Consider the following 72,089-nt stretch of genomic DNA (forward strand, 5'->3'; position numbering starts at 1 on the left):
TCTTCAACTTCTGGAGTTCTATCATCAAAGAGCTGGTGCACCCACTTTGGTTGTGGCTTCCGTGGGGATGCACTAAGTTGGCTTGTTGTTTCTTTTTTAACAGAAACATCTTCTACATCACTTACTAGCTGTTCAGCAGGCACTTGGTGAGTTACTTTATCGGTGGGTGACAAAATGGCAGGATCATTATCCTCCATTGAGAGTGGTCGCTCATTAAACACCACATCTCGGCTTATGACTAACTTCTTGGCCTCTACATCATAGAGTCTATATGCTTTAGACTCTTCACTATAACCCAAGAAGATACATTTCTTGCTCTTGTCATCTAATTTCTTTCTTTTTTCTTTGGGAATGTGTACAAAACACTCACACCCAAATTTTCTTAAATGAGACACAGAAGGTTTCATACCTGAGTAAGCCTCATTTGGAGTCTTGTCATTCAATGCTTTTGTGGAGCATCGATTTAGGACATATACTGCTGTATTTACTGCTTCTCCCTAGAACATATCTGGTAGCCCAACACCTTTTATCATGCACCAAGCCATTTCCACCACCGTTCGATTTTGACGTTCAACTACACCATTTTTTTCTGGTGTATGTGGAGCAGTAAGTTGGCGTTTGATGCCAATTGAATTACAGTAGCTAGAGAATTCAGCAGAACAGAATTCCCCCCCACGATCTGTACGAAACTTCTTCACAGTTGCTGCGTTCTCATTTGTCACTTGCTTATGCCACACCTTGAATTTTGCAAGAGCATCAGCCTTGTCCCGAAGGAAGTACACCCACATTTTTCTACTGTAATCGTCGACTAACAGCATAAAGTAGAAAGATCCTCCTAACGCCATCGTAGTCATTTTCCCATAGAGATCAGCATGTACCAACTCTAGAGGAGCCTTTGATTTGTTTTGACTCTCTTTGGGAAATGGTTTTCTTTGTTGCTTGCCCAGCATACAAGCTTCACAAGGTTCTTCAGTTACATCAATTGAAGGCAAATCTGTCACCATATTTTTCTTCTGCATTTCCTTCAACACATGAAAGGAAATATGTCCAAATCTTTCATGCCAAAGTTGACTATTTTTGGCATCAACAATAGCAGAAAGTGAGTTGATTTCATAAAGGTTATCTCTGCGGATACCTCTTGCAACTATGTTCTCATTTTTATCAAGAATAAGAGATTCATTTTTCTTGAACCGTACGTCCAAATCTTTGTCTGTAATTGCAGCTACGGACAACAGGTTTCTTGAGATTTGGGGAACAAGTAGAACATCCGCTATCTTCATACTTTCTCCATCATCAGACTGAATGGATATGGTGCCTATCCCTTCAACGGGACATCTCGCATTATTCCTGACCACCACGTTCATTGGTTGTTGTAGAGGATTTAAAGAATCGTATAATTCTTTCTTGCTGGTCATGTGTCGGGAAGCTCCAGAATCTAACACCCATGTACTCTTTTGTTGTACATGAGCACTAGAGCATGATTCCTCTGTGACAGTGAACAGAGGAAGCTCAATTTTTGCAGAATTTGTAGATTCTCTATTCTTCCAGTTTTGTTTCACCGTGCCGTTCTTCTCATCGTGGATTCGTGTTCTACAATCTTTGACAGCATGGCCCTTCTTGTTACAGTAATAAAATGATCCAAAGAACTTCTTACTCTTTGGTTTCTTCTTTGTTTCATTGCTAACCTTTGCATTTACTGTGAAGGCAAAGTCAGACTGATTGTCTCTACCTTTTAGCCTCATCTCCTCCTCCATCAATAAGGCAGAGAAATCTTCAAAGGTCAACGGAGGATCACGAACTTGTGTATTGAGTGTTGTCACGAGGCCGTCAAATTTTTGCGGCAGCACTCGAATACATCTTTGAGCAAGTTCCTCTATTGACTTGGCTATACCAACAGAAGCCATTTTATCACGTAGGTTTTTCATCCTAGTAATAAAAGACTCTCCTGCCTCATCTTCACTTAATCTTTCAGCAGCAAGTTGATTTTCCAGATTTTGGATATGAGTCTGGTTCCTCGTTTCATACTGATTTTTCAGTATGTTCCATGCTTCATTCGCCTTCGAAGTATGTTGAATCAGGGTGAGGACAGAATCTTGTATACTTGTGACAATTGCACAAAGTGCATCAGCATTCTTCCTTCTCCAATCTTTGACGAGCTGAGGATTAGGAGGAGTGATCTTTTCACCATTGGTGACAGCAACAGGTTCAACATCAACTCCCAGAACTATATCAAGAAGTTCATAGGAGTCCAGAATCGTAGTGATTTTGAACTTCCACAGGAGATAGTTCGTACCATCAAGTTTGCCTTCTGTGAAAGTTGGGGGACAAATACGTATTGTTGGTACAGAACCAGAACTAGCAGTAGAGCTACTAGGCTTAAGATCAGTCATGATGTTGTACTTTACGACAGATGATTGTTGTTAAGAGTCCCCTAGAGCTCTGATACCATGTAAAACAGAGTAAGTTTTCTGGATACCAATGCAGCTGAAGAACACCTCTATTTATAAGTGTTTTTCATCTAGGAAGCTTGTTGAGCAAGTCATCCTGTTGTCCTCCATGTTGGCACTTGGTGATGCAATCGTGACACATGCATACCGTGGGGTCAGCCCTGTTAGACCCCCGTCGGGGTTAACGCCCCGAACCCTACTATCTGTTTTATAGTTTCTTCACAAGTAACCATTGCGGTCACAATTTGACCTCATCAGCGTCTAAGCTGGAACCGTTAACTAATTACTCACTATCGACATTGGCGCTCCTCATACTTGGGGGCCAGTGAATACATTACATTAACGGTAACTTGAGAGAGGTGGGCATTGATACACTAACAGGCCCACACATCCAAGAGAGGTGGTATCATGGTAAATAAGAAGACTTCTAATAACGATGGCATAAGGATGTACTTAGTCAAGGAAGAACAAGTCTACTTATGTCTTTTCTTATGTAAATCTTGTAGCCATAAGAGCATTATGGATATTGTAACATCCTCTCAAAAAATTTAAATAGAGGCCCTTGGCTTAGGTTAGAGCATTCAAGCTCTCTCTGCCTCTCTTAATTTGTCCAAGTTCTCTCTTAGCCTAAAGGTTCTCTCTCTCCCTTTATCTCTTCTCTTCTCTTCTTCTTTTCTTTTCCTCTCCCTCTCTTACTTTGCTCGAGGTTCTAATCATGAGATCTTAAAACCAATATGGTATCAAAGCAAGGAAAGATCTGAGAAGGAAAAGCAGAAGAAGATGGAGAAGAAGGGCACAAAGAAGAAGAAGAAGAAGAAGAAGAAAAATAAAAAGAAAGAAGAAGAGTTTGTCATTTTTCCTTTAGTCTTTTTTCACAATTCATGTTTTTCATTGGATTTTCAACTCTCTTATTGTATGTTTCATATAAAAATTTTATATTATTGGAAAGATAATTGAGTCTAGTTTCCAACTCAAAAACATAGTTGAGTTCATATTTTCTTAGAAAGAGAAATCGACATCTGAAGTAGCAAAGGTCAAGGAGAAGAAAAGTTTCATGCACTTTCGTGCACCAACAGGAAGCTTCAACTATCAAGACCTTTTATGCCATCAAGAATGAGACTTTATATGGAGAATTATATATCAAAAGAAATATCTGTAAGTCTATTTTCTTTCCTATTCAACCAATTCTCAATCTCAATTTTTTATATGGAGATATCAATCTAGAAAGAGTCAATGGGCATGCTAGCCAAAGGAGAAAGAGTACTCAGTTCGGCCAGATTACAGAGTCTAAAATCTATCAGATTATTTATCTCAAAAAAATATATTTTATGAAGATTAGTTATACTTGGATGAAAGTTATTTATGTCTAGTTTTAGAAGGAGAAAATTTTATGTCAATCTGATCTATATTTAAGGAGATATTGCATTGGAAGAATCAAAGGTTATGCTGGTATCCTACTGCTTGCAGAGATCCAAATTTAAGTTGAATTTTTTTGCTTCATTTTTTGAGTTGTTCTTATTGATCAACAATATCAAGAAATTATCTCATGATCTACCCTTGGAAAGTTTCTATTTGTTAACTAACAATTTCTGAAAAGAATCTTTAGAAGATTATTTTATTTTCAGAAACTTTCCTTGATTTATTTGTCAAAGAGAAGAAGTGTTCCTATTTTGAATTATGAACTTTTTTGCCTGGCACGAATTTGTGAGATTTTGTTCGCGATTTGGAAAGATTAAAAGAATCTAATTTGATATCCTTGAGTATTAAAGCAAGGAAAGATTGATTTTTTGGTAAAAGTGCCATAATACAAGGGAAAGTTTCCTTAATTTATATTTGGAAGTGGATGATTTTATGAAAGATCTTCTCAAGATCATGATTTGGTGGATAATTTGATTATGGAAGATATAATTTTTGGATAGCCAAGAGTTTTCATAATGAAGTGCATGATTAATTAACTAAAGTCAATAATTGAAAGATTGGGTTCAGCTTGAGTCGAGTTGGTTCAAGTTGTCACTTACTTGGGCTCTTTGATTTGGTTTGGTCCTTCTTAAAAAAATGATGCCAATTGATATTTGAGCTATTGTGAATTTATTACTACTAACGTCCGTTATTAGTGGATGAAAATTGAGATGGAAAATTGACCTAAGCCCATCATCAACTGGGGCTAGCTCAATTTACCAAGGAAGGGCATCTCCGGCTAAGTTTAGTGATATGGTGATTCACAAATATTTTTTGGTGAGCATGTACTTAATCTTTTCGTTCTTGAGTTGATTATTAGCCCTTGCCAGTCCTAAGAGGATCAATAGCTCTTGGCTTGAAGTTTACCAAGGCTTGGAAATTATTTTTTTACTTCATCCTTTACAAGCAATTAATGACTTGGTTCCAACTTATTATTTGGTGCACATTCTCCTTATTCAAGGATGGACTTGCTGCGGATTATTTCATGTGTCCTTATTTTGGCACGTGTTATTTGGGCATTGGCTCATATCCTCTGCTACTATTGTCTCTCTGATTGAGACATTATTATTGAAAGACTTTTCGGTTACTGACTGTTGTCAACATTAGTTATTCTAATGAAGAAGAAATCACATGGTAGCCCTAACATAATATCTTTTGGTGATTCCCCATTACCCTCTCATTATTTTTTAAAAATTACTTATGAGCAATGCCCATAGACCCACTACCTATAGAGGATAAGAGTGTGCTTAACATCCATCATGAGTCAAGTCTATTATTCACCCAAGAGGTGTTTTTTTGAGCTACCCAGAGAAAGTGGGTAGATTCTGTGTGCCACAGTTGGGCTACTTTTTCGTCTTTGAAATTGAGCGGTGAGTATTTCTGAATATAACCATTTTACTGGATTATGGAGCTTTGTCATATGGCTAAGAGTGATTTTTTTTTCTCACCATGATTTGTTGCCAGCTGGGTATCTTGAAAAGAACAAAGAGATCACCAGCTTGAGGGGAAGTATTGGAAGATATGATTAAGGTAGACTACCATTTTGTACGGGAAGATCGCATCTACCATTTGCAACTAGCTGGACGTTTATGATGTTCTCTCATCCCTATCTTGAGCGGAAGTGTTGGAAGATGGGCTAAAACCCACATGACCAAGGAATACCCACACATCCAAGGAGAAGGCCCACATGTCCAAGAGAGGTAACATCATGGTAAATAAGAAGACTTCTCATAAAGATGGCACAAGGATCTTAAATTCAGCACAGACTATGACCATTTTGACTGGAGTGTGGAACATTGTCATACGGCTAGGAGTGATTTTTCTTTTCTCGCCATTATATTGTGCATGTTGGGTCTCTTGGTAGAACAAAGAGATCACCAGCTTAAGGGGGAGTGTTAGAAGATATGATTGGACTACCATTTTATACGGCAATATCCTATCCACCATTTGTAGTAACCTGGGCGTTTATGATGTTCACTCACCCCCAGCTTGTGGGGGACTGTTGGAAGATGGGCTCAGTCCTACACAATCAAGGAAGGCCCACACGTCCAAGAGAGGAGTGTTGGAAGATGGGCTCAATCCCACATGACCAAGGAAGGTGCACATGTCCAAGAGAGACGACATAATAGTAAATAAAGAATTATCGCATAAAGATGACACTGATGTAATTAGTTAAAATCTTTTTTGTCTCTTCTTCACTCTTCTAGGGTGAAGAGCATAATAATAATATTATAGTTTTATTCATCTCTAAATAGAGCTTCTGGGGGAGGGTTTGGACACAAGTCCATAACCTCATTCTTCCTCCTATTTTCTCCCTAACATGCCTTCTCTCATTTTCTCCATGGCGTAATTCATGAAGTCCTGAAAATCAAAAATATTCACCACTATAGTTACTCGACCTAGGTTCAAACCATGTGAAACTGATCATTCAATGTTTACCAAAAACACTATCCATGGGAAGATTCGCATGGTTGTGTATGTTGATGACATTGTCATTACTGCTGGTAACTATAATGACATTAAGAAAGTTAAGGACTTAGAACAAAGAATTTTAGACCAAAGATCTAGGATTTTTCAAATATTTTTTGGGTATAGAAATTCTTGAATCTAGTTATGGTATTGTCTTGTCATAGAGAAAATATGTACTTGATCACTTAAAGGAAACTGGGATGTTTGGGAGTAAATCAACCAATACACCCATGGAACTGAATGTTCGACTATGTTCTGAAGCAAGTAATGATGTTGATGTTGATGTTGGTTGTTATTAACGGTTGGTTGGAAAATTAATATATTTCATTGTTACGAGATCATATATATCATATTCAATCAGTGTTATCAATCAATTCATGCATCGACCTCAGTAGTCACATTGAATGGCTTTTGAGAAAAATATCCAGTATTTGAAGAAAAGTCCAGGTCAAAGATTATTGATTTAATCCCATAGACATACTGTTATTGAGGGTTTTGCAGATGTTGATTGGGCAGGTTCTCTTGATGTTAGGAAGTCCACCTGTAGGTACTATTATAGGAGGTAACTTAGTCACAATGAGAAGCGAGAAACAAAATGTTGTGGCAAGGTCAAGTGCTGAGGCTAAATATAGAGCTATGACAGATACAGTAAATGAGCTACTATGGCTTAAATCCTTCATGACCGAGCATGGGTTCCATATAACTAAGCCTATGAAGCTTTACTGTGATAATCATGTTGCCATTCATATTGTTACCACCCCCGTATTTCATGAAAGGAATAAACGCATCGAGATAGATTGTCACTTCATTTGAGAAAAGTTACAAGCCGGTGTTATATCAGTTTACCCTCTTATAACCAACTAGTTGACAACATTATGAAGGCTATTACTGCAAGATCTCTCTTTGATATGTGTCCCAAGATGGGAATATTTGATTTTGTTCATGAGCTAGAGGGGGAGTGTTAAAAATATGTTTGACATTCTATTTAATTAGGCGAAGGAGTGGCATAAGGTGTAATTAAGTAAAAGTTTAAGTTCTTTTTTCCTTTCATGTACTTGGGCTTCCATCCCTCTCATCTATAAATAATGAAATTAAGGGGAGAGCCACAAGTGTGGTCTCTTTTCTCCCTAAAACCCTAGTGTTTCATCAATCTTGTTCCCTCTCTCTTGCCTTTTTTGCTTTCTTTTCCCTCTTCTACTTTCTATTTTCTTCTTCTTCTAAACACTAGGCCTTCTAGTGATAAAACCCTAGAATCTAACATGTATAATTTGGAAAAAAACTTTACCATTAGTGTTTTGCTAATTTTTTTTATCACAAACTCTTTCTCCTATTGGTAGCTTCGAAGACTTGATGGAATGGTTTCCACAAATGTTTTAGTAGAAGATCAGGTTTGATGATGGTTCCAAATGGTCTTGGGTTAACTGCATGGATGGTGATGGACTTAAGTAGCTTTTTGGGTGTTAAACTTCTTAAAGAGATAATACCTTACTGACTTATTATAATTTGAATACAATGAGCCTCTATTTATAATAGAAGAAACAAATAGAATCCAATTACAATTAAATTACTCCTTGTCCTAGTTACTCCCAAAGTTAAACACTAATAGATAAGTCCTAGAATAATTAAACAACTAAACATAACTAGAAGGCTAACATAGGTAAATCATCTTTAATCAAGACTCTTTTGTAAGACCTCCTTCCACGAGACTCCTCTTTGACTCCACCATATTTATAATAGAGGAAAAAAATAGAATCCAATTACAATTAAACTACCTATTGCCCTAGTTGCACCTAAAGTCAAACACTAATAGATAAGTCCTAAAATAATTAAACAACTAAACATAACTAGAAGGCTAACACAGGTAAATCATCTTTAATCGAGACTCTTTTGTAAGACCTCCTTCCATGAGGCTCCTCTTAGACTTTACATTATTTATAATAGAGGAAACAAATAGAATTCAATTACAATTAAACTGCCTTGTCCCAGTTAAACTCAAAGTCAAACACTGAAAGATAAGTCTTAGAACAATTAAACAATAGAACATAAATAGATGACTCACATAACTAAAACATTTTTAATTGAGACTCTTATGTGAGACCTTCCATGAGACTCCTTGCTATGAGAGTCATGTAAGACTCTTCCACACTTGCTCTTCAACACTCCTCTTCAAGTTGGAGTTTATAACTTCAACTTGTAATGAAAAAAATTCTTATTCTTCAATCTTCTTTTAATCAATTTTTTTCATAGATGAGAAATCTTCCTCATTTGTTTTCCCCTTTTCTTGAATATTTTGGTTAGATAAAAATTACCACAACATGTGGAATAAAATACCTCATTCTTGTATTTCTCCCCCTCCAGTTGAGGATAAAAAGGACATAGAGACCTAACTTGGACAAAACACAATATGAGATATCACTCTTAGCCACGACAAAGCTCCATACCCCAGTCGAAATGGTTATATTTTGAAACACACTCAATTCAATTTCAAAGGAAAAAAAATGGCCCAACTTTCAGACACAACAAAGAAACTACGCACTTTTAAGGGTAGCTCAAACACAAATGACCTCTTGGATGAAGAACAAAAAGACTTGACTTAACATGGATATTGGGCACACTCCTATACTTTTAGATAGTGTGTCTAGGTATTACAATGTAGTGATGAAAATAAGATTATAAACTTAGAAGTACTAGAGGAAAACAATTTAAACTAAAAGGAGGCGACTATGCAACACCCATACTTCCAAATGAATCTAGAATATGACCATATTTTTGAAAAAATAAATAGGGGAGATTGTAATAGTAGACTTAACAAACCCGTTTGACCAAGTATGACCTCAAGGGAGTTTCTGGGGGGTGACCAATTTTTTTTGAAGTTGAGATTCGTAAGATACACAACCAAGTAACAAAAATGCAAAAAAAATGAAAATAATATCCAAGCAGGATATCACGTACCATGAACGAGTACATCATAGAATAATTAAGTCTGATTGAAACTCTTTGATTTGAAAATAAGTTTACATAAAAAACTAGGACTCTAGGAGTAAAGGAAACTTAATTCACGTCAATGCATTGAGAGGTAATATGAGAGAAAATAATAAAAGGAGATATTTTTGGCGGGCCTTTAGTACTTCTGATATTGATATCTTCCAAATTATAGCTTAAAATAACAAATAGTTTGTTGCTCAAGAAGATATATAAAGATTTGTTCTTAAATTTGTTATGACCGCTTGATTTGCATCGTTCTGTTGCATAACCCTTGTCAACTCTAGTGAGAATATCTCCTTACGTATAGATCAAATTGACATTAAAATTGTTTCTTATTAAACTAGACTTTAATATATTTTATTAAAGTATAATATTTCTTCACGAAATATACTTCATTTGAGATGAATAATCTGATAGATTTTGGACTCTACAATCTGGTCGAACTGAGTAGTCTTTCTTCTTCGGTTAGCATTACCATTGATTCTTTCGATATTGATATGTCCATCTAGAAAATTCAGATTGGGAATTAGCTTGATAGGTTAGAAAATATACTTAAGAATATTTCTTTTGACATATAGTTCTTGACATAAAATGACTTGAAAATTGAAGCTTTCTATTACTGCTCAAACTTCTCTTGCTATATGACCTTTTCTATTTCAATTATCTATTTATTTTTGTAGAAAACTCTGATTTCCAAACTTCTTTTTGCATTGGAAAGTAGACTAAAATATTTTTCCATGAATATATAATTTTTAACATGAAAATTTCTGTATGGAGGTGCAAAGGCCAATGAAATAATAGGTATTGGGATAGGAAATGAAGAAAAAGGTAGAATACTAGAGATGATAAATAAAAAAAGGATTATATGATCTCTGAGGTTGATCGAGTAAATTCGTAGAACTTGCTTTGATACCATGTTGAATTTTTGAAAAGAGAAATACTTCACTGAATTATTATAATTTGAGTACAATGACCCTCTATTTATAATAGAGAAAAAATAAAATCTAGTTACAATTAAACTACTTTTGTCCTAGTTACACCCAATGACAAACACTAAAAAATAAGACCTAAAACAATTAAACAACTGAACATAAATAGAAGATTAACATAATTATAACACCTTCAATTGAGACATTTCTACGAGACTTCCTTCCATGAGATTCCTCTTAGACTTCGCCATAATAATTTTGGCTTTGTGAAACTTTTTGTTGGAATAGTTGGAATATTCATGGAAGACTCTTCCATACTTGCTCATCAACACTAAGTAAATTCTTAAAGGGGCTATCAAAACTGGTTGGTCAAGGGAGAAGAAGATAGGGTTGACCGAGCAAGGATTCTTCTATTTTATGGTCATCTATTGAAGATGTAGGAGGCTCTTGGGGCTATTGGCATTTGAGGGTAGTTTATATTTTTTAAGGAATATAGTAGGATTAGGGTTTGGCTCTAGAGGGAATAGTCATGGGTCTTCTTTTGAGGATGCTTCAATACATGTATTTGGTTGGATGTTTAGAATGGAAAATTGAGAAGAGGAAGACCAATTGAATGTTAGTTTGTTCTCTTCTTGACCCTCCAAATGATAAGAAAACCCATAAATTGTCAGGGTCCATAAATGGGATTCCCATTTGTCATCCTCAGTAGGGGTGGTATCAAACCAAGTTGGTTCACTAATAGCTCGATCTCGACTCGGATCCGGCTCTGTTCGGCTCAATTCGAAAGTATTTTGAATTGAGTTCGAGCAACGGTTCGTGCTCGTTTAAGTAACTGAGCTGAACTTGAGTGAGCTGCGGTTCGGTTAATGTTGGAAGATATGCCCAAGCTCACATGATCGAGGAAGATCCACATATCTAAGAGTATTGTAAGATGGGCCACACGACTATGGAAGACCCACATATCTAAGAGTATTATTGTAAGATGGGCCACACGACCAAGGAAGACCCACATATCTAAGAGTATTGTAAGATGGGCCAAAGCCCATAAGAAGTAGGACCCACCATGATAACCATGAGCTGGCATCTTTATCACATAAGTTAGAAGATCAAGTGGGATTCACAAAGATAACCACAAGCTGGTTGGAAGATTAAGGACTCACAAAGATGACCACGAGATGGTTAGTAGATCAAGTGAGATCCACAAAGATAGCCACAAGCTAGCATCTTTATCTTATGGTCACGTCCTCATAGAAGAGTTCTAGTTTGAGTTATGTTGTCTTCTATTTATATTGAGTTATTTAATTATGCTAGGACTTATCTTTAAATGTTAGAGTTTGGGTGTAATTGGGACAAAGGTAGTTTTATTGTAATTGGACTCTACTACCTTCCTATATTATAAATAAAGGTTCATGTACTTCGATAATAATAAGTCAATAAATTATTTCTCTTTTCCATAAATTCAACATAGTATTAGAGCAGGTTCTATGAGTTGACTCAGTCAACCCACAGAGATAATGTGATACTTTTTTGATCTATTATTTCAAGCAGTTTAGGTTTTGTATTTTTTTTTTTAGTCCCTACACCTGTTAGTTGTTTTATGTTTTTCACCTCTATACTAATCTTTTCATATTGAAAATTATATATTGATGGAAAGATATTCGAGTCTACTTTCCAAGGAAAAATGATTTTTTTCCAATCGGAGTTATCTACAAAGAAATCAATATTTGAAGCGGCAAAGGTCAGATTGCCAAAAAAGGTTCGAGCAGCAACAAAAAGCTTCAACTTCTAAGGTATTTTATGCTATCAATAACGAGACTTTATATGGAAAATTATATATAAAAATAAATATATGTAAGTTATTTTCTTACCTATTCAACCAATTCTGGATCTGAGTTATCTGCAAAAAGAAATCGATATTTGAAGCAGCCAAGGTCATATTGCAAAAGAGGTTTGAGTAACAGCTGAAAGCTTCAACTTCCAAGGTACTTTATGCTATCAAGAACGAGACTTTATATGGAGAATTATATATCAAAAGAAATATATAGTAAGTATATTTTCTTACCTATTCAACCATTTTTTTATCTGAGTTTTTTTATAACGAGATATTGATCTTGGAAGAGTCAATGGTCAAGCTGGAAAAAAGGAAAAAAAGTACATATTACAGTGACGGAAATAGATCAAATTATTTATCTCCAAATAAGTATAATTTATGAAGAGAAGTTATACTTTTATGAAATTTATTTAAGTCTAGTTTCAAAAGGAAAAAATTTCATGTCAATCTGATCTATATTTAAAGATGTATTTGCATTGGAAGAATCAAAGGTGATGTTGGTATCCTGTTGCATTGAAAAATCCGAATTTAAGCCGATTGTTTTGCGTTACTTTTTGAGTTGCTATATCAGAAAAATATCTCACTTCTCCCTGGTTTGAGGGCTTATTACTACATCTATGTTATTTGGGCTTATTAATAAATCTATGATATTTGGTTCAAGCTGGGATCACTGCCATTACCTCCCAGCTTGAGGGGGAGAAGTAAAAAAAGTACAAGAAAGAGGTATTTTATTCTATATGTTGTGGATAAGTTTTATGTGACCAAAATATTCAAGAAAGGGGGAGCACAAAAGATGAAGCTTTTTCATCTAAGAAGAATTTTTTGCATCAAATTATTTCATGGGTCTTTTACAAGGTTTATTATTTTGGTTCGTGTTATATGGGCCCAAACCCATTTTAGTTGCATCTATTGTATCTATTTGGATAAGACATTATTATTGAAGAAGTGGTGGCCTTAATATCCTTTCTCATACCATCCTTTATTTGACTCTCAAAAATATCTTTGGGCCAACCCTTATTGTAACCTTTTGAGTGTTGCTACGGTTGGGACACCGTGACGAAGGAGCTTATTACTACATTTATGTTACCCGTTAATTTCTACCTGTGAGAGTCGATGCCCGGGTTGGGACACCGTGATGAATGAGCTTATTACTATATCTATGTTACATCATCGTGATGGAAGAACTTATTACTACATCTATGTTATACCCCCTCCCCCCTTAATTGACATTTATTACTCCTACCACTTGAGATTCGTTGTCCTGTAGAGGGACAAGATGATGAAGGAGTTTTATTACACTTCTGAGCATTGCGTATAGACCCACTACCTACAGAAGATAGGAGTGTTCTCCAACCTACTAGAGTATGGAGCAATATCATATGGCTTGGAGTGATTTTACTCTTACTTGCCTTATGCTAGCTGGGCATCATAGAAGAGCCACCACATGAGGGGGAGTGGTGGAAGATATGGAGAACTACCATTTTATACAAAAATATCTTATACATTATTTGTAGCAAGCTGGGAGTTCATGATGTTCTCTCATCCCCAGCTTGAGGAGTGTTGGAAGATGGGCCCAAACCCACACGACCAAGGAAGGCCCATATATTTAAGAGTATTGTAAGATGGGCCACATGACCAAGAAAGACCCACATATTTAAGAGTATTGTAAGATGGGCCCAAACCCATAAGAAGTAGGACCCACCATGATTACCACGAGCTGACATCCTTATCACATAAGTTGGAAGATCAAGTGGGACTGACAAAGATAACTACAATCTGGTTGGAAGATTAAGTAGGACTCACAAAGATAACCATGAGCTGGTTAGAAGCTCAAGTGGGACCCACAAAGATAGCCACAAGTTGTCATCTTTATCTTATGGTCACATCTTCATAAAAGAGTTCTAGTTTGAGTTATGTTGTCATCTATTTATATTGAGTTATTTAATTATGCTAGGACTTATCTTTAAGTGTTAGAGTTTGGGTGTAATTAGGACAAAAATAGTTTTATTGTAATTGGACTCTACTACCTTCCTCTATTATAAATAGAGGTTCATGGACTCTGATTATAATAAGTCAATGAAGTATTTTTTTTTTCATAAATTCAACAGTTCGCGAGCCGGCTCGGTTACTTAATATAACCCCACTTTTCACCTTTCAGAACCTCAACGATGGGAGGGAGCTTCATTTCAAAAACTCTCTTTAGAAACTCTCGTAGCCACCTCTCTGGTTTGAACTCGTAGCGGCAGTCTTTCCTCCATATCCTCTCCATTCGACAACAGTGGGAGGGGAGCTTTGTTTCAAAAACGCTCTTCAGAAACTCTCGTAACCACCTCTCTGGTTTGAATTCGCACCATTCTTTCCCCCATTTGCTCTCCATTCTCCCCATCAGGTAAATGCCATAGAAGATCTTGGTTCCTTTCTTTTGAACTATTCCATTGGGGAAGACGTCATCTTCTGTAACTTGGGGCAGAGAAGAAGATGGTTTGGTTAGTGGGTTTTGTGATCTTTGAAAAAGTTCTTTAAATTTTTGGCTCTTCAAAATCGGTAGTCTAATCGTAGCAAGAAAAGCTGGATTAAAATATTTTTTCGGTATAAAATTCATGAGTTATGATGTTTTTTTTACCTAGAAAGCATCGTCTCTATAACTTGGGGCAGAGAAGAAGATGGTTTTGTGATCTTTGAAACAATTCTTTAAAATTTTGACTCTTCAAAATTGGTAGTCTAATTGTAGCAATAAAAGCTGGAATAAAATATTTTTTCAGTTGAAAATTCATGAGTTCTGAGTTTTTTTTACCTGGAAAGCACCGTCTTTGTAACCTGGAGCAGAGACGTAGATGATTTGGTTAGTGGGGTTTTGTGATCTTTGAAACAATTCTTTAAACTTTTTACTCTTCAAAATTGGTAGTCTAATCGTAGTAAGAAAAACTGGATTAAAATATTTTTTTGGTTGAAAATTCATGAGTTCCGAGGTTTTTTTACTTGGAAAGCATCATCAACTGCTACCAATGGAGAAGTATTCATTTTTTGAAGGAGATGAAAAAGAAGAAGGATAAGATATGCATAATTATAATTTTGATTGGAATGGGTCTTTTAATTTTTTTCTTAGTTATATCACATCAAGAACAACTGATTAAACATTGTCTCTGATTGAAGAATCCTACTGTGTTGATTCAGAGTTGAAAGATTTTATTTTTTTTGTTCTTATTTCTCCAATTACCAAGAAGAGTTCCCTTCTTTGGACATGGTTGAGAGAATAGAGGGAACCTTCCCTGTCTCTATAAGAAAAGAAGCATATACTATTATGCAGAGTTTATGAATAATTTTGTTTGGGTGATTGTAAATTTGATATTGATATTTTATTTAAATTTTTGTGATTGATTATTGAATAAAGTTTATGCATACTATTATGTGGTACCTATGAACAATTTTATGTAGAGGCCATGCCTAATTTTAGGTAAAAATTATACATAATTTTATGTATAGTTTATTTGATATGTATTTTATGCAACATTTTAAATGTAGATTGGAGCTCATATCCGACTCGAACTCAAGCTCGAACTTGGTTAAAATTATTGAGCTCGAGTTCGAGCTCGATTCTAATTTTAGGCTTGAGGCTAGGCTCGACTCGAGTTCAAGTTCGAAGTATTTAAATCAAACCTAGCTCAAATATATACAAGTTTGAACTCGGCTCGATTCGATGCCACCCCTAATCCTCAGACAAAGCTTGATTGCTTGTATTCTCGCTCATTGAAAATGTTCCAAGTTACTTCAACAATCTACTTTGTAAAAGGAAATCTTGCTAAAAAAATCATTATGTTCCCTCTTTGTGTTCATCGTTGTGCTTTCTACGTATAAACTCCCTCCAGTTGAAGAATCAAATGAGATTTTTCTATGTATAAATCATTTTTCAGGTTCATCCTCTCCTCTGTTCAAGATGAAAGAAAAAATGATGAAAACCGAAGATGAGGCAGCAAAATAGTAGAGTTTTTCTTTTTATTTTGCTTTCTTTCTCGTTCTTTTTTTAGGATCGAGAACAACACAACATAGCATTTTATATCATAAGACATTTACTTTCTATTCTAGCCCAATTGCTTATTAAAAAAGCTTGAATTACAAGCTTTTTTTAAAAAAAAAAATCTTTTTTCAATTTTCACTGTTTTGATATGTAATCCTGTTAAGAAAAAAACAGCTTTCTAACCAAGCTTTTTATGTAGAGGCCAAGCCTAATTTTAAATAAAAATTATACATAATTTTGTGTATAGTTTATTTGATATGTATTTTATGCAACCTTTTAAATATAGGTTAGAACTCGAACTCGAGCTCGAACTTGGTTAAAATTTTTGGGTTCGAGCTCAATTCCAATTTTAGGCTCGAGGTTAGACTCGAACTCAAAGTATTTAAATCAAGTGTAGCTCGAACATATGCAAGTTCGAGCTCGGCTCGATTCGATGCCACCCTTAATCCTGAGACAAAGCTTGATCGCTTGTGTTCTCTCTCATTGTCAATGTTCCAACTTACTTCAACAATCTACTTTATAAAAGGAGATCTTGCAAAAAAAAAAAAATCATTATGTTCCCTCTTTGTGTTCGTCATTGTGCTTTCTACATATAAACTCCCTCAGTTGAAGAATCAAATGAGATTTTTCTCTATATAAATCATTTTTCAGGTCCCTCCTCTCCTCCTCAAGATGGAAAGAAAAAATGATGAAAAACGAAGATGAGGCAGCAAAATAGTGGAGTTTTCTTTTTATTTTGCTTTCTTTCTCGTTCTTTTTTTTAGGATTGAGAGCAACACAACGTAACATTTTATCTCATAGGACTTTTACTTTCTATTCTATCCCAATTGCATATTAGAAAAGCTTGAATTACAAGCTTTTTGTTTTTTTGAAATTTTCTTTTTTCAATTTTCACTGTTTTGATATGTAATCCTGTTAAAAAAAAAAACAGCTTTCTAACCAAGCTGTGCCAAACGCTACGAAAGTGTTGCAAATCAAGCTGGGTGCCATCTTGCATGAAGCAACGTGACCCTCTAATGTATGGTTTTGGCCTCGGTCAAATACTTAAATCAAGCCTATAGATACAAGTTGAGGTACCTCATCTTGAGAGAGGTTATTACAGTTTAGAACTTCTGACAATTCTAGGTACCTCAATTTCCAATCTCCAACAGAAAACCCTTTTTTTCCAATTTGATTTTAATCACAAGTAAACTCGCAAACTGAAGCTGCAAATCCCTTAATTAATGGTAGGTTACTCATATTCCTTATCCATTTCTAAAAATGTTTCTTAGCATTTCAGCCAAGTTAGAGCTGTAAAAGCTAGTGCATCTTTTGGCCTCTTGGATCAATTTTTTGGTCTCTTTCAACTCTGCAAATTACAGGATTCTCAAACAAAGCCACAACGAAAGAATACAACTGGTTTAAATTCAAAAACTTGAATTTTTTTGCTGAGACTGTTCCATAGTAGGGTTGAGAAAACATTGAAGGAAAATAGAAGAAGAGGGAATTGGAAGAAGGGAGAGAGTATCAAACCAAACAGATAATCACTTTTTAATTTTCCTAATCAATTCAGTTGAATGTGAGGCCTCTGTTGTCTGCTACTGAACACTCCTGATGGGGGTTTTGCAAGAAACTTTTCGTCATTTTACAATTGCCATGGTGTTTTAAGAATATTAGTTCTTCTTCTCATTAAAGACTTGATAGCCTCCCCTGCCATCCAGACTCCACTAATTTTCAGCTAAATAGCTTCAAAATTATTCACTAAAAATGATAACTGCCAAGTCATTTGTCATTCTGTACAAAATATCTGAACTGCCAAGACCAAGCAAATATTGGAAGCAAGTGGCAGTAACAAAACCAGTCCGCAGACTGAAATGCCAGAATCGATGGCAAGACAGAAAATGCTGAATCTGCACTCATTTCATGGGTATTTTGTACAGTGTGAGCAGTGACACAAAACAAGCTCATAAAGACAAAGAAATGCACAAAAAAAGAATCAGCAACACCACGTAGAAATACAAAGGGCTGAAAATTATTATCTTCAAAGCAATTCCAAAAACTGGTGACAGTGCTTGTATGAAGTCATTCAGTAGATGGTGAAGACAAAGTAAGGTTCAAGATAAATCCAACCATAATGCCAGTAAGTGCGACAAAAGCAGCAAATGTCAATGAGAAGCCTGCATCCGCTCTTCGGTTTCTGCGCCTCTTCAGTATCTCCTACAAAAATGTTTTCACAAAAAGATATAAAAAATGTTGATTTTGTGTCATTGAGGATAGTGATGACATTATGCAAAGCAAAGGGTGGATGAGATTTCCTCTAGTCATTATCTTTGCAACTCCCATGATGCATATATGAATGCATCTATATCCATATTCTATATCTATACATAATGGAGTGAACAGCATTGTCTAATTTCTGCCAGTCAGAAGAAATTGGAGCAAAAAATCTTCAGGAGGAAATGAGATTGAATATTGAATTGAGTGAAAGGTAAGAATCTTTTCACTGTGGAGGTTGTAGGTTTGATCCAGGAATATTTACGTAAGTAAATACGACAAACATTAAACATAGCTAAATTCAAAATCATCTTCAGAAGGATTAGGTTGTTAATTTTAAGATCACCATATATTTGTGCTAATCATTTTTTATGATGCTGAAAAAGAAGAGGATAAATAAAATGAAATTCTGTACCAGTTCATGTTGCAATTGTTTTGTTTGCTGCACAACAAAGTCCCTTTCTTCCTTTACTCGCTTCAGTGCTAGGACCTAAACCATTGAAGCCAAAAGAAGAAACTCAACAAACCTTCATTACTTAAGTATCAGAAGATAAGCATTTAAGGACCTGCAATCCGTGAATGTAATATCAATGAACATATTTCAAATGCTTTAAACAAGTATCAGAGGGTCAAAACAGAACTTTTCATACTGACTTTGTTAGATTTCACTTCAAGCATCAATAGGACAAATAGTTGCTGTTGAAAACAAAGATTTATTGCTAGACAACAGAAGCTCTTCAAGAATTCAAAAGACACAAACACATGCAATTTACAGTGTTAAAAAGGCAAAAACCACTCTTTTGCATAAAAAGATTAAGAATGCAATTAGGTTGCCAAACATACACAAGTATAAATATACTCTCTCTCTCTCTACCTGACTGCAGACCTTTCAGTCCCATGATGGTCTCTTGCTCTGCTCATTGTATTGTTAATTCTCTAGCAAAAGAAGGGTCTGACCACCAAAACCTCCCTTTAATTCTTTTTAGGTCACTTAGGTGGTATTGACTGCTGGCCCTGTTAACATTCTCTTGTATTCTTTTTGTTTTTTAATAAAATCATACTACAACAAAAGCTTTATTTAGGAAACTCATCCAATTGGGGATACCTACTAAAAGCATTAAATAGATGTTCGTTTTGTATTTTTTAACAATGATAGTTAAAGGTCATAGAAAGCAAATGCTAACTTGAATAGATTCAGTGGCAAGATGAACAGAATGTGAAAGGTTACCTCATCATAGCCTGAACCATGCGTCTGCAAATCAAAGTAGATAAAAGTCATGTCCTCTAAAATCATATATGAGATGAAATAAAGAACTTTAAAAATGCAGATGTGAAAAGAAGAAAAGATCTTACAGATACTTCAGAACTGTGTTTTGAGCTCCTTAACATTGACGCAGTAATTAATGAGTCAGTTTCAGAATTTCCAAGGGCAGAATGTGTAGGAGAAGCGTAGACAACTCTAAGCTTGCACTCCTCTATTATCTTGTCAACATCTTTATTGAACTAAAAATAAAATAAAATAAACTATTTATGATGAAGTTAAAACAATCACAACCGTAACCATAAAAAAACAATGAATAACCGTACTGTTTCTGGTGGGATTTCATCAACATCCAAAGTAGGAACCACTTTTGTACTCTGCAGGAGAAATTTGTCTTTGCATTGCATATCAGGTGGATAATCTTTTTGTGCTTGGAGTGTGACTTTCATTGAGAGAGACCACAATTAGTACCACATGGAGGGAGAATATGGTATTAGATGAGCATATTTACGAAAAAAAGTAAGAGATACCTGTTATAAGACAATTATCCCAAGGTAGTATGATGCCTGTATTTGGTCTCACAAAGTACTTTCTGGGTGAAGTTGTTTTGACCTAGTTAAAGACAACAGACCAAAAATAAAACACCATCCATCTGTCTCTGGCTAAGGAACCCATAAGTGAACTTCAAAAAGAACCAGATGGAATAGTTAAATGTAATGAAACTTTACCAGTTTACCTTAAAAGCAACATGATGTTCAGTGTTGTTCACTATTTTGAGATCACAGCAGCACCGCTTTTCCAACTCAACTGTCGACAAAGACAAATCACAATTTTCAACCAAAAAAAAAAAAAAAAAAACTTTGAGAGAATAACAAAACCAAGCAATTTGAGTTAATTCATAGGGAGAAGGCAGAGCGTCCAAGCGGAAATTGTATGAGATAATGTCAGATGCTATGACGCGTATCAATGGGAACGCAAATCCAGTAACACATTGCTGTCGATTTTCGGATAGATATTCTCCTCTTCCCCTTTAAAGAAATAGATTACAGAAAAAAGATTTATGGGCTGACGGTAGCATGATAGTTTTCAGATCAAGAACCTAAATTCCACTGATTAGAGCTTCTTTACCGCAATGGAAGAAGAACTAGTCAGTTTCATTAATAATGCAAACTAAGGACTCAAAAAACTCACTATACCCGGTTTTTCCCAACCCTTATTTTGGGAGTTCCACAGATAGGAACACAAGAAAGCAAAAATCAAATCGAAAAAAACATTGGATAAGCAGAAGTGCAAGAAAAATGGGATAACTTACATTGAAAAGTAAGCTCCTCGGGATGAACAGAGATCAACTGGTCACCAGTCATGGTTGCCACCAGGTCAATCCAGTCGACGATCAAAGCCTAGATAGTTCAAAAGCTCCGACTGGAACCTCCGACACCCTGGACGCGGAACGAAAGGGAGATGAAAACACCCAGAAGAAAATGAGGATCGAAGAGGTCGGACATGTGGCAGAGAAATTCCAGTAACACACCTCGTAACAGACTGAGAGAAATTACGGATTGCTCGGTCCAAAATCCCCTGGAAGTTTCAACAATTTCGGATCTAAGTATGAGGGTGGGAAGGACAGAAGTGTTAACCGAGTCAGTGTCACGCCCCTGAGCTGGAGCTGCAGTGAAGTGACGAGGCAGAATGATTTCCGGGTTCACTTTCTGCTGGCGCTTGGGTCTACGTAACTGTGTTTCTTCTGCTCTGTTCAACGCTAAAAAACTGGAGAGGGACGGGACGGTACAAGTCAATGGAAAAAAAATCTCAAATCCCACCAGCCTCAGAAAGCCATAATTTACTCTCACCATGAGAATATTAAGTCAAATTTCTTCTTATTTTTATAAAAAAATAATAATAATAATATTATAAACAGCACCCCGATTATCGAGTATCAACTCCAGGAACTCTAAAAAATAATCAATTTCATTGGGAAATGATCAGAATCTCTAAAAAGAGCTTTGGTCTGGAGTTACCTTGTTAAAAAGTGATGGCGAACTTAACCAGGTAATTTAAATCGCGAGCCCATGAATTATGGCACTCTTTTTGTAATTAACCCTTTCCTGGCTGACCCCTTTTTCCCCTTCGGATAGTCTTCCCAAATCCCCAATCCTTCTCTTCCAGTTCAGATAAGGCTCTGCGGACTGTGTGCCTCAGTTGCCTCTCTCATGATACTTCCTCCTCTCTCCTTCCTCTCACCGCTACATTTCTGACTAGCAATCTCGTCTCTCTCAACTCCTCAACATAATGTGTTCCAAAATACTACCTCAGGTATCTGCATATTTCACACTTCTTCCTTTAATTTTCCGTTTCTTTTCTTAACAAGGTTTGTTTTGCTTTTCAGGCTCTTATTTCAATCCCGCCAGTTTCCTCTGCTTGTTCCCCCAAGCCAGGGCTTACTCATTTCTCTTCTCTCCCACCATCTTTCAGTTTGAGTCGAACTTCGCTGTCTGGGGTTGGTATAAATCGATTCATCTCTGCGGTCACACCCCTCGCAGTGCCCCGGGTCAGACAACCCTTCATTGTACAAGCCGATTCGGAGTCGGTGGCAGAAACAGCCGAAGCATTGGATAGTGAGGAAGAAGCTGAGAATGCTGAGGAGGTTACTGAGTCGGAAACTGTCGAGGCGGAGGAGGAGAAGCCTCCGAGAAAGCCTATAGTCAAGCTTGGAGACATCATGGGGGTAAATCATATCTCCGCCTTTGTAGTTTAATGCCCCTTCCCTATGTTCACTGCGAATTCATGTCCTTTCATCTATCTTGAATTAGATTTTGAACAAACGAGCTATTGAGGCAGCAGAGAAAGAGCGGCCGGTGCCGGACATTAGGACTGGAGATGTCGTAGAAATTAAACTGGTATACTGGTTCTACCGTTTTTCGCTGTATTTCCTTTCCCCTTATATAGAAGCAACAAACGGTTAATTTCTCTTTTGTATGTCTTCTCAAAATCGTGAATATGTGAGGATTTGAAGGATTATCCATTTCACCAAATAAAGGAAAGCCTTGACTGTTCGTGCTTAAATTGTACAGGAAGTCCCCGAGAACAGGCGCAGGGCTTCAATTTACAAAGGAATCGTTATTTCAAAGCAGAATGCTGGTATTCACACTACAATTCGAATTAGAAGAATAATTGCTGGTATAGGTGTCGAGATCGTCTTCCCTCTGTAAGCATTTGCTTCCACCATAAACTTGGGTTTACCTCTTTTGAAGTTACATTTACCTCTTCATCAAAGGGAAATAGGAAATCTTTGATGTAATGCAGATGGAGCTACATTTAAGCATATACTATTAATGCACTCGTGCCTACATGGGATTCTTAGGTTGTACTAGTTTAGACAAGCTTTTGAAAAAGATGATGTGCTACATTTTAGGCAAAGATAATGACAAATATTTGTTAATTGATTCAAAGGACTATCAAGGTATATGCTCATGGTTAGTAGCATATGCCAAGATGTTATGTGCTGTACAATGCCTTACTATTTCAACAAAGCATGCTTGAATGATTTAGAAATGTTCCACGGTGCTCTCTTCCCGCTTGTACGTACATCAGTTTTTTTCTAATTAAATGCTAGTTTACTGTCATATTTTGGCTTTGATTGTGGTCTCAGAGTAAGTAAGATAAGCTTTGTTGCAAGCAGTGCATCCACTCCTTTCTTGATAAAATCTCTTTCTCAGAGTAAGCAAGATAGGCTTGGTTGCAAGCAGTGCATCCACTCCTTTCTTGATGAAATCTCTTTCTCATTAAATCCCAGAAACAACATAAGCAAGATAGAAGAAGGCACTGTCTACTATTACACTCATAAAGGCTTAGGCTGATTTGCTCTAGCCAAGCTTTTTCTATTTTTATAATTTACATAAAATAGGAAACTCCTACTTAACTAAGACTCTTAACTCTAGAGATTACATCAAATAGAAAATTAGATCCGGAAACCAAGACTCACACCCTTTTTACTTAAGACTCCTTTTTTGACTAAATGTTCTGACATTTTGTTATAACATTCCTGGTAAGCTGGCCGCCCCCTTCCCTTTTTCTTGCTTGCATTCAAGTGTCCTCTAATTTTGAACCCCCTAGCTTCTCCTTGCAAGGCCGACGTGCGTATGGTACAAAAATTATGAATTTTATCAGATCATGTGCCTGGCACTTGAAGACATTCATGTGACACCTTGAGTTGAATCACTGAAATCTACATCAGTTTCTACAGGATTCCGTTTTATCTGAACTGGCTCTAATTGGAATTGTTTTTAGACTCAATGTGTGAGGGTTCTGAAGCATATTCCCTAATCCATATTAGTTCTTTCTTTATTCAGGCAAATTGATGACTTTACCACATCTTATTTCTCTCTGCATTATGTAAAATGAAATTTGAGGTGACTTTCTTCTTGCATTAGCTTTTTGTGATATTATGATATTCATAATATACATTCGTAAATACTCAATGTGCAAGATTGTAGTTTAGGTTGTAGTGTTTTACATGTATTTGGTGAAGTCTGTGATATACTTCAATTCGCTCCGAGTGGCACTATATCTCTGAGATTTTCACTGTGATGAAACTGTAAAAAATAAAAAAAGATTGTTGATTCATCATTTCAAATTTTAGAGCTCCTCTTTGTGCCTTGTCAGAAGTATAGATGTTTAATATCTGTAAATGTTGCTGCTCTGACTTACATTGGGTTTATTAAAATATTTACAGAAGCATGGACAATCTTGAAAAGCTGGGTTGTGTGGTGGATGAACTAGTTTTGAGTTTTCAGTGCATGTTCTGTTTGGAGATTCCTCTTCAATGGAAGAAAAGATGATTGAAACTTGATATGGATCATAAGTGCATCTGTTTCTGTTTCAGGTACTCACCTAACATTAAGGAGATAAAAGTTGTTGGACACAGGAAAGTTAGGAGGGCGCGGCTGTACTATTTGAGGGACAAGCTCCCTAGGCTTTCCACCTTCAAGTAACTGGGTTTCCCGGTGGCAATGATTTTATTAGCTTGACCAGCGAAGTATGGCAATTCAGCCAAACTGGACTTTTCTTCCTTCCCCTCATCCTGTACACAAATGAGGGAGTCTCTTCTAAGGGGCCACTCGGATTATTTTTTCCTTATACTTTAAATGTTAAGATTGTAGGACCCGAACTCATTTTAGTTCTCATGGTCATTTGATTTCCATACTAGTTGAGCTTAAGATTATATGTTATCATTAGCCACTATTGAGTCAAAGAAAAATTGGGTTAGTTTCCAACTCGATGGAAACTTAGTTAATATGATTTAGAAATAACAAAAGTTGTTATTAATGGAGATGCACATATGGGTCTCCTATGGGTGATCTTGATTTGTTCTAAGCATTAATTGGAACGTTTTGTTGTACACAAGCCTTGAAAGAATTAATAGATGTACTTGAATATTCCATATTGAGTATAACCTGCCTCTAAATGTATATTAGTTATATTCACATTCTTTGTTGAATTTAAGATCTTATGACAAGGTCCTCGACCAAGGTAGTGAAAAAGGAGAGCGAGAAAAGGAAAAAAAGAAAAAACAAGAGAGATGAAAAAAGAGAGTTTGGAAGATGAGACAATTCTAAATGCGCATTTGGGAGAAGAGAAATGAGACTTACTGATCTACCCCATGCCTAAAACTTCTATTTGTAGTTGTGGAAGAAAGTTTACAATGACTATAATGCTTACAAACTTTGAAAAGAAAAAAACATAAGTAAACATATATCTTTTTAGATAATTACACTCTTGTGCCTTCTTGAAGACCTTTAAATTACTTTTTTTGCCACCTCCTTGACGTGGGAAAGGTAATTGCATTGATGCCACTTCGAGGTGTCTTCCAATATTCTTGATTTTGAGTGTGACAACTCTTGAATCAAGTAGATATTTGGTAAGATTTACACTTGGTCCAATGAAGGTGACACTTGGTGATTTTCTTTGATAAATAGTGAGCTACCCGAAACTCTCTAGTTTGTTACCTACAAACATTCGGAGCAAATTCACTTGGCAAATCTATACAGGGAGTCGTTTTACATTGTTCAATCTAAAATACGTTGATTTCAAATTGTAGAAAATATTCCTAATTTGGCTAAATTAATGAAAATAAATTAAAGTCAATGCAGTCCAAGGTCTCAACTAAGAATTTATTACTATTGAAATGTTAGAAATCATTGCATTAATGAAGTTCTTTCACGTTAGTAAATCTTAGGTTAAGTTATGGTTTATATGTGATTGAAGTTTTAATTCATAAAATGTTTCTTTCTTGATGCTTATGAAATTCAAGGTATAACTGGCTCAAGCCCATGAGCTACCTCATCATCTTATTCAAGAGATACATACACTTAAGTTAGTATATTTATACTTAGGTAACATATGTGATGCTATAAAAATTTTAAGAGCTACATAGACTGGCAAATTACGAGCTACTTAGACTTAGCTAACATAAGTGATGCCATTGTTACGATATCCTGCATTGTATTTTAGATAGAATTTTTTATTATAATTGTTGTACAATTTGGGTTATGTACATAGGGTATTTAGATTAGGCTTAATGGGCTGGGGGCATTGTATTGGGCCCATGGGCCAGTTTGTAATAACCTCTCCAACTTAAGCTTAAATAGCTAATGAAAGGAGAGGAAGGGACGAGAGCATTTCAAAATGGTTGTTCATCTTCTCCAATGTCGTCATCTTCGCCGAGAGACCAGAGAGTGCGATGCTCTCCATCTGGACTATCCCGTCAGTCCACCGCCATAAGAGCTGTAAGCTCTCGTTGTGCCGTCAGCTGCCATCCGACGCACTTCGTTCCCGTGAAGACCAAAGCGTAACCTCTGACCTTAGCTAATCCGTTGGTCTTGCTTCACTGCCGGGAATCATCGCTGACAGCCATAAATTTTTTAGCAAACTTGTACGATAATAGGGGTGTTAGTATACATTTAGAATTATGTTAGAAGATATAATCTATCATCAGTGGCATTGATATAAAAATCTCAAGATTCTTTATTTTTTCCCTCACCTTTCAAGGGCATGGATATAATTCTTACTCTTTTACAAGTATAAATAAAGCATTAAGGAGATTAGGGATCATCTCATTACCCTAATCCTCACTTTCTCCAACTTGTTCTTCTCTCCCTAATCAGCCTTCTCTCTTTTCTAGTTTAAGTTATGATTTAAGATCTTTAATTTATGATAAGGAAATAATCTCATAATAAGGAAAGCTTATGAAAGATTCCTTCATGTGTGCATGTGAGGCATATGCGTAAGGAGGAAAGTTTTCTTCTTGAGATAGATCTGATTTTTAGACAAGATTTGGGTGCTGAAATTTGATATCTTTCTACTTATTGAGATTTTATATGAACTAAACATGGAAATCTTGCAAGTTTAGCACATGATCATATTTTGATTGCCAAATTGAGTCCTTGCATGCAGACGTGAAACCAGATTTACTCTACTCATACACATAAGCTGATGTGAGAGTCTCATAAGACATTTACTTTTGATCTCTTATATGTTTTTAAGAGTGCTGCTATTCTTGGTTGATTGATTAACAAGATGATTCAAGGCTGAAGATTTATGTTTAAACATAGCTGGAAAGTGTGATTTACTCAAAATTACTACCATTCCCTTAAGGGGTTATCGAATTATTTGAGTTGTTGTCAATTGGTCAAACGGTTTCTTATCACCAAAGACCTCTCAGGACACTTGACTAAACTACCCCAACCTATGGATGAAGAAGATAGTTATTACTAAAAATGGCTTAAAGAAGATAAACTTGTCATTAGTCGGTTGATCAATAGTATGAAAGAAAATGTTGCAAATAATGTTACTCATCTAGAGATGTAAAACAGATATGAGATACTTGTGCAAAGTTCTATTTCAGCATTAATAGTTCACAGAAATTATACGATGTGTTTCAAACAATGTATAATACCAAACATGGGGAGAAATTGCATGATTATCTGGCTCGATTTAGAGGATTATTTCAAGAATGGAAAATTTCTCAGACTTACTCTACCGATATTTTGGTCCAAGAGAAACAACGAGAAGCATTGGTGACCTCTATTTGTCTTGCTAATATTGAACCATATCTAGAGGTAGCTAAAATTTAGCTTCTTAGTTCCACTGCTCTTCCCTCCTATGATTAGATATGTGCTACATTCTTATGGATATTGAATTCATCTTTCACATCCCATGCTGAGATATCATCTGCCATGTACTCTAATAATAGGGGTACAAGTTCAAATAATAGGGGACGAGGAAGAAACTCTAGAGGTGGCCAAGGAAGAGGTGGTAGGGCTGATCAAAGCTCTTCAAGAATTAATAACTGGGTACGTTCTTATTGTGGGGGTATAAATCATCTAGCCAAAACATGTTGAAAACTCCATGGAAAACCTGTTGAAAACTCCATGGAAAACCTGTCTAGGCAGTTGCTAATCAAGCATCAGCAAATAATTGGGACAAAAGTGAAGAAAAAATTGAGTCATAGAAGGGAAAAAAGATTGTACTAGAAGATGACTTTGAGTTACTACAAAGGTTTAAAAATATGATGGTCTCCACATCCAAAGCTTCTTCTAACACTATTGCTGCTACCATTGTATCAGGTATAACTTATGCCTTTTCCTCTTCATCTTGCATCATTAATTCGAGGGCCTCTGAGTGTTTGACATGTAATATAAGTCTTTTATACTCTTTATCTCCATGCTAAAGTGATAAAGTTTATTTCCATAGCAAATGGATCCCAAACTAAGGTCCAAGGAATGGGATCCACCTCTATTACACCGACACTTCATCTTCATGATGTCCTTTTTGTTCCTCAGTTTTCGTTAAATCTTTTATCAGTGAGTCAATTAACTAAGAAATTTAACTATTCCATTACCTTTTTTTCATTCTTATTGTATTTTTAGGATCTGGACATGAAACAGGTCATTGGTGGAAGCCATGAGAAAGGGGGCCTTTACTATTTAAATTTTCCTATAGTCATTGCCGCTACAACTTCCCAAAAGGAGGCACTCCAATGGCACAATAGATTAGGACCCCTGTCTCTATCATCCCTCAAACATATGTTTCCTTCCTTGCAATCTCTTTCTCAATTGAATTGTGAAGAGTGTCAATTGAGCTAACACCAAAGGACCACTTACTCTCCACGAGTTGAACCAAAATGTGTTACTCCCTTTTCTTTAGTTCACACAAAAGTATGGGGACCATTGAATGTCTCCAATGTTTCTGATGTCAAGTACTTTATTTCCTTTGTTGATGATTGTTGACTTTCAGGACTCCATGGATTACATCATGGAGAAAGAAGAGGAACACACGTTGGGAGAAAAAGAAGAGGAAGAATGAGGTCAGGGACTCATGTCCAAACCCTCCCCCTTAATCTCTATTTATAACTGATACAAGTATAATATTATAATTATGCCTTTCACCCTAGTAAAAGTGAAGAAGAGACATGAAACATAAACTAATTATATCAATGAACCTAATTACATCATATCTTCCAACTCTCTCCCTCAAGCTGGGAGGTAATTACAATGATCATAGCTTGAAAAAAATAACATAGACTTAGTAATAAGCTCCTCCATCATGGTGTCCCAAAGATAAGTGTGACATCGGGCACAAACTATCAAAGGGTAGAAATGGGTCATAAGTTGAAACCAACCTCAAATGATTTTGAACAAATATAGTGATAATAATCACTAAAGTGGGTAATACCTGTCATACACAAGATAAAGATAAAAACCCAAGGGTACCAATAAAAACACCCATATATATAGAAGGAGTTAGGAATTAGATGCCCTAATTCCAAACTAACGAGAGCAATAATAATAATCGTTGAAGAAAGAAAAACAAACAAAAGAACAAACAAGATTTATACAAGTTCACCTCAAGGTGAGACTACGTGTTGTCTCCTGCTGTTGCAATAATCCACTATAAAGATGAAATAGTTTACAAGAGAGATCACACACACTTACATGTGTTATTTTTTCTCTAACCTCTCAAGACCGCAACTAATGTTCCTCGGATGATAAAACCTTAATAGCGGCAGCCCAAATATAAAGAGGAAACTAGGGCAACAGTAATATAAGAGTAAAATTTTCAAACTGCCCTTAATAAAACAACAACTGATATATCATGGACCGGCGGGGCGCCGCTCCCACACCCCTGGGAGGGGGGCTTCCCGCCCCCTTCCAACCCCCATGACAACCTTACCATGAAAGTTGATCTGCGTACCAACTCAGCGTAGGGAGTTGATTAGGCTCCACAACTTAACAATCTCCTACTTGGAGACTAATCTATCATCAATACCTCCTCTGCAGTAGCAATAAATTCTCAATCATCAGAGAGAAGTTCAACTGAAGTTGCACACAACTTCAGTTTTTCAATCGTAACAATCTTTGTCAACATATGAGCTAGATTTTGACTTCCTTTCTCAAGTGATAAGATTCCATCCTCCAGAGCTGATATGATGAAGTGGTAACACACCTATATATGCTTTGTTCTGGCATGATAAACATGATTTTTTGCTAAATGAATAGCACTTTGACTATCACAATACAACACATTCTTCCCATGCTTGAGACCTAATTCTCCCCGAAAGACTGGAACTATACCATCTCTTTGTTGGCTTCGGTCACAACAACCTAATCTGCCTCAATAGTGGAAAGAGGAACTATCTTCTGCAACTTAGAGACCCAGCTAACTGTTGTACCACACAATGTGTATACATAACCAGTGGTACTCTTCTTGCCATCAATGTCTCTAGCCATGTCATCATCTACATAACTCTGTAATCCCAAATCTGACTTTCTGAAACATAAGGTTGAGTCTGCAGTCCTCTCAAATACCTGAGAATCCACTTCACTACTTCCCAATGTTGTTTACCCAGATTACTCATACATCTGCTCACAACTCCCACTACATGAGCTATGTCTGGTCTAGTGCATACCATGGCATACATGAGACTGCCAATAGTAGAAGCATAAAGCATATTGGCCGTGTTGGCTCCCTCCTGCTCTTTAGAAGTTGACTTCTCCTTAGATAGCCTAAAGCGACTAGCCAAAGGAGTACTCATTTGTTACAAGGTAGGATCCACCATGATCACATGAGGTGGCATGATGAGTCATCATATGAGCTGGAGTCCTTATCACATGAGTTGGAAGATAGATTTGGCAATCTTTTTTTGTTAGTGTAATAGATTTATCTTCCCTTGATTTATGTAGATTTGGATAATTATGATTGATATAATTATAGATATTAGGGATCCTATCTTATCTCTTAATATGTAATTTAAATAGTATAAATAGGGGTCTTGATTGATGGATTCAATCAAACTCTCCACTTCTCAACTCGTGAAGAATCTCTCTCTAGCCTAAACTTTTTTTCTCTCTTTTCTTTTCTCTCCTCTCTTCCCGGGCTCTCTCTCTCTCTCTCTCTCTCTCTCTCTCTCTCTCTCTCTCTTTGCTCTTTGTCTTCTCCCTCTCACATCTTGCTCCAAGTTTCAATCATGGGGTCCTAAATTTAACATGGTATCAGAGCATCAAATTTAGGATCCCTACGTCAAAATAATGCTTTAAGAAGTTATGATCAAAGCTATTCATAGAAGGCTCTTTGTGAAGCAAGATTGAAGCTGGTGAGATAAGTTTTTCATTCTTGTTATTATTACTTCATGATCTTAGTTTTTGGATGTTGAATTTAGGATCCATTTTCCAATATTCCGAGCAAGGGAAGAGAGAAAGAAAAAAGGAGTGTTGGAAGATAGGGCCCAAGCTCACACAACCAAGGAAGGCTCACATATCCAAGTGTATTAGAAGATCGACCCAAGCCCATAAGACCAAGGAAGACCCATGGATCCAAGAGATATAGAAGACGGGCTCAAAGCCCATAGATCAAGGAGAAGGCCCATATGCCCACATACATTGATGGCAGGAAGGTAAAGAAAGGGTCATCTCATAGAGATGACATTAATATAATTAAGTTAAAGTTCCAGGGTTAAAACCCTAAACCCTAAGTTCAGAGGTATTATAGTAATAATATAGTTTCATAAATCTATAAATAGAGCTTAAGGGGGAGGGTTAAGTATAATCAATTCCATAACCCTTCTTCCACCTGTTTTCTCCCAATGGGTTTCTTTCCCTTTTTCTCCATGAGCTAAATTCATGGAGTCCTGAAAAATCAACAAGGAGAAAAGGGGAAGAAGGCTCTCGAGTAGAGAGAAGAAGAGAAGAGGAACAAGGTGTGCGCCAAGCAAAGAGAGAGAGATTTACTCAAGTGAGAATTGTAGAACTTGATTAATTCCGAATTACAACACCTCTATTTATAGTAGAGGAAGTGATAGAGTCCTTATACAATTAACATTTAAATCTCCTAATTACATTTCAACTCTAACACTCTAAGATAAGTCTATCATGAAAGGATAACACAATCTAATAGAGTTCTAATATAAGTTGAACTATAACTCTTCTTTAAGAACGTGGACATAAGGGAGGAGGCCAGCTCATGGCCTTATCCTTGTGGGTCCCACGTGATCTTCCAGCTCATATTGATAAGATTCCAGCTCGTGGTATCTTTGTGGGTCTCACTTGATCTTAAAGTCTTCTATCTCATTTCAGCTTGTGTTTCTTATCTTCTTAACTCGTGTTAGCTTGGGTGAAGACTTTTCTTGACATCCCACGTCCTCATTGTGGGTTCCACCAGCTCGTACCCCATGGTGGGTCCTACATTGTAACACTCCCCCTCAAGTTGGAGGTAAGAAAACATAGTGTTATGCACGCAATAATATTATTATTTTTATTTTTTTCTTTAATTTACTTTATTTTATTTCAGTTTTAGGCCACATGGGTATTTTTGGAATATTTCATTTATAGGGGTATTTTTGTAATATTTTATCTTGAACCCTATTTAAGGGGTAAGAGTAATAAGAAAGGCAAACATTGATTATTAGGTTAAATAAGGTTTTGAGTTCTACTCAATGAGTTCAGGGGTGTGCATTCTCCTTAACGAACCTAGGATTTTCAAGCTTTCTTTTGGCTTGATCTTTGTCTTTCCTCTCCATGTCTTCCTACGATTCCACGTGGTCTCCCTACAATAACTCGTGGTAGATCCGGGACCGTAATAACTGGTATCAGAGCGGGAACACAATGGGTTATTCTCTATCCCAAGAAGAAATTATTATTCTGCATAAGGTACGGGAATTCAATGGAAAAAGTATGCAAAGAAATAGGAGAAATATGCTCATGGTATGAATGGTATAAATCTTCCACATGGTACGAATCTTCTATTAAACGTTTGGCATGGGAGCCACGCGCAGAAAATATCATACGACCTAAAATCTCCGAGCAAGACGTACACACAAGAGAAAAACAGCAGAATTTGTCTCGGACGAGAAAACAGGTCACAGGCCAGAAAAATTAAAAGTTTCGTCATGTTTACCAACCAAAATCCCTACGGAAGATTTGGGTGCGACCTGAAATCTAGACGGGCAGAAAGGCCATGCTTCAGAAAATCTCAAGATTTTCGTGCAAGGAAATCGAAAGCCGAACAACGGCGATGAAGATTTGGGGAAATCAGAGGGGTACGCTGCCAAAATCCTGTTTGTAAGGGTTGATTTGGGTTCGACCTCAAAAAATCACTCCTCCAGGCTAGCAGAATGTCTTCCAGAACAGTAGACGGAAAAATCCAGCTTTGACTCTGTCTCGGCGAATCAGTTCGGCCGTTCCTCCACTATCTCGGAAAATATACAAGTAGCGAAGCCACAAAGGGCTGCTATCCATCACCGAAAACTGAGGAAGAGGCTCCATCGGCACCGTTGGAAACAACTTCGGTGGGATTTGGCTTCCGACCGATAGCTATTACACTCATTCTACCTCTCGGTAGACCAACGGGAACTCATTTTCCACAGATGTTGGGGTAAGTTTCTGCGACCTACTAAATTCATTCAATCTGATGGGAATATGGGGAAAATAATTGTACAGGGAAATTGTTCTTCCATCTTTCGGGAATTTTCAACGGGCTGCTGTTCGCCGTCGGGGAAAGGGAAGGTTGGAAATGACGTGATTGAAATTCCTTCTCATTTCAGACAAGAAGCAGAGAAACAGTGCACATTGCATGGAATTCCGACTGGTGTGTATGAATTCCGAGAGGGAATTTTTCTGGGGATGCCGGGAATGATAGCAATTTTTTTTGTTTCTCTGTTTCGTGAAACAGAGAAACAATACCCAATTGATGGAATTCGGGCTTGTGTGTATAAATGCCGCTATGGAAATTTTTTGGGAATTCTAAGAAGTTTAAAGAAATTTATTCTGGTGATATGTTTTTCTGTTGACGTGCACAGTACCTGTGCGTATGTTCGTGGCCCAATTGATAAGGTGGGGCTGTTTAATTTTTCTATTGACCAGACCTCCAACAGTGTGCATGTTCCTTATCTGTATCTGCTTAATGGGATGCTCCTGCATGATAAACAAGTTAAATTTTAGAAGGCAGCAGATATTGCTCTAGCGGTGGAGAGGGTTAAGGGCCCTCTTGAAAAGTCCTTGTTGGAAGCTGGACGTACTGCTGGAAACATTAATTCTGTTGTAAGTAGTAGGAGCAGGATCTCATATTCCAGCGATTATTAGGATAATAGCCAAGTTTTTTGGAAAGGAGCCAAGGCGTACTATGCATGCTAGTGAGTGTGTTGCCCGAGGGTGTGCACTTCAATGGGATATTCTTAGTCCAACTTTTAAAGTCAGAGACGTTCAGGTCAATGAGAGTTTCTCGTATTCAATTGCTCTGTTCTGGAAAGGTTCTGGCCCTGATTCACAAAATGGCACTGGAGACAATGTGCAGAGCACTGTTGTATTTCCAGCCGCAGGTGGAAATGAAAATGATGTAAATATGCATGATGCTCGAGTTGCTGCCATGGGTGGAGCAGAAAATGGTGTTCCTGACCCTAGAGACAAGCCTGTTCAGATGGAAACTGAGACTAAGGTGGAAACCCAAAAAACAAAGGTGAAGAAAACCACAATACCTGTTGCAGAGTTGGTGTATGGTGCAATGCAGCCAGGAGATGTTCAGAAAGCTGTAGAAAAGGAATGTGAGATGGCTTTGCAAGACAGAGTGACGGACACAACCAATGAAAAGAAGAATGTTGTTGAAGCTTATGTTTATGACATGAGAAACAAGCTTCATGACAAGTATCATGACTTGGTAATTGCGTCGGATAAGGAGGAAGTATCTGCACAACTCTAGCAAGTGGAAGACTGGCTGTATGCAGACGGTGAAGATGAGAACAAGGGTGTGTATGTTGCCAAGCTTGAAGAGATGGCAAAAAGCAGGTGATGAGTCCTATCACAATGTCTTGTGTCCTTCCTATCTGTGCCCCACCCATGATTTTTTCTTGGGCAGGTTGCTACACAATTACACGATACAGAAGGGTTTTGAATCTAATGTTTTTGTATCTAATGCAAAGTGGGTTGGGAAGGAGAGGAGACAGGAGGAAGCTGCTGGTTTTGCAGCCCTTGGGTCCTTCCACCAATTTTTTTGTGCTGCTGCTGTGGCACTGCAGAAACCAATGTTGTCAACAGTGCATTGCTGCAACCAGTGCTGATTATTCAGAAAGTAGTCGTAGCAATGACGTATGGCACACAATTATCTGTTGTTATGGCACAACAGATACTCCTTTGCAGGATGTAGTCTGGCCGGACAGGGACAACAACAAAAATAATGTCGGTTCTTACAGCATGTATCATTAGTGGAGCTCTTGAAACCAAGATAACGCTGCTATCTCATATTGCTGCTGCTATTGCAGTGAAGATAAGGGCACCCAGTAGCAACAACAACCTGAAAAATATAATGCAGTTCAATATTGTGTACGGAGACAAAACTATGGATGGGACATGGCATTGCATAAAAATTTGATAGCTTCATTCACACCTGCCTTGGACAGTGGCCTGCAAATTGCTGCTGTGGTGGCAATGCAGCAATGGGGTCAACAGAGAAAAATAATACCGGGTCGAAGTGATGCAGATGAGCAACACCTGGAATATGTAGACAAAAATGGAAATGAATCACAGGGTGCATCTATAGCTGATGAGACTCAGGGACATGCTGCAGTGATTACTGCTGTCCAGTTCGATGAACACCAGTGGGAAACAACACACCTAATCGGTCCATATTTAGGCAAGCGGTATGGCAATGTTTATGGGTAGAGAGGAAGTTCCACTCCATTGAGTTCTTTACACCCAGCAAAGGCTCTCTTAACCCAGTTGAGTGCTGTGGCAGTCCAGCATACACTGCTACCAGCCAGCCAAGCACATAAGGTTGCTGTGGCAGTCTAGCATACACTGCAACCAGCCAGCCCAACAAACAAGGCTGCTGTGACAGTCCAACTTACACTGCTGCTAGCCAGCCCAACTGAGGTGCTTCTTGAGGATGTAGAGGGCTATTGGCATGCAATCGATGCACTAACCCAGAGTGCTGGACACGGGCAGTATCATTATAGTGATGCTGAATCTACTACTTATGCTTTGGGTGGGTGGGTGGCTTGGGGGGGGGGGGGGGGGGGGGGGGGGGCACTTGAACCACTTACAGGAACTCTTATATTAGCAGGTGCTACAGTGGATCAATCTGTGATTGGCATAGTGAATTTTTTCTACTACTGGTCTGGATTTGAAACGTCAAAGGTGAATTCCATGCTTAGTTCTGTTAAGAAGATGGAAGTTATATTGCCACGGGAAATCAATGAATCTTATAGGGGCTTCAGTCTCGGTTGTACTCCTTTATTGGTCTCATTGACCTCTCGCATGGTGAATAGTGTGGGCAGTACAACCTTGGAATTGGGGGACCGACGTGAGGGGCAGTTTCTCACCAGTCCAGGGCTGATGGAGGGCTGAGATGGTGCTTGGAGAGATGTAGCGACATTCGGCACGCATCCCTACATTCACCCATAAAAAAAGGGGGAATGCTCCGGTTTTGGGCATCCAGAGGGCGGACATAGCTACCGCGGATGCTACGTGGGAACAGGTGGTGACGTCGGCAGACAGACCCTACCTTCGAGCTTGAGGACAAACTCTTTCTCCGGGGGGGGTAATGTTATGCACGTAATAAAATTATTATTTTTATTAATTTATTTTATTTTATTTCAATTTTAGGCTACAGGGGCATTTTTGGAATATTTCATTTATAGGGGTATTTTTGTAATATTTTATCTTAAACCCTAAAAGGGTGAACCCTATTTAAGGGGTAAGAGTAATGAGAAAGGCAAACATTGATTATTAGGTTAAACATGGGTTTGAATTCTCCTCAACGAGCTCAGGGGTGTGCGTTCTCCTTAACGAACCTAGGGTTTTCAATGTTCCCTTTGGTTTGATCTCCGTCTTCGTCTTCCTCTCCATGCCTTCCTACGATTCCACGTGGTCTCCCTACAATAACCCATGGCAGATCCGGGACCATAACACATAGTAGATGCCCAGCTTGCTGCAAATGGTAGACATAATCTTGTGATTGACTGGTTTGGTGAGAATATTTGCAATTGAACTTTGTGATGATATATGCTTTAGAAATAAAAGACCCGCTTGGAACTTTTCTCGTATAAAATGGCAGTCCACTTCAATCTGCTTTGTTCTTTTATGGAAGACTGAATTCAATGTAATGTGTATTGCTGCTTAATTATCACAATATAGATCCATCAGAGCTTCTTTGTAGAATCCCAATTCACTAAGAAGAGATCTTATCCATAGGAGTTCACTCACAGTATGTGCCATGGCTCTATATTCTGCTTCTGCACTAGACCGTGCTACTAAATTTTGTTTCTTGCTTCTCCATGTAACCAAATTTCCTCCAACCATCATAAAAAATCCCGAAGAAGATTTCCTGTCATTCGGGGATCTGGCCCAGTCTGCACTTGAGAATCTTTTGATATTGAAGTGACCATGATTTTTATAGAGAAGCCTTCTTCCTAGAGCTCCTTTCAGATATCGTAATATCCTTTCAAGTGCTTGTCAATGACTAAGTTGTGGTTTGTACATGTATTGACTCACCACACTTACTGCATATGATATATCTGACCTTATTACACACAGGTAAATAAGTCTTCCGACTAGTCTCTAATATTTTCCGATATCTACATCTTCTCCAGTACCTGCACATAATTTTGTATTTGAGTCCATAGGATTATCTACTGGTTTGCATCCCAACATTCCTGTCTCCTCCAGTAGATCAAGGGTATACTTCCTGTGGGATTGCACAATCCCATGTCTGGATTATAATACTTCAATACCCAGAAAATATTTGAGTAGTCCAAGATCCTTTGTGTTGAATTCAACACATATTTTTTCTTTTGTTTCCTGGATGCCCTCAGAATCACTACCAGTTAAAATGATATCATAAATATATACTACTAGAATTACCTTGCCTCTAGGTGTGTTTTTAATAAAAACTGAGTGATCTCCAGAGCATCTATAAAATCCTGCCCGTGTGAGGGCTTGTTTAAATTTTTCAAACCATGCATGATGGGACTGTTTTCGACCATACAAAGATTTTTTTACTCGACATACTGACTCCCCCTCAACCACACGCCCAAGTAGTTGTTGCATATAAATTTCTTCTTTGATGTCCCTATTTAGAAAATCATTTTTCACATCAAGTTGATATACCTGCCAGGAAGAGTTAGTTGCCAGAGATAATAACACACATACTGAGTTCATTTCTGCCACTGGAGAGAAGGTTTCCTCATATTCAATTCTATAACATTGTGTATAGCCCTTAACCACAAGGCAAACCTTCAACCGAGCCACACACATCCAGATTCTGTTTCACAGTAAACACCCATTTGTAACCCATGGGTTTCTTATTTGATGGAAGTGGGACTAGAGCCCATGTCTGATTTTCATAAAGTGCCTGCATTTCTTCATCCATTGCTGCTTTCCACCCTGGATGTTTGAGAACCTCTTGAAAGGACAGTGGTACAGATATGGAAGAAATAGCAGAGAGAAATTGACAACAAGTAGGGGACAAACGATGGTGAGACACAAAATTTGATATGGGATGAGAAGTAGAGGGTATGGTGCATGATCATGGTTATTTGCTTTGTATGATAGGATATCATATTGTGGGCCAAAAAAAACTGGAGAAGTTGGACTTACCTCGGTGGGATCCTTAAACTCAGCAGATGTGGTGTTAGCCGGTGTTTATGGGGGCTGATATGTTTCCGTAGCACGGGGCACAACCGGTCGAGGAGAACCTGGTAGTGAAGATAAACCTGGAGGAGCATTGTCAGAATAGTATGGAGAGTCTTAAAAAAATGTGACATCCCTGGACACAAGTAAACACTGAAGAGTGGGATTATAATAAACATAACCCTTTTGTGTACGAGAGTATCCTAGAAAGATACACTTGATAGATTTAGGATCAAGTTTACTGTGTTTTGGGGAGGAAATATGGACAAAACATTGACTCCTGAAGATTTTCAAGGGCAGTGAAAACATATCATCATTTGGTAACAATATAGAGTAAGGAGATTTATTACCAAGAATGGAAGATGGTAGACGATTTATCAAAAAACATGTTGTAAGGACTGCATGAGGCCAATAAAAGTATGAAACTTTCATGATATATAATAAACCTCGAGGTACCTCAAGAATATGACAATTTTTCTGTTCGGCTACACCATTTTGTTGAGGAGTGTAGGCACATGTTGTTTGATGGATAATACCATTTTCTTGACAAAAAGAGTCAAGTTCTTTGGAAATGTATTCTTTGGCATTATCAGACCGAAATATTTTTATGTTATGACCAAACTGAGTGAGTACCATAACATGAAAAGACTTAAAAATCAATGGTATCTTAGAACACTCCTTAAATAGAAACAACCAAGTGGTACGAGTGAAGTCATCAATAAATGTAATAAAATAACTGACTTGAGAAATATTTGAGACGCTCAAGAGTCCCCATACATCGGTATGAATTAATGAAAATGGAGTAATACTTTTGACTTCTGGACGAGGTGAGTATGTACTCCTTTGATGTTTACTCAGTTGACAAACTTCATAATTAAACTCGGACCTGACTTTGAGAGTGGGAAACATATAATGAAGAGATTGTGAAGATGGATGTCCCAACCGGTTGTGCCATAACCTTGTCTCATTTTCACTAGTGGAAACATTATTTATTTTTGGCACATCCAGGTAGTATAGTCCCCATTGTTCACGGCCTCCACCAATCACCTGCTTCATTATAAGATCTTGAAATACACATGAATTTGGTGAGAAGGTGATAGGACAATTAAAATACTTTGTCAGCTGACTAACAGATAACAGATTCAAGGGAAAGGTAGGAACAAATAGCATATCAGTGATCAGAAGTGATGGTGTAACATAAGTGGATCATTTCCCTTGAACATTGGTTTGAGAATTGTCAGCTATGGTAAAAACATTATGTGAAAGATAGAAGATACAAAATGTAATAAATGTTTGTTACCTATTAGATGCTTGGAGGCTCCTGAGTCAATTATTCAGGACGAAGATGAGGCAGATAGCATACCTGAAGCAGTGGTGGCAGCGGTATTTAATGAGGAACTTGGAGAAGAACCCATCATTTTTTGAAACAACTCATATTCTTCATCAGTAAACTTTTTCTTTTCAGTTGATTTTGTAGGCTGATCCTCCTTTGTTTCACCTACCAAGGCTTAATTAGCCTTTGTCAAGTCTGAGTTGTCATTGACATTATAACATATTTCTCCATAGTGACTATTTTCCACAGTAACTCCATTCCTTGTAGTAGCATGTATCGATAGTGTGGCCATATCTCCCACAATGGGTGCATTCTTTCCACAATTTTCCATGCTTTTGATAAGCCAACTAATCAAAATGGTATCATTTTTTAACCATTTGTTATAAAAAATGTTTTCTTGATCAATAGGTGGTCCACGATTGGTGAGATGACCAAGTAGGTCCTTTGTTATAAGAAACCTTCGAACCAATGTGGACCAACTCATAAAATTTGATACCCTTCGTAAGGTAATTGTGGTAATTCTGAGTATACCACCTTTGCTACTTGTTGAATTTATGGAAAAGAAAAATACTTCATTGACTTCATAAACTTCTAATTATAATCAGAGTACACAAACCTCTATTTATAATAGAGGAATGTAGTAGTGTCCAATTACAATAAAACTATCGTTGTCCTAATTACACCCAAACTCTAACACTTAAAGATAAGTCTTAGCGTAATTAAATAACTCAATATAGATAAAAGACAAACATAACTCAAACTAGAACTCTTCTAGGACGTGACCATAAGATAAAGATGCCTTCGTGAGTCCTTCTTGATCTTCCAACTTATGTGATGAGGATGCCAGCTCGTGATAATCATGGTGGGTCCTACTTCTGATAGGCTTGGGCCCTTCTTGTGGGCCTTCTTTGGTCATGTGACCCATCTTATAATACTTTTAGATATGTAGGCCTTCCTTGGTAGTGTGGGTTTGAGCCCTATCTTCCAACACTACCCTTCAAGCCGAGGGTGAGAGAACATCAAGAACTTCTAGCTTGCTGCAAATGATGTATATAATCTTTTTGTATAAAATGGCAGTCCTCCAATAATCCAACACTCCCCCTCACGTTGGTGCTCTCTTCCATGAGACCCAACTGGCCAATTCAAGGGCGTATAACATTGATGTAATAATAAGTTCCTCTGTCATGGTGTCCCAACAGTTGACATTTGATATTTTTGACAGGGTATTAAGTTCCTCCGACATGGAATCTCAACCATCAACATTTGATATTTTTTACGGGGTTTTAAGTTCCTCTGTTATGGAATCCCAACCATTGACACTTGATATTTTTGACAGGGTATTAAGTTCCTCCGTCATAGAATCCCAACCATTCACATTTTTTATATTTTTGATGAGGACAAATAAATAATCTTATGAGGAAAGATACTGAGGCCACCACTTATTCAATAATTATGTCTCATCCAAAGAGACATAATAAAAAAAACTGTAATGTAACACAACCATCTTCCAACACATATAACACGAAGCAAAATAATAAACCTTGTAGAAGGACCCATGAAATAATCATAATCCGATATAAATATTTTTTTCTTAGATGCATAAGCTTCATCTTTTGTGCTCCCTTTTTCTTGAATATTTTGGTCACATAAAACTTATCCACAACATATGGAATACCTCTTCCTTGTACTTCTTCTACTTCTCCCCCTCAAGCTGGGAGGTAATGGCAGTGATCCCAATTTGAACCAAATATCATAGATATAGTCCTAAGCCAAAATAACAGAGATGTATAGATAAACCCTGAAGCCAGGGAGAAGTGAGATATTTTCCTGATATATCAACTCAAAAAGTGAGGCAAAACAATGGGCTTAACTTCGGATTTTCAATGCAACAACATACCAACATGACCTTTGATTCTTCCAATGCGAATATATCTTTAAATATAGATCAGATTGATATGAAATTTTCTCCTTATGAAAATATACTTAATTAAATTTCATCCAAGTATAAATTCACTTCATAAAATATAATTATAAGAAGATAAATAATCTGATATATTTCGGTCTCTGTCATCTGGCTGAACTAAGTACTGTTTTTTTTTTTTTCCAGAATGACCATTATCTATTCCAAGATCAATATCTCCTTATAAAAAAGTCATACAGAGAATTGGATGAATAGGTAAGAAAATAGACTTACATATATTTCTTTTTATATATAATTATCCATATAAAGTTTCTTTCTTAATAGAAAAAAATACCTCGGAAGTTGAAGCTTTCTTCTACTGCTCGAACCTCTTTTTCAATCTGACCTTTGCTCCTTCCAATATCGATTTCTCTTTGTAGATAACTCAGATAAAAAATTGGTTGAATAGGTAAAAGAATAGACTTACATATATTTCTTTTGATATTGATTTCACCATATAAAGTCTAGTTCTTGATATCATAAAATACCTCGGAATCTGAAGCTTTCTGTTGCTGCTCGAACCTTTTTGAAATTTGACCTTCACTCATTAAATTATTGATATCTCTCTATAGATAACTCATTTTTTCCTTGAAAATTATACTCAAATATCTTTCCGTCAATATATAATTTGCAAGATGAAAAATCTCAGTATAGAGGTAAAAAATGCAAAGTAATCTGCAGGTGTAGGGACTAAAAAAAATAACTATGAACCTAGACATAGGGTTTAGGGTTTAGAAAAAAAGGATTTCATTATCTCTGTGGGTTGACCAAGTCAACTCACATAACCCGCTCTGATACCATGTTGAATTTATGGAAAAGAAATATACTTCATTGACTAAACTTCTCATTATAATCAGATTAAAAATCTCTTCTTACTGAATTGGGATTCTAGAAAGGAGTTTCTATGGAATTATATTGCGACAACCAAGTGACTATTCATATCACTTCAAATTCTATCTTCCATGAGAGGACAACACACATTGAGGTGGACTGCCACTTTATACGGGAGAAATTTTAGGCTGGTCTCATATCTCTCAGACAAGTTTCATCACAAGGGCAGGTGGCAATCATTTTTACGAAACCACTCACATTCAAGATCTTGACCACTATATGCAAAAAGCTGGGTATCTACAATGTTTTTTCTCCACCGGCTTGAGGGAGAGTGTTGGAAGACATCTCAAAGTTGCATTAAGGTAAATACCTTCCCCACGTCAAGGAGGTGGCAAAAGGTGTAATTTAATGGTCTTCTCATAAGGATGGCACAAGGGAGTAATTAACGAAGTTAATGAATGTCTACTTATTTATTTTCCTTTTGAGAGCTTGTAGCCCTAAGGGCATTGTATTTATTGTGAACTTCCTTCCTCAACTATAAATAGAAACTCAAGGCATGGGGTAGATCATTAAGTCTTCCCTCTTCTCTCAAATTCATCCTTAGACTTTTCTCTCAAACCCTCTCTCTCTTTCTCCTCTCCTTAGTCATCCCTCTCTCTCCTTTCTCCTCTCTTCCTTCTCCCTCTCCTTTTATTCTCCTCTTCTTCTTTCTCTCCTTTCTCTCACCCTCTTCGTTAAGGACCTTATCATGGGATCCTAAATCCAACGCAATTAAAAGTTAAATCTAAATTTTCATCTTTTTGTTTATTGGGTTGGATCTTTTGTCTCTCTTGCTATACTTTTGGTTTCTTTTTGGTTTTGTCTTTCTTCGTTTCTTTTGTTACTTATTTTTCTTTGTTGAATTTATGGAAAAGAGAAATACTTCATTGACTTCAATAACTTGTTGTAATCAGAGTATATGAACCTCTATTTATTATAGAGGAATATAGTAGAGTCCAATTACAATAAAACTACCATTGTCCAAATTACACTCAAACTATAATACTTAAAGATAAGTCCTAGCATAATTAAATAACTCAATATAAATAAAAGACAAACATAACTCAAACTAGAATTCTTCTAGGACATGACCATAATATAAAGATGCCTTTGTGAGTCCTTCTTGATCTTCCAACTTAAGTGATAAGGATGCCAGCTTGTGGTAATCATGGTGGGTCTTACTTCTTATGGGCTTGGGCCCATCTTGTGGGCCTTCTTTGGTTGTGTGGCCCATCTTATAATACTCTTAGATATGTGGACCTTCCTTCGTCATGTGGGCTTGGGCCCTATCTTCCAACACTACTTAAATTTTCTTTAGTCGTAATAGACACTTCTACAAAAATAATTCTCCAAAAAATTCTAATCAAAATATCCAAGTAGTATTCTTCAAACAACTTGGTGCATGGAGAAATTTAGCATTGATGCTAAACAATCATTATTCTGAATTTTTTCTGCGTAAATAACTACTCATAATAGAATCAATATCAATCTTATATATATCAAAGGAATCTTGTTCCCATGAATTTTTTTTCCAATAATCTGATCATGGAGTGGTCTCAGTTAATAGAAATTCCAAACCGACAAAACTGCTTTCATAGCTTCTTCTAGATCGAGAGGCATTCATATCCACAATCTCATAAGATGAAAAAATTCACATACTCATCTTTAAATCATCTTCTAAATCTGGAAACCAGTAACATGAAGTAATTAAAAAAATAATGAAGGAACTTATCTCACGCTTTTTTTTCTTCCTTCACAAGGAGCCTTCTATGAGTGATGTTGATCATATCTTCTTAGAGCATTCCTTTTGATGTAGGGATCCTAAATTTAATGCTCTGATACCATATTGAATTTTGGATCCCTTTGCCAATATTCCGAGCAAGGGAAGAGATAAAGAAAAAGGAGAAAAAGGGGAAGAAGGCTCTTGGGTAGAGAGAAGAAGAGAAGAGAAACAAGGTGTGCACCAAGCAAAGAGAGAGATTTACTCGAGAGAGAATTGTAGAACTTGATTAATTCCGAATTACAATACCTCTATTTAGAGTAGAAGAAGTGATAGAGTCCTTATACAATTAACCTTCAAATCTCCTAATTTGTTATGCACGCAATAATATTATTATTTTAATTATTTTTTATTAATTTACTTTATTTTATTTCAGGTAAAGAATTAATAGGCCACATGGGCATTTTTGGAATATTTTATTTATAAGGGTATTTTTGTAATATTTTATCTTAAGCCTTGTATGGGTGAACCCTATTTAAGGGATAAGAGTACTGAGAATAGGAAGCATTGATTTTTAGGTTAAACAGAGTTTTGAGTTCTCCTCAACGAGCTCAGGGGTGTACGTTCTCTTTAACGAACCTAGGGTTTTCAAGCTTCCATTTGGCTTGATCTTCGTCTCTCTTCTTCCCTATGAATCCCTATGTCAGATCCGAGACCATAAAAACTGGTATCAAAGCGGGAACACAATGAACTATTCTATATCTCATGAAAAATGGATGGCCTTACCCAAAGAAGCGGAAGAGATACATGAACAGCGTGATAAATTGGATAGAATAGAAGCGAAAGAGATATGTGAACGGCGCGACGAATTGGAAAGAATACGTGAATGACGTGCAACTTCCATTATAATTTTTTATGCAAGGAAGCATCTCGCTGCCGCATAAAAGGTCATACGACCTTATATCTTCGAGCACCACAACAAATTGGAAAGAATACGTGAGTGGTGTGCAACTTCCATTGAACGTTATGATAGGAAGCAACTCGTTGCTGCAGTTGCTCGAAGCGTTGGCTCAGATGGGCAGGGGACGCCAAAAATTAGAGAGCCTTTGTCTCTCCAGCGGCGGCGATATTCGAAATTGAGGACTCAGAAATTCCTTCCTAAAAAAAATCCGGAATGGGGTTCGGCATCAAACCCTTTGCCACTGAACGCTATACGTCTTTCCAAACAGGAGACACAAAAAATTTCCAGAGTCATCCTGGGCATGGAATTCAGACGGTGGGGACTTAGAAATTAAAAAATCGGAAGGGTATTCAACACAACCATGTCAAAAAATCCTGCTTTGCGTTCAACTATGAAAAAACCTTTCTCATGTAACGTAATAAAAATTGGAACAGGAGAAATTCTGAAATCGTTGGCGTAGGACGATTCGAGTGAGACCTCAAATCCAAACTTTTGGACGATGCAATCTCCGAGTAGGGACGTCGTGCCAAAAAATACCGAGCAGGGCAAGGGGACCCAGAAATTCCAAAATCACACCAACAAGGCTAACGACAAGCAACACTCAGTCCCGAACAGGAGAGGGGAAGGACAAATTTTTTGCAACTATTCCGACCAGGAAATATTTCTGAGAGTCCTCTGTCTCAGAAAATTTCCAAGCGGTGAAGCCTCCAAGGGCTACTGTTTGCCACCGGAGGAGGAGACTCCGTCGAACAAATTTCCGCTCTACCTCGCCCTCTGTAGCCCAGTGGGGAACCAACAACAACGTCTTTTGAGGAAATCTTCTGACATGGCCTCAATTGATATGTATAAACGATTTTTCCATGGGGTGAATGGGCTCCAAGGGGCTGAGCAGCAGCAACACTGCTCAAAAATTGGGGACAGAGGTTCTCTGTTCCGTGAAGCAGAGCAATAATGCCCAATTGATGGAATTCGGGCTTGTGTGTATGAATTCCAAGAGGGAATTTTTTTGGGGATGCCGGGCATGATAGAAACATATTTTTGGTTACTATTTTATTTTCCTATCACCGAGAACAACAGTAGTGTGCATGTCCATTCTCCAATTGGCAACCTTGTGTTTAATCTTTTGGATGGTTTGTATGCTGCTCGTCCACTGTTTGTCAAAATTCTTCAACCAGGTGTGACTGTTGGTGATGAAATTTTGTTGAGTATTCAGGGCAGGGTTGAGATTTGTTCATGTAGAAACATTTCAAGTGCTGTAGTAATGAGAGAAGGAGATGGGAAATCCAAATGTTTTGGATTTGTTAACTTTGAGGATGCAGAAGATGTTGCTCTAGCTGTTAAGGAGCTTAATGGGAAAAAACTTGATGACAAGGAGTGGTATATTGGGAAGGCCTAGAAGAAATTAGAAAGGGAGATGGAATTGAAGGGACGGTTTGAGCAGCCTAATAAGGAGACTATAGCCAAGAACCAAGGGGTGAACCTGTGCTTGACGAACCTGGATGACAACTTAGAGGATGAGACGCTGACAGAATTGTTTTCTGATTTTGGTATAATTACTTCATGCAAGGTTATGCAGATCCAAGTGGCATATGTCGAGGTTCGGGCTTTGTTGCTTTCTCAACCACTGGCTGAAATGAATGGGAAATTTGTTGTCAACAAACCAATATATGTGGCACTTTCATAGCGTAAAGTTCTGGCAGCTAGCAGAGAGGATAAAAAATTGAAGATTGTCGTTGTATTATCGAGAGGACAGGCTCCTGGCAGCCACAATGTTCATTCCGATACTTATGATTATTTTCAGGATCATGCCATGGGTAGCAACCCTTATGGATTCAAGGGAGGTATTTCCTAAGTGATGAAGTGCAAATCCAGAGAGCTGTCATTCGAATTGACCTACCCTTACATAAATCAGGGTGGGTTTGGAAGTCATGGGATTGACACTCCAACTCAGTTTATCAAATCTGCAGAGAAGGTGTTTGAGAGAATGGCGGATAGGAGTATTCTCTCTGGGAACTCTTGGTTATCTGTTTTTATGATGAAATGGTATGCAAAATTTCATGAGTTCAAATCCACATACTTGTTTCTACCAGGAGCAAGCACTGCAGGTCTTGACATGCATTTTATTGGGACTCTTCCAATTACTGTTGGTCGTTTAAGTGATTGCAATTATTGCAAGACAAAGCATGCTCCTGCCTTGATGTATATATCAGTTACTTTGAAGGAATTGCAATTCTCGTCCCAACCTGTTGGCAGTGGGGCTTGTGTGCAGAAGTTAATCATGCAAAGTTCAGCAGCCAGTTATGTGGATATGGAATTGGATTTTAGTGAAGGAAAGTACTCTGCATTTTTATGATTATCCCATGACAACCGGGGCTTGCTAGAGGCTATTGTTTATAAATTATGTATGCAGCATGCTGGGACTAACTTCCCCCTCTTTGCTTTGCATCTAAACAACAACTCCTCTCCTGGTCAGAACTTGACAAATATGGATCAAATCTTCCTCCTAAATCCGACTCTCCTTCGCCCCCCTAGGCTACTGCGGTTACCGGGGATAGGATGAATTCTGCCAATGGGGAAGCCATGGTGGCAGATCATGCTTGGGCTGTTATTGCTATGCAGGTTCCTTATGGTGCTACTGTCATAGAGATAGTGGTCGGCTTGAGTGATAGATTTATTTTTGTCTATCATATTGATACAATTTCTGGATTTCAGGAACACTTGCAAGTTTTGAAGTTGTGTGATCTTGTCCTTTTGACTTCTGTCTACTAACCAGTGCTGCCCATACCAGCAATTATGGCAGAGTATGCAATTGTAAACCTATGTGGTGCACATATTTCACTAAGTACCTTGACAACACGGGGGCGTAGTAACCAACACAATTTTCCCACCCAACAAATTTATACTGACCCGTTCACTCCAACTACTCAGCACAGAGATTCTCTAATTCTGTTTGAAGGCCAATTAACAGTTGGAACTGAGCCAATGAATTTTGGTCTTGATGCTAGTTTTGCTATGCTGGCAGAGTTGGTAAATACTATGCACGAAATCAGTGGGTTCCAGGACCTTGATTCTGTAATTGAAGCTTGAATACAAGAAATGGGGGTTGGACCAAATAAGCCACCTCCAGCCTCAAATGAGGTGGTTGCCAGACTTCTAGTCATCACAGTCCCACATGAAATCTTAGTGAAGCTAGGGAGAGAGACAAAATATGCAGTTTGCACGGAGTACTTGGTTATAGATGACAAGATATAGGAGCTGCCTCGCAAGCATTTATTTCACCCAATTACCTCAAGCCATGGCTGGATGAGCATACATTGTACCCGATCTGCAGGCATGAGCTACAAACAGATGACCAAGCATATGAGAGTTGGAATGCCCACGAAAAGGAGGTTGCAGACTTCGAGCGATCACACCACTTGTGTCATCCACAGGGAACGCGGATGCCACAGATGCTACTTGGGGAGGTGTGGCGACGTTTTGGCACGTATCTCTACCTTCGAGCTTGAGGACAAGCCCTTTCTCTAGGAGGGGTGTAATGTTATGCACGCAATAATATTATTATTTTAATTATTTTTCTCTAATTTACTTTATTTATTTCAGGTAAAGAAAGAATTAATAGGCCATAGGGGCATTTTTGGAATATTTTATTTATAGGGGTATTTTTGTAATATTTTATCTTAAGCCTTGTAAGGGTGAACTCTATTTATGGGGTAAGAGTAATGAGACAAGGAAACATTGATTTTTAGGTTAAACAGGGTTTTGAGTTCTCCTCAACGAGCTCAGGGGTGTGCGTTCTCCTTAACGAACCTAGGGTTTTCAAGATTCCCTTTGGCTTGATCTTCGTACCTGTCTTCTTCCCTAAGAATCCCTATATCAGATTCAGGACCATAACATAATTACATTCCAAATCTAACACTCTAAGATAAGTCTACCATGAAAGGATCACACAATCTAATAGAGTTCTAATATAAATTGAACTATAACTCTTCTTCATGAATGTGGACATAAGGGAGGAGGCTAGCTCGTGACCTTATCCTTGTGGGTCTCACATAATCTTCCAACTCATATTGATAAGATTCCAGCTCATGGTATCTTTTTGGATCCCACTTGATCTTCAAGTCTTTTAACTCATTTTAGTTTGTGTTTCTTATCTTCTTAACTCGTGCTAGCTTGGGTGAGGACTCTTCTTGGCATCCCACCTCCTCATGGTGGGTCACACCAGCTCGTGCACCATGGTGGATCTCACATTGTAACATCGGATATTTAGAAGATGGTTCAGAGAAGATTTTATTGTTGTCTTCATCTTATGCAAGTATTGAGATTTATGCATCTCAGATTAAAAGAAGTTTACCAAGGCAGTTTTGTCGTTTTGAAAGTTCTTGGTTGAAAATCAGTTTATGTTGAAATTTTCTGCATAAAAAGTTCTAATTTTGTGGGAACAAGATTTTCCTAATGAAGAAAATTATTCTTGAGCCTATTATGAGTGGTTTTTTATCCATTAGATTTCAGAAATTTAATTACTTAGCTTCTATGCTAAGCTTCTCCATTAACTAAGTTGTTTGAGGAACTCTACTCGGTTTTGTGATTTTTTGAAGAATTTTTTGAGAGCCACGAGGTGGCTGATTGTTCTTGGAAAATCAACCATCGAATATTGTGTTTTACATAAAAGTAATCAAGCACAAAATAATAAATGAAGTGGATGGTTGGTGGCAATCCATTTGAAGAAAGATTGTTGTTTTTTAAGATCTTACAATATCTTCTTGATTAGGCCTGATTTTGTTTTATTTTTGATAAATTATATCTTGCCTAATTCATGAAAAACTGAATATATACTGGTTTATCCCAAGCTGGAGTCAAATATATTTCTAGAATGATCTTTGAAAGATCTGATTCGCAATTGTTACCTTACATTACTTGATCTCATGCTTATTGATTGATTTTTTCTATTCTCTACAAGGAAGACTAGAGAATTAATTATATAATTTTTTGGCCAGAAAGTTGACTGGCCTAAGAGGGTTTCCTCCTTGCCTAAAGACTTGATAAGCTCGGGTTCTCCTCCCATCTACCCGAGTTAGCCCTGGCTGGTCTTGAATCTCCAAGCAGCTCACTTAGGCTACTTCAAATTTGAGTACATTATTACCCTTGAATTGCCTCTTATGGCTGAAGTATATATGGGTAACAAGAATGATATTCTCAAGATTACTACCATACCCTTGTGAGGGATATTAATTTTTTTTAGCTGATTCACATCGGTTCAACGGTTCGTTATAACAAGGGATCTACTTAGCCACCTCACCAAACTTTGGCCACCCATTGATGAAGAAGATATTGCTTATGCTAAGTGGTTAAAAAATGACACTTTGGTAATTAGTTGGCTCATCAACAACATGGAAGAACTTGTCTCCGATAATGTTATTCATCTCGACACCGTTAAAAAAATTTGGGAGACATGTGCTAATTTGTACTCTAGCTCTGACAACTTACACAGGCCATATGATATTCTCCAAAGAATGTTCAACACTAAACAAGAAGAAAATATCCATGAATATTTGGCTTGTTTAAGAGGTCTTATTCAAGAATGGAAGCTAGCTCAACCTATCTCCGCCAATGCCTTTGTCCAAGACAAATAGAAGGAAGCCTTAGCCACTGCCATTTGCCTATCAAACATTAAGCCATGTCTCGAAGTTGCTATAAGTCAATTCCTTAATGCCTCTGCTATTCTCGCCTTTGATGATGTATGTGCCACATTACTCTGCATTCCAGACTCTTCTTCTCTTTCTCCTACTGAAGTATCATCTGCTATGTACTCCTGGCATAGGGTATCATCAACCAACCACGACCGAGGCCGTGGAAGAAATTATAGAGGAGGACGAGGAAGAGGTGGAAGGAATGGTATTGTCAGGCTGCAGGGAATGCACCCATTGTGGGAAATATGGCCACACTATAGATCAATGTCTAAAAATCCATAACATACCAGATTGGGTTAAGGCTAATCGAGCTTCAGTAAGTGATACAAAGGAGGATCAATCTACTCCAAAAAAGAAAACCCTTACCGATTATGAGTATGATTTATTCCAAAAAATGAAAACAGTGATGGTCTCTCCTCCAAGTTCCTCCTCAACTGTTGTTGCCACCACCACTTCAGGTATACTCTCTGCCACTTCCTCCTCTTAATCTTGGATAATTAATTCAACGGCCTCCGAGCATCTCACAGGTAACAAAAATCTACTCCAGTCAGTTTCTCCTTGTCTCTCAAATAAATTTGTTACCATAGTTGACGACTCCCAAACTAAAGTTCTTGGGAAATGATCCACATCTGTTTCACCATCACTTCCACTCACAAATATTCCTTTCGTTCCTACTTTTCCCTTGAATCTTTTAACTGTTTGTTAGCTAACACAACATTTTAATTGCTCAATTACCTTCTCACCCTTTTCCTGTGTGTTTCAGGATCTTACAAGGAAGTAGGTGATTGGTGGAGGACACGAACAAGGAGGTCTCTACTACCTGGACATGCCTAAAAAAATGTCGTTTCAACCAAGCAAATTGAGACAAGTCTATGGAACAATTGGTGGGGACATCCATCCACACAATCTCTTCATATTATTTTTCATACCTTTAAGGTTATGTCGAATGTAAATTATGAAGTGTGTCAACTAATCAAACACCAGAAGACCACATACTCACCTCGTCCAGAACTTAAAAGTATTTCTCCTTTTTCATTGATCCACATAGATGTATGAGGACCCTTTAGTGTCTCAAACATTTCCCTAGTCAAGTACTTTATTACATTTATTGATGATTTTACTCGTACCGCATGGCTATTTGTTTTTAAAGAGTGATCTGAAATGTCATCCATTTTAAATCCTTTCATGCTATGGCTGTCTCTCAATTTGGTCAGAAAATCAAAGGACTTAGGTCTAATAATGCCAAAGAATATACTTTCAGAGATCTTGACTATTTTTGTCAAGAGAATGACATTATCCATCAAACATCTTGTGCCTACGCCCCCAACAAAATGGTATAGTAGAACCAAAGAACTGTCACCTTCTTGTGGTAGTGCACAACTTATTGTATACCATGAAAGTTCCATACTTTTATTGGGCGCATGCCATCCTTAATGCATGCTTGCGTATAAATAGGCTACCCACTTCCTTTCTCGATCATAAATCCCCATTTTCCTTATTGTTTCCATATGGTGATCCTTTTTTGCTTCCCTTGAAAGTCTTTGGTTGTACATGCTTTGTTCATATTACCTCCCCACAACATAATAAACTTGATCCAAAATATGTCAACTGTATCTTCTTAGGATACTGTAGCACGCAGAAGGGTTATATTTGCTACAATCCGCTCTCCAAAGGTTACTTGTGTCATGGGATGTAACTTTTTTTGAAGACTCTTCATACTACTCTGACAATGCTCCTCTGGGTCTCTCTTCTATACCAGCCTCTCTTGGACTAGTTGTGCCCCATGTTATTGAAACTTTTCAACCCCCTGAAGCGTTGCCTGACACCACACCTACGGAGTTTGCAGATCCCATCGAGGTAAGTCCATCTTCTCTATTCCTTTTGGACCACAATATGATACTCGACTCATTGCCTTAAGAAAAGAACCCAGAACTTGCATTAGACCCTCTACTTCTAACCCCATATCCAATTTTGTGTCCCACCATCGTTTATCCCCTTCATGTTGTCAATTTCTTGCATCTATCTCTTCCATCTCAGTCCCATAGTTCTATCAGGAGGCTCTAAAACATACAGGGTGGAAGGCGACAATGGATGAAGAAATGCAGGCACTCTATGAGATTCAGACATCGGCTCTAGTTTCTCTTCTATCAGATAAAAAACTTGTAGGTTGTAAGTGGGCCTTTACTGCTAAATGCAATTTGAATGGGTCAGGTTCTTGCTTTAAGGCTCGCCTCACTGCTAAAGGTTATACACAGTGCTATGGGATCGATTATGAGGAAACATTCTCTCTGGTGGCCAAAATGAACTCGGTAAGTATTTTATTATCTCTTGCTGTTAATTCTTCCTGTCCGGTCTATCAGCTTGATGTGAAAAATGTTTTTCTCAATGGGGATATAAAGAAAGAAATTTATATGGAACAACCACCTAGATTTTTTGTTGAGGAGGAGTCGATATGTTGATTGAAGAAATCTCTTTAAGGTATGAAACACTCTCCTCGCGTATGGTTTGATAAATTTAGCCAAACACTCATACGGGCTGGATTTCACAGATGTTTCATAGATCACTCATATTTCTTAAAGACACACCTAAAAGCAAAGTGATTTTGGCTGTATATGTTGGGATTTTGAGGGCATTCAGGAAACCAAGGAAAATATATGTGAAGAATTCAAAAAAAAATATCTTGGACTACTTAAATATTTTTTGGGTATTGAAGTACTTCAGACCAATACCGTACAAACATGGGATTATATTATCCCAAAGGAAGTATGTCCTTGATCTACTGGAGGAGACAGAAATCATGAGGTGTAGACCAACAGATTTCCTGATGGATTGCAATACAAAATTATCTGCAGGTACTAGAGAAAATTTGGATATTGAAAAATATCAAAGACATGTGGGGAAACTCATTATCTATGTATAACAAGGCCAGATATATCATATGCAGTAAGTGTGGTGAGTCACTACATGCACAAGCCACAAGCCTCAACTTACTCTCTGGCAAGCACTAGAAAGAATATTGCGATATTTGAAAGGAACTCCAGGAAGAGGGCTTCTCTATAAGAACCATGGTCACTTCAACATAGAAGGGTTCTCAGATGCAGATTGGGCCAAATGACAGAAAATCTACATTGAGATATTGTACAATGGTTGGAGGGAACTGGGTTACATGGAGAAGCAAGAAGTAGAATGTAGTTGCAAGGTCTAGTGCAGAAGCAGAATATAGGGCCATGACACACACAATTAGAGAGCTTCTATGGATTAGATCCCTTCTCATTAAACTGGGATTCTATAAAGAAGCCCCTATGGATCTACATTACTATAATCAGGTAGCAATACACATCACCTCAAATTCGGTCTTCCATCAGAGAAGAAAGCACATTGAGGTAAACTGCCATTTCATACGAGAGAAATTCCAAGACGACATATTATCTCTCAAACATATCTCCTCACAAAGGTAAGTAGCAGAAATTCTCACAAACCAGTCACTCATAAGATATTATCCACCATCTACAGCAAGCTTGGCATTTACGATATTTTCTCACCCCCAGCTTGAGGGGGAGTGTCACAAGGTGGGATCCACCATGATCACACGAGTTGGTGGGACACACCATGATCATATGAGGTGGCATGACGAGTCATCATACGATCTGGAATCCTTATCACATGAGTTGGAAGATTGGACAATCTTCTTTGATTTATGTAATCAATTTATCATCCCTTGATTTATGTAGATTTGGATAATCATGATTGATGTAATTAGGGATATTAGGAATCCTATCTTATCTCTTAATATATAATTTAAATAGTATAAATAGGGGTCTTGGTTGAAGGTTCAATCAAGCTCTCCACTTCTCAACTCGTGAAGAATCTCTCTCTAGCCTAAACTCTTTTTCTCTATTTTCTCTTCTCTCCTCTCTTCCTGAGTTCTCTCTCTCTCTCTCTCTCTCTCTCTCTTTGCTCTTTTTCTTCTCTCTTTCTCATCTTACTCAAGGTTTCAATAATGAAGTCCTAAATTCAATAGTTTTGCATCATTCATGTTGAATCTGCTCAGCATAGTTCACATATTTTTCTTGTGACAGTTTCAAGATATCAGTATCCCTAGTAATTCTTCAAGATATCAGTATCCCTAGTAATTCTTATCCCAAGGATTTGTTTTGCAGCACCCAAATCCTTCATTGAAAATTTCTTGGGCAACTCCCTTTTCAACTTATCTATTTCCTGTTTGCAAGCACCTACTATGAACATGTCATCAGCTTATAGTAGTAAAATGATGTAGGTTTCATCAAACTTCTTCATATAACAACAATGATCTGTCTGACACTTCAAGAAACCATTACTACTCATAAAGGTATCAAACTTCTTATACCATTGTCTTGGAGCCTGTTTTAAGACCATAAAAGCTCTTTTGAAGTTTGCACACCATTTCCTCCATTCCTTTTTCTTTGAAACCCTATGGCTACATCATGTAAATTTTGTCCTCCAAATGACCATAAAGAAAAGTTGTCTTTACATCTTACTGCTCTAAGTGCAAGTTTTCATTTGCCACTAGTCCAAACATTATTCTAATAGCAGTCAATTTTACTACTAGAGAGAAAATCTCAGTGTATTCAGTGCCTTCTTTTTGTTGAAAGCCCTTTAATACTAGTCTTACCTTGTACCACTTGCTGCCATCATGTTCGTCTTTTATTTGGCACACCCTTTTATTTTTCAAGGCTTTCTCTCTTTTGGTAACTCGATCAATTGCCATGTCTGATTGGATAATAGTGAATCCATCTCATCCCGCATGGCCAACTCCCACTTGATTGATTGATTGATTCATCAGCTTGCACGACCTCCTCATAATCTCTGGTTAACCTTTATCAGTCAACATAATATAATTTAGTGCAGGGGAGTACCTCTGTGGTGGTCTGCTAAATCTGGCAGATCTTCTGAGTCCAATCACATGAATGTTCTAATTTACTTCTTGGGGTATGTTTTCGTGGTCTTCCTGAGTAATATTCTTCATTTGAATAACTGAAAGATTTCTCAACTGAATAACTTCTGAATTCTTAGCTTCATCACTTGTGCTTTCAGACTTTGTTCTCAACCTGTCTTTATACAGGGCACCTTCATTGAAGATCACGTCCTTGCTCCTGATAACCTTATGACTTTGGTCATCCCAAAAGTGATAACCAAACTCGGTACCACCATAGACAATAAAGAAACATATTTTAGATTTAGCATCAAGTTTACTTCTAATAGCAGAATCAATGTGAATATAAGAAACACAACAAAAAACTATTAAAAAAGAAAAGTTTACTCCTTTGCCGCTCCAGATCTCTTCTGATATTTTGCAATCCAATTGTGTTGAAGGTCCTCTATTGATCAAATAGGCAACGGTGCTAATAGCCTCAAACCAAAACATATTTGGCAATCCTGCATACAATCTCATGCTCCTAGCATGCTCGTTCAAGATCTTGTTTATCCTCTCAGCTACACCATTTTGTTGAGGTTATCCAAAAATGGTCTTCTTCATCTTGATTCCATTATCAGCACAATACCGCTTGAAATCATCATCTATGTATTCTCCCCCATTATCTGATTGCAAGCACTTCACCTTCAAATCTGTCTCATTCTCAACCATTGCTCTCCATCTCTTGAATGTATCAAATACATCAGATTTCTTTTTAAGGAAATAAACCAATACATTTCTGCTTGCATCATCAATAAATATCACATAGTAGTTAGAACCCACTAGGGTAAGTAACAGTTGAAGGCCTTGTTAGGAATTAAATGCCCTAATTCCAAACTAACAAGAACAATACTAATAATCATAGAAGAAAGAAAAAGCGAACACAAAAATAGACAACAAGATTTACATAGGTACACCTCAAGGTGAGACTACAACCTATCTTCTGCCGCTGTAGTAATCCACTATGAAGATGAAATAGTTTACAAGAAAAGTCACACACTTACATGTGTTTCTCTCTAACCACTTGGGCTACAATTTGAGATGCTCCTTGGATTAAGATGATAAAACCCTAATAGCGGCGCACCTCAATTATAAAGAGAAAATTAGGGCAACTGTTATACAACTCAGCATAGGGTGTTAATTAGGCTTGACAACTTAACAATCTCCCACTTGGAGACTTAATCCATCATCAATATCTCCTTTGCAGTGGCAACAACTTCTCAATCCTCAGAGAGAACTCCAACTGAAGTTGAACACAACTTTAGTTTCTCGATCGTAATAGTCTTTGTCAACATATCAGCCAGGTTCTAACTCCCTTGAATCTTCTCAAGTGCTAAGACTCCATCGTCCAGAGCCAATCTGATGAAGTGATAGCGCACCTGTATGTGCATTGTTCTGGCTTGATAAACATGATTCTTTATTAAATGAATAGCACTCTGATTGTCACAATACAACACAATCTTCTCATGTTTGAGACCTAATTTTTCCTTGGTGGCTTCAGTCATGACGATGTATTCTGCCTCAATGGTGGAAAGAGCAACTATCTTCTACAACTTAGAAACCCAACTAACTGCTGTACCACCCAATGTGTATACATATCCACTGGTACTCTTCCTACCATTAATGTCTCCAGTCATGTCAGCATCTAGATAGCCCTGTAATCCCAAATTTGAGTTTTTGAAACATAAGGCTGAGTCTGTAGTGCCTCTCATATACCCGAGAATCCACTTTACTGCTTCCCAGTGTGGTTTACTTGGATTACTCATATATCTGCTCACAACCCCCATTGCATGAGCTATTTCTGGTCTAATACACACCATGGCATACATGAGACTACCAATAGTAGAAGGATAAGGTACATTGGCCATGTTGGCTCGCTCCTGTATTTTAGAAGGTGACTGCTCCTTAGAGAGCCTAGAGTGACTAGCCAAAGGAGTACTCATTGGTTTTACATCATTCATGTTGAATCAGCTCAGCACCTTCTTCACATTTTCTTCTTGTGATAGTTTCAAGACATCAGTATCTCTAGTAATTCTTATACCATTGTCTTGGAATTTTTTTATGACCATACATGCTCTTTTGAAGTTTGCGTACCATTTTCTCCTTTCCTTGCACTTTGAAATCCTGTGGTTGCATCATGTAAATTTTTTCCTTCAAATTACCATGAAGAAAGGATGTCTTTACATTCAACTGCTCAAAGTACAGGTCGTTATTTGTCACTAGTTCAAGCTCTATTCTAATAGTAGTCAATTTCACTACTGGAGAGAAAATCTAAGTGTAGTCAATGCCTTGTTTTTGTTGAAAGCCCTTTACCACCAGTCTTGCCTTGTACTGCTTGTTGTCATCATGTTTGTCTTTTATTCAGTACACCCATTTATTCTACAAGGCCTTCTTTCCTTTTGGTAGCTCGGTCAACTGTCATGTCTTATTGGATAACAATGAATCCATCTCATCCCACATGGCCAACTCCCACTTGGTTAATCCATCAACTTGCACAATTTCCTCATAACTCTCTGGTTTACCTTTATCAGTCAATAAAATATAATTAAGTGTAGGGGAGTACCTTTGTGGTGGTCTGCTAGTTCTGGTAGATCCCCTGAGTTCAGTCACAGGAATTTATGTTTGCCTGGTATGTGTGAGAAATATTATCCATCTCAATAGCTGGAAGATCTCTCAACTGAATCACTTTAGACTTCTTGGCTTCATCACTTGTGCTCTTAGACTTTGTTCTCGACCTGTCTTTATACAAGGCACCTTCATTGAAGATCACATCCTTGCTCCTGATAACCTTACGACTTTGGTTATCCCAAAATCGATAACCAAACTCAGTACCATCATAGCCATTAGATAAACATAATTTAGATTTGGCATCAAGTTTACTTCTAGCATCAGAATCAATGTGAATATAAGAAATACAACCAAACACTTTCAAGAAAGAAAGGTTTACCTCTTTGTCGCTCCAGACCTCTTCTGGTATTTTTCAATCCAATGGTGTTAAGCGACCTCAGTTGATCAAATAGGCAACAGTGCTAATAGCTTCTGACCAAAACATCTTTGGCAATCCCGCATGTAATCTCATGCTCCTAGCATGCTCGTTCAAAGTTCTATTCATCCTCACAGCCACACCATTCTGTTGAGGTTTCCAGGAATAGTCTTCTGCATCTTGATTCCATTATAGGCACAGTACCACTTGAAATCATCATCGATGTATTCTCCCCCATTATCTGACTGTAGGCACTTCACCTTCAAATCTGTCTCATTCTCAACCTTTGTTCTCCATCTCTTAAAGGTATCAATGATATCAAATTAATTTTTCAAGAAATAACCCATACCTTTCTGCTTGCATCATCAATAAATGTCACATAGTAGTTAGAACCACCAGGGGAAGTAACAATTGATGCCCCCCACACATCTGTGTGAACCAACTCCAAGTTTCCTGTCTTTTGCTCCTTTTCTAGCCTTAGAAAAGCAAACCCTTTTCTGCTTGCCAAAAATATAGCCTTCACATAAACTGTTGTTTATGGTTTTCAACCCTGGTAGCTTCCCTTTGGATTGAAGTACTTTCATTCCCTTCTCACTCATGTGACTGAGCCTATAATGCCACAAATTAGAATCAGTAACAGCATAAAAAACTGTAACCGTGTCTCTGCAACTGGAAGTGATGTAAAGAGTTCTAGTTTTAACTCCTCGTGCAACAACCATGGCTCCCTTAGTGATTTTCCAGGCAACACCATTAAAAGTCACATTATGACCTTCATCATTAAGTTGCCCTACTGAGATCATATTACGCATAAGTTTTGGTACATGTCTCACCTTGTGAATTTTCCACATTGACCTGTTTGACTTCCTCATACTGACATTACCAATACCGACAATATCCAAAGGTTCTCCATCAGCAAGATACACCTTCCCGTGATCTCCAACAACATAGTTCTCCATAATCTCATGATGTGCGGTGGTGTGAAAAGAAACTCCCGAATCTAACACCCAAGAGTCAATAGGGCTATCAATCGACAAGAATGAAGTATCTTGTACCTCTTTAGTCACCACATTTGCAGAAACTTTTTTTTTCATCCTTCTTCGGTGCTCTGCTGTTCTTCTTTATGCGACCAGACTTGCCACAATTCCAGCACTCAACATTTCTTCCGAATTTTGAATTGCTTCTTCTATTCCTTGACCTCCCTCTACCATTGACCTTGTTAAAATTCCTCTCGAAATTCATGCCCCTAGTATCGACACTTAGGGCAGAATTAGATGTTGATGATTCTCCAAAGTCCTTTCAACGAACTTCCTCAGCAAGAATGGTATCCCGATCATCATTAAAAATTAACTTCCCCTTGCCTGCAAAGTTGCTGACCGCAGCCCTCATAGGCTCCTAAAAATTTGGCTGAGATGCCAAAAGAATTAAAGCACGAACCTCATCACCAAATTTAATCTGAACAAAGGTCAATTGATTGATAATCGTGCTAAACTCATTCAAATGCGATGCTATTGATGTATTTTCTGTCATCTTTCAATTGAAGAGTTTTTTCATGAGATGTACCTAATTATTTGCGGAAGGCTTCTGATACATGACAGACAAAATTTTCATCATCCAGCAAGTACCCAACTGACTTCTATCGTCACTTACCGATTGCTCCGATCACTGATTGCTGGATGATTACATCATTGTTACTATTTTTTGTTGTTGTTGTTGTATCTCATTGTTTGCCATCTTCATTCGGAAACCAATCTGGTAATTTTGCTGTCGATTATGTTGAAGATAAGATTTGAAGATAAGGAGATTTGAGATTAGAAGATAAGATTTGAAGATAAGAAGATTTGTAATTTGAATTTATACGGGATAAACTCCCTTATATACATGTAATCTGATTTGTATCATTTAATAAGAAAACTAGGAAAAATTAATATGATATCAGAGAGACCTGATTTTCACGATCGTGAAATCGCCGCTTTCGGCTCTGGAATGATACCGTTGAGGTTCAAACCTCTCAGTAAACAGAATACCTCTCGACCATTTTTCCATCTGTGACGTTCCCTGAGAGACACAACCCAAACCTTTTGTCCACAATCCTGAGACATCTTTGCAACGTTCGCCAAGAAATGTGACCGAAGCTCCATTTCTTTGTTATGGTCCCTAGTCATGGATCGAGTAACTCGGAATGGGATTTGATTTTTCAGCACTGTAATAGAGCATTTGCTCTCGGTAAGGGCAGATAAAGAGGCCCCTTTCTTGGTCTGGTCTCGGGTAGGAGGAAAGCAACCTCCTTTGTGGGACTAAGTTGTTGCTCGGTAAGGGCAGATGACCCTTGTTACTGCTACTCAGACAGGAAACGAGGGTTTGGACCCCTCTTTGCTACTGCTTGTGTTAGGGCTGCAAGCCCCTAACTTGGACAGTCCTTGGACCTGAGGTTAGGGTTCCTAACCTGGCTTCTTGCTGGTCTTGGTTGCTAAAAAAACTCTGATTTATGGCGTCTCGTGGTGTGGTGATGGAGAAGCCTCAATTCCGGCTCGGAAAGAGAGGGAGAAGCCCTCTTTAGCTGCTGAGAATGGATGGGAGGTTGAGGCCCCTAATTGAACTTGGAAAAGGTACAAAATTCACCTCTCCTCTTCGGTGTGGATCAATGTAAACATAAATCAAAATATGGAAGAATGAAATTCAGATTCAAGAGGAAACCTGGACCTAGAGCTCATCAAGGAGACCTCCAAACCCTAGAGCTCGTCAAGGAGAACTCCAAACCCTGTTTAACCTAATTCAAGACTTGCCCCTTTTCTCATTCCCTTGCTCTCTAAGTAGGCTTGACGTCCACCCTAGTTTTAGGGTTAAATATTACAATTCTGCCCCTATGGCAATTTAACTTAGTTAATGCAAAAAAAAAAAGAATTTAAAAAAATATGGAAAGAAAGCTATTAACTCTGTAACTCAATGCGCCTCCATTGTATGACTCGGTTAGCTATTGAGTCCTCAACATCTGCCTCCCCTATGAGAAAGAGCTTGTCCTCAAGCTCGTAAGCTAGGTAGACTTGTTTGAAGGTGTCCAACTGTTCTCATGTCGCTGCGTCTAGTTCTATAGCTTTCCACTGGACTAGAATCTCCCACTAGTCATTGACCAAATGGGCGCGTAACACTACGACTAGTGTGAGAATGACGTGGCTGTTGTCCACCTGAGGAAGGAACGGAGTGGATGTGGGCGGTGATCCCGTATACGGTTTCAGGAGGGTTATATGAAACACATCTTACAGCTTTGCCGTGGCTTGAAGTTATAGTTGATAGGCCACTGGTTCCATGCGTCGAATAGAGAAAGGCCCAAAGTACTTGGGTGAGAGCTTATGGCGTGGCAGTCTGGTAATGGACTGCTGTCGGTACAGTTGGAGGCGTAACCAAACATAGTCCCCTTCCTAGTATGAGATGTCTCGATGTCCATTGTCGTAGAAATCTTTCATGCAAACCTGAGCTCGTCGTAGGCGTTCTATAATATTTTGTAATACCTGGTCACGATCCTTGAGTGCATGATCAATGGCGTCCACATGGATGGACCCTGGAGTATAAGAGAGTAGCCGAGGAGGATCCTTGCTGTAGAGAACCCTAAAATGAGTGGATTGCAAAGCGGAGTGGAGTGAAGTGTTGTAACAGTATTCAGCCCACGGTACACACTGAACCCAGTGTTTCAGACAATCACCCACAAGGCACCGCATATACATTTCGACGGTGCGGTTAACCACCTCCATTTGGCCATCTGTCTGGGGATGATATGAGGAGGAAAATGCCAACTTCATGCCGCACAGATGAAAATGTTCCCGCCAGAAAGTACTGGTAAATACAACATTCCAATCACTGACAATTGATTCTGGAATGCCATGTAAGCGAATAATATGCTCAAGGACGGTTTGTGCCACTCGTGATGCTGTATATGGATGACCCATAGGAATAAAATGTGCATACTTGGAGAACCGATCAACTGATTTGCAGGCTGACTGTGGAAAGCCCTCGACAAAGACCATCGAAATATGGATCAAGACTTGTGTAGGGGGTGCGAGATGTTGTAGAAAACATACTGGACTTAAGTGGTCAACTTTGTTGCGTTGACATACCTGACATGCAGAGACATATGTGGCTATGGTGGTCGTCATGGCTTGCCAATAAAAATCTGCTCGAACACGTTGCAAATTTTTCTGGATGCCTTCATGTGTGCTATCATGGTAGGTAGAGAGGATGGCTGGAATCAACTCGGAAGTGTGTGGTAGATAAATCCGTTGTTTGTAGCAAATAAGGGAATCCTGGACGGACCACTTAGAACCCAGTGTCCCCTCTGTGACTTTTCTGTGTAGCTCCTGCAGGATAGGAAGAGTGGCATGGGCCTCTCTCACCAAGTCCAAGATGAGGAAACGAGGTTGGTGATTGCATATATGAGTTGCTGGTGTTCAAAAGGCCGTGATAAGGCATCTGATGCCTTGTTTAATCGTCCCGAATGGTACTCGACTGAAAAATCAAATCCCATCAACTTACTGATCCAGTGCTGATGTGGCAAAATCATGATGCGCTGTTCAAGTAAGAATTTAAGGCTGTAATGATCAATACGGATGAGAAATGCATGACCCCATAAGTAAGGACGCCAGTGTTGGACCACCTTGGTCAACCCGATTAATTCTCTTCCATATGCTGCCAATTTTTCATGTCATGCTACCAACTGCCTACTGAAATATGCTATGGGGGTGTGACTGCTACTATAAGACGGCCCCAATGCCCCCATCGGACGCGTCACACTCAACCACAAATAAGTCCTCAAAATTGGGAAGTTCTAGAACTGGTGTGGAGGTGAGAACTAGTTTGAGGGCCTCAAAAGACTGTGTGTCCTCATCATTCCAAATAAAGGAATTCTTCTTGAGGAGACTGGTCAATGGTGCTGCCAAGGGACCGTAGTTTTGAATGAATTTACGGTAGTATCCATCTAGGCCCAAAAATCCTCTCTAAGTAGAGCAAGACTGCGGTTGTAGCCAATCATGAATTACCTGAATCTTCTCGGGATCAACAGTGACCCCCGCATGTGATATAATATGGCCGAGATAGGCGACATGTGATGCCGTAAAAGAGCATTTGGATTTCTTCAAATAGAGCTGATGAGCTCATAATAATTCCAAAACTATCCGTAAATGCACTAAATGCTCTTCCCCGGGCTTGTTGTATATGAGTATATCATTAAAAAAAATAAGTACAATTTTTTTAAAATAGTTGCTAATTACATCATTCATCAGTGCTTGAAAAGTGGATGGTGCGTTTGATAACCCATACGGCATGAACACAAACTGAAAATGGCCGTGATGTGTGCAGAAGGTCGTCTTCTCAATGTCGGAGAGGTGCATACGAAGCTGATGATATCCAGAGCATAAATCTAGTTTAGTGAAGACCCACGAACCATGTAATTCATCCAGGAGCTCCTCCACTACAGGAATAGGGAACTTATCCTTCAAAATTTGAGCATTTAACTCCCTATAATCGATACAAAATCTCCATGTGCCATCATGTTTCTTCACGAGCAAGACGGGTGAAGAGAAAGGGGACCAGTTGTTGCGAATAAGGCTCTATTGTAACATGGCCTAGCACTGTCGCTCGATTTCATCTTTCTATAGGTGGGGATACCGGTATGGCTGAACTACCACCACATTAGAACTTGGTTTTAAACAGATCCTATGGTCACAGTGTCTCAAGGGAGGCAATCCGGAAGCCTCATGGAAGAGGTCTGAGAACTCCTCGAGAAGTTTTTCGATAGTACTATCCGGTTGGTCTTGTGTGTGAATGGTATGAAGGTGGTGGGGTTTGTCCACCTGACTACCCTATAATAGCACTTGTCGTTCGCTCAATACAAAGCTCATAGTCAAAGCAGAGAAGTCCCACAATATAGGTCCCAAGGATTCTAACCATTTAATGCCTAACACCATATCAAATCTTGCAAAAGGTATGACAAAAAATTCTGAATGAAATAAAGTCGTACCAATTGAAAATTTTACCGCTTTGCTAATCCCCTAGCTAGGGACTTTCTTGCCATTAGCAACTGAATCCGTGGCTGTTGGGTGTGAATGGATCTGTAACTGAAGATACTGAGCGGCTGTCAAGCTAAGAAAATTGTGTGTACTTCTTGAATCCACTAGTCCCACAAGTTCCTGGTCGAGGATTCGAGCTCTGACTTGCATAGTTTTAGCAGATTTTTGTCCAGTAATGGCATGCAGAGAGATGGTAGGTGGTTCCTCCTCAATAAGATCATCACTATTTTCTGTATCCTCTGTTTCATCCACTTTGAACCAGAACAACCTGTTACATTGGTGGCCTGCCCTGTATGGTTCATCACAATTGTAGCACAGATTCTTGGATCTCCGATCCGCCATCTCAGAACTGGTTAATTTTTTGATATACTAAGGTGGTGGGTTACTAGAGCGTGTCTCGGCTGCCAGAGTAGGAATTGGATTATTTCTGGGCGGTGGTAATGTAGGATATGGCACTCGAGGAGAAGTATTTTGTTGCCCTTGCCAGTTGGAGGAAGTGTTCCATTCCCCTTGCCAAACTGGTCTACGATGCTGAAGCCATTGCCGTTGTTCCATTGCTTGAGCTAAATTCATTGCCTGAGCCAAATCTAAAGGTGAATGAACTTCCACCTCTAACCTCAGAGATTTAGTGAGGCCTGCTGTAAATAAGTTGACCTGCTGGTCGACTCGTACCAATCTGCCAGCACGAGCCAATTTTTCTTGGAATTATTTTTGACACAGTTCAACTGACCCAGTTTGTCTCAACAGGACTAAATCTCCCATGGGTTTGCATTGGGCGGGAGTGCCAAATCGAATTGTGCTTAACTCTTTAAATTCATCCCAATTCAACAGTAATCTTTCTAGTTCCACCTGGTGAAACCATAGTTGTGCCTCATCTAACATGTGGAAAGCGGCAAGTCCCCCTTTGTCAAACTCAGCAGTCCCTTGATTTGAAAAAAAATTCTCACATCTATGCAACCAAATTAAGGGATTCACGGACCCATTATATGTAGGAAAATCCAATTTTGTGTACCTGGGTATTGTACCTCCACTCTGCGGTGTCTAGATAGCGGTGTGCCCAACAAACTGCTCCTCCCTTCGGTTGTGCAAATGATTCTCCCCCCTTGGGTCCGGGCTAGAGTGTCTCTCTGCCATGAGATCTGATATCCTGCTAGTGAGTCGCTAGAGTTTCAAGCTCATGCTAGGAATTTGTTCCCATTTTTCTCATGCTTCAACTTGTTCATCTTGCATCCTTTTGATCATGCTTTTCAGTTCTTCATTATTGGATGTATCCCCCACGTTACACTGCTCTAATACCAAGTTATTATTTGTACCTAGTCATGGATCGAGTAACTCGGCGTGGGATTTGATTTTCTAGCACTGTAATAGAGCAACTGCTCTCGGTAAGGGCAAATAAAGAGGTTCCTTTCTTGGTCTGGTCACGGGTAGGAAGAAAGCAACCTCCTTTGTGGGATTAGGCTACTCGTAGGTAAGGGCAGAGGACCCTTGTTGCTACTACTCGGACAGGAGGGGAAGGGGTCCCCTTCTTGGTCACAGAAAAGAGGGTTTGGACCCCTCGTTGCTGCTGATCGTGTTAGGGCTGCAAGCCCCTAAGTTGGACAATCCTTGGACCTGAGGTTAGGGGTTCCTAACCTGGCTTCTTGCTGGTCTTGATTGTTGAAAAAATCTGATTTATGGCTGCTCGTGGTGAGGTGATGGAGAAGCCTCAATTCAGGCTCGGAAAGAGAGGGAGAAAGCTCTCTTTAGCTGCTGTCAATGAATGGGAGGTTGAAGCCCCTGATTGAACTAGGAAAAGGGACAACAATTCCCCTCTCCTCTTCGGTATGAATCAATGTAAACAAAAATCAAAATATGGAAGAGGGAAATTCAGATTCAAGAGGGAACCTAGACCTAGAGCTCATCAAGGATACCTCCAAACCCTGTTTAACCTAATTCAAGGTTTGCCCATTTTCTCCTTCCCTTGACCTCTAAGTAGGCTTGTCGTCCACCCTAGTTTTAGGATTAAATATTACAATTCTGCCCTTATGGCAATTTAACTTAGTTAATGCATAAAAAAACGAATTTAAAACAATATGGAAAGAAAGCTATTAACTCTATAACTCAGTGCGCCTCCGTTGTATGACTCGATTAGCTATTGAGTCCTCAACATTCTTTTTTGACAAAGGTGTCTGATTCGTCGTCACTTCTGGATCCGGTGATGACACCATTGAAGTTTAGAACCTCTCCACCCGGGTTCCAGCTTTGCTTTGCCATTGTGCTTTCCAGTCTCCTGGCCTTCTCCCGCTGCCACAAAGGGGTTCATCTGAAGAGGGAAATCTCCTCTTTTGGAAATTTGGAGACATTTAAAAATTCAGATTTTTGGTGCAAACCCTGAGGTTGCTAGAGATCATAATTATTCTGGCATGTGGTGCACCTGACAAGGCCTCTCTCTATGCACATGCCGAGGTTTTTAGAAATTCAATTTTTCTAGTGTGTGGGGAACACGCCTAGGAATCTCGCTAGAAACCCAGACCTCTGCACGAAGGCCAATAATTTCATGCAGCCCTAAATATTTTTTTTGGTACCACTGCGTGATTAGCCGTGTGTTAGACTTTATTCCATGGGTCTCTAGCTTGAAGGACAACACGTCAATCCATTATACTGCTCAATAGCGTTACCTTTCAACAAGGATATTGCAAGCATGGCATCCAACCTTGCTAATCCCAATCACCCACTGTATCTTCACCATCTAGATCAGCCAGGGTTGGTTCTCTTACCACAACTCCTCATTGAGGAGAATTATAGCACATGGAGTCATTCTATGACTACGACTCTAATTGTCAAAAACTAATATGGTTTTGTTGATGGATCACTAAAGCGACCAAACAAGGATGCTAATGATGAATTTGTTACGGTCCTGGATCTAACACAATGATTTGTAGGGAAGAAGAAGAGAAGAGAAGAAGAAAATCAAACTGAAGGAAAGCTTGAGACCCTAGGTTCGGTGAGGAGAACTCACATCCTTAGGTTCATTGAGGAGAACACACACCCTAGAGATCGTTCCGGAGAACTCCAAATCCCTTGTTTAACCTAAAATCAAGACTTGTCTTTCCCATTCCTTTCACCCCTTAAGTAGGGTTCAAGAGTACAAAATTACATATATGCCCCTCCACGGCATTCAACCTGAAAAGTAAGTACATATATGCCCCCCATTGGAGAAAGAGCTTGTCCTCAAGCTCGAGTTCTGGACAGGCCCGCCAGAAATGAGGTAAGTGCTCCAATGTAGTACCACGGACGGTGAGGTTGCAACCATGAACGAGGCTATGGGAAGCTTCGCTATAATTAAAATAATTGTCACAACCAATATGTGAAGCAACATGAGTGGCCCAAGAGTGTCCCATGCTCTGGCCATTAACCCATGCCGTACCCTTCCCCATGCCAGTAAAATCTATGGCAATGGGATCATTTCCATATGAAGCATCAAAGTTTGTCTTATACCATAGCGAAGGTTGAATCTTAGGAAAGTTGGAACATGAGATCCATTGTGATGACCCACCACCTGAAAGGCCTAATCCCTCACCTTTCAATCCAGGCTGATACATCCATTGGCATGAAGATAGATCTAGCGGTGCATTGATCCCCCTTAGCTTAATAGGGCTAGTAATTTCAGCACCCCAAGTATCAAAGAATGCCCCATAGTGCTGGAGACCAACTGTAGCACTTAAGAAATCCATAATGTTTCTCCCAAGTGCAAGTGTAATGTCCTTTTCCACGGTGACTTTTGCATATCCATTGTCTCCCCATCCATTCCCAGCAAGTTTCCCATTGACAAAAGCATGGAGAGCATAATTGGGTCCCTTGGCTGAATACCACAAATAGTCACTAACATCAGTAGTAGTATTAATTTGCTTCAGCAATCTAGCTTTTGGGAAGGAGTCACTCTGTGAAATGAACACAGGTTTAATCACCCAACTCCAACCTGACTAAAATACTTCCGAAGAACCAACAATATTTTGGGAACTAGACTTAAGGCATTTCATCGCCAAATGAGTAGTTTGAGAGTTACTCTTTGTTGTGTTGAGGACCACATTCTGGCAATTAGGTAGGGTGCTCACATACCAAGAAGGTAAATGATATGAGGTACCCTTGAAACTGACAGCAGCATCAAACTCTGTACCAATATTGGCGAGAAAAATAGCATAACTACCTGCATCTGTTTTGTTGTTGGAACTCTGTGCCACCATTGCTGCAAGACATCCATGAATACAGTGTCCCAATATCATTGCATTCCAACAATTTAAATTCCTCTATGAGATTTTGTCAAAAACTCTTATAGTATCATCCACCTTAAGTGCCTTGACATGCATGTCATGAAACTGGGTAGCAACATCATACACCCTACATACCAGTGGTTCGGTAGTTTCAAATTGAGACACAACTCCAATTTTTGAAATCCAAACAGGATTCAACTGATTCAAAATTACTTCTATTTGCCCCAGTTTTTCCAGTGTACCATATATTTTCTTTGCATAAACTATTGCCCTAGGATCACTCTGCATCTCCGTGTGAAATTCACAAGCAGCCGCAACAATACTGGTTAAGGCTCTGACTAATTCTGTGTATATAAATCCAATTACTGCAACAAGAGCTACTCCAAGACTTGGATCCAGATCAGGATCAATTGGTATTTTTGAATTTAGGATCCCTTTTCCAATATTCTGAGCAAGGAAAGAGAGCAAGAAAAATAGAAAAGGGGAAGAAGGCTCTCAAGTAGAGAGAAGAAGAGAAAGGAACAAGGTGTGCGCCAAGCAAAGAGAGAGAGATTTACTCAAGAGAGAATTATAGAACTTGATTAATTCTGAATTACAATACCTCTATTTATAGTAGAGGAAGTGATAGAGTCCTTATACAATTAACCTTTAAATCTCCTAATTACATTCTAATTCTAACTCTCTAAGATAATTCTATCATGAAAGGATGACACAATCTAATAGAGTTCTAATATAAGTTGAACTATTCTCTCTAGAGTAAATCTTCACATAGAAAAAAGGGAGGAAGCAAGATCATGGCCTTATCCTTGTGTGTCCCACGTGATCTTCCAGCTCATATTGATAAGATTCCAACTCGTGATATCTTTGTGTGTCCCACTTGATCTTCAAGTCTTCTAACTCATTTCACCTTATGCTTCTTATCTTCTTAACTCGTGCTAGTTTGGGTGAGGACTCTTCTTGGCATCCCACATCCTCGTGGTGGGTCCCATATTATAACACGTACTAAAAATAGTTGGCCTAAAATCATTTGCATATGGTTTATCCCATACTATAGACCAGTAACATGAGCCTCGTAAGCATATTCATTCAAGTAAGCCATCAATAGCCGTGCAAAAATTTTAGTGAGAACCTTGGCTTCTAAAAAATAGCCCGATGTTAAAATTTATCTTGATGCAAGCCAGTAATAGTTTCGCTTGATGTAATGCACCCAGATTGGAGCAAGTTGTGAGTAAACCCATTATAGTAAATTGATCAAGAATTGATTGCATTTTCATCCCTGGTCTGTAGGTAGCAGTAAAAACGTCAAGATCAAACAATTCTAAAATTTGCAAGTGCTCATCAAACCCAGAAAGTGCACCAAGAGGGATCATCTCCTTCAGTGAAGCATCGGGAGAAATCTTGACACAAGTTGCATAGTCTAGCTTTGCTCTTCCCTCCATCAGTCTTGGGAGTGTTAAATTGCCTCCTAACTTCTTCCACCATCGTTAAGGCTGCTCTTCCCACACTCTTCATGGTCATGGCAAAGAACCAGTAGGTATCATAGCTCCAACTATTAGTCCAATGACGACCTTGGGAGCTATCACATCAACAATTTTAATTCCAATTTGGCTTACAAGGGTACAAATGACATTTGTTGTTGTCCCTATTTTGCAAGAATCAACAACATCTGGTTTCTCAACGCCAAAATCATAGAGGGTGAAGTTGGATGGAAGAGTAATGTAGCTGACACTTGCAATCCCAATAGTCATAAGAATGGTGGATATTAGAAGTTGCTGCTTCAATGAAGATGCAATCTGATCAACGATTTAAACCTTGAAGAATTTGGTAGTCAAGAGTGTGGTGAGCAGGCAAACCAAAATTCTCATTGACATGATGATACGAGGATAAGTCATTGTAGAGAAATCAGGGTTAATTCCAAAGGATGAAAGTGATGCAAAAAATAGTGCCCATTCCGGCAATATCTCCCACATTTTCACCTACAATGTTAGCAAAAAACACAATATAATTTCCAAAACCCACACCTGGTCGAAGAATTTCAATGAACGGTGTCTGACCGGACACTACACCTCTGTAGGCTGAATACATGTGACCAAAAATTCCCCATCTCGAATTTCTGACACTAAAACCTGAACTCCACAAAAATCGTTCAAGTTGGTTTCTAGCTTGGAGGCCGAGAGCGAGAGTGAGAGGCTGCAACATGATGGTCATACTTTCAAATCGAAACTCACTGGTCCAGGCTTCTCATCTTCCACCAAGACAATTATTTCCACTTTGAAATCGAAGTCTTTGGATTTTTTGTCTTCCTATTCATATAAACTTCTAGCGGTGAAAAAGTGGAGCTATTGGGTAGAAAGTTTTTTGCCTCCTAACGAAGTAGAATCTGACCTATTTTTGACGATGAACAACAACAACATGGGGCTTCTCTGCTTGAAAATTTTCCATTTTCAGTTCTTGGAGAAGTTTAGGTTGCCATGAAAAGAGGAGATTTGAGGTTGAAC

The 72,089-nt window shown here is 38.3% G+C and overlaps 4 protein-coding genes across 4 annotated transcripts; 2 read left to right on the plus strand and 2 right to left on the minus strand.

Moving 5' to 3' along the window:
• Positions 1–18,015: 18,015 nt before the first annotated feature.
• On the minus strand, positions 18,016–21,401 carry LOC137934872 (vesicle-associated protein 2-1-like). Its single transcript, XM_068779430.1, has 8 exons — positions 20,961–21,401; positions 20,385–20,455; positions 20,179–20,260; positions 19,975–20,090; positions 19,741–19,890; positions 19,616–19,639; positions 18,803–18,877; positions 18,016–18,330 (listed from the first exon to the last, which is right to left on the minus strand). Exons 1-8 carry the CDS (start codon positions 21,010–21,012, stop codon positions 18,196–18,198), a joined length of 705 nt encoding a protein of 234 aa, XP_068635531.1. The 5' UTR covers positions 21,013–21,401; the 3' UTR covers positions 18,016–18,195.
• Positions 21,402–21,762: 361 nt separating this feature from the next.
• On the plus strand, positions 21,763–24,864 carry LOC137934502 (large ribosomal subunit protein bL19cz-like). Its single transcript, XM_068778882.1, has 5 exons — positions 21,763–21,961; positions 22,035–22,373; positions 22,459–22,545; positions 22,720–22,853; positions 24,531–24,864. Exons 1-5 carry the CDS (start codon positions 21,938–21,940, stop codon positions 24,637–24,639), a joined length of 693 nt encoding a protein of 230 aa, XP_068634983.1. The 5' UTR covers positions 21,763–21,937; the 3' UTR covers positions 24,640–24,864.
• An 8,172-nt stretch (positions 24,865–33,036) lies between these two features.
• LOC137934933 (heat shock 70 kDa protein 15-like) lies at positions 33,037–36,155 on the plus strand. Its single transcript, XM_068779527.1, has 2 exons — positions 33,037–33,574; positions 33,640–36,155. Exon 2 carries the CDS (start codon positions 34,322–34,324, stop codon positions 34,892–34,894), a length of 573 nt encoding a protein of 190 aa, XP_068635628.1. The 5' UTR covers positions 33,037–33,574; positions 33,640–34,321; the 3' UTR covers positions 34,895–36,155.
• A 32,293-nt stretch (positions 36,156–68,448) lies between these two features.
• On the minus strand, positions 68,449–69,564 carry LOC137935202 (beta-galactosidase 8-like). The gene is made up of 2 exons (XM_068779895.1): positions 69,313–69,564; positions 68,449–69,261 (listed from the first exon to the last, which is right to left on the minus strand). Exons 1-2 carry the CDS (start codon positions 69,562–69,564, stop codon positions 68,449–68,451), a joined length of 1,065 nt encoding a protein of 354 aa, XP_068635996.1.
• Between the last annotated feature and the right edge of the window lie 2,525 nt (positions 69,565–72,089).

This window comes from Aristolochia californica, unplaced genomic scaffold, assembly GCF_029961685.1.
Source record: "Aristolochia californica isolate CCGP_79_NKW_82.1479 unplaced genomic scaffold, dmAriCali1.0.hap1 SCAF_6, whole genome shotgun sequence".
NCBI classification, from domain to species: Eukaryota; Viridiplantae; Streptophyta; class Magnoliopsida; order Piperales; family Aristolochiaceae; genus Aristolochia; species Aristolochia californica.

Coding starts and splice junctions, on each gene's coding strand:
- LOC137934872 (XM_068779430.1), bottom strand. CDS start 21,012: ATGACTGGTGACCAGTTGATCTCTGTTCATCCCGAGGAGCTTACTTTT. Junction 20,456..20,960: donor CGAGGAGCTTACTTTTCAAT/GTAAGTTATCCC, acceptor CTTTGTCGACAG/TTGAGTTGGAAAAGCGGTGC. Junction 19,640..19,740: donor AACACAGTTCTGAAGTATCT/GTAAGATCTTTT, acceptor TTTGATTTGCAG/ACGCATGGTTCAGGCTATGA.
- LOC137934502 (XM_068778882.1), top strand. CDS start 21,938: ATGTGTTCCAAAATACTACCTCAG. Junction 21,962..22,034: donor GTTCCAAAATACTACCTCAG/GTATCTGCATAT, acceptor TTTGCTTTTCAG/GCTCTTATTTCAATCCCGCC. Junction 22,854..24,530: donor GTCGAGATCGTCTTCCCTCT/GTAAGCATTTGC, acceptor TTTCTGTTTCAG/GTACTCACCTAACATTAAGG.
- LOC137934933 (XM_068779527.1), top strand. CDS start 34,322: ATGCATGCTAGTGAGTGTGTTGCCCGAGGGTGTGCACTTCAATGGGAT.
- LOC137935202 (XM_068779895.1), bottom strand. CDS start 69,564: ATGGTGGCACAGAGTTCCAACAACAAAACAGATGCAGGTAGTTATGCT. Junction 69,262..69,312: donor ATATTGTTGGTTCTTCGGAA/GTATTTTAGTCA, acceptor TTCATTTCACAG/AGTGACTCCTTCCCAAAAGC.